Source organism: Gossypium hirsutum, chromosome D11 (assembly GCF_007990345.1).
Source record: "Gossypium hirsutum isolate 1008001.06 chromosome D11, Gossypium_hirsutum_v2.1, whole genome shotgun sequence".
In the NCBI taxonomy this organism is placed as follows: Eukaryota; Viridiplantae; Streptophyta; class Magnoliopsida; order Malvales; family Malvaceae; genus Gossypium; species Gossypium hirsutum.
Window position 1 is genome coordinate 38,265,542 of NC_053447.1, and position 72,089 is coordinate 38,337,630.

General features: G+C 32.8%; 2 protein-coding genes and 1 long non-coding RNA gene across 5 annotated transcripts; 1 reads left to right on the forward strand and 2 right to left on the reverse strand.

Annotated features, from left to right (window-relative positions):
* Positions 1-21,397: 21,397 nt before the first annotated feature.
* LOC107913683 (fasciclin-like arabinogalactan protein 21) lies at positions 21,398-23,085 on the reverse strand. The gene has a single exon (XM_016842339.2). It carries the CDS (start codon positions 23,022-23,024, stop codon positions 21,696-21,698), a length of 1,329 nt encoding a protein of 442 aa, XP_016697828.1. The 5' UTR covers positions 23,025-23,085; the 3' UTR covers positions 21,398-21,695.
* A 19,851-nt stretch (positions 23,086-42,936) lies between these two features.
* LOC107913682 (uncharacterized) lies at positions 42,937-44,456 on the forward strand. The gene is made up of 2 exons (XR_001688614.2): positions 42,937-43,967; positions 44,116-44,456. It is a non-coding gene; the product is annotated as an uncharacterized lncRNA (long non-coding RNA).
* Positions 44,457-46,893: 2,437 nt separating this feature from the next.
* On the reverse strand, positions 46,894-55,140 carry LOC107911445 (agamous-like MADS-box protein AGL104). Of its 3 annotated transcripts, none has more exons than XR_005920591.1 (13): positions 54,885-55,140; positions 54,750-54,803; positions 54,612-54,630; positions 54,473-54,534; positions 54,282-54,318; positions 54,148-54,209; positions 53,932-54,037; positions 53,753-53,806; positions 53,293-53,426; positions 53,019-53,205; positions 52,275-52,385; positions 52,075-52,148; positions 46,894-47,146 (listed from the first exon to the last, which is right to left on the reverse strand). XR_005920591.1 is itself a non-coding variant. In XM_016839266.2 (13 exons), the coding sequence occupies exons 1-12, from the start codon at positions 55,067-55,069 to the stop codon at positions 52,102-52,104; spliced, it is 1,032 nt and encodes a 343-aa protein (XP_016694755.1). In that variant the 5' UTR covers positions 55,070-55,138; the 3' UTR covers positions 46,894-47,146; positions 52,075-52,101. The 3 variants fall into 3 exon arrangements, 2 of the variants coding, with proteins under 2 accessions (XP_016694755.1, XP_040960422.1); XM_016839266.2 differs by having other exon boundaries at positions 52,301-52,385; positions 54,885-55,138; XM_041104488.1 differs by lacking the exon at positions 54,750-54,803 and having other exon boundaries at positions 52,301-52,385; positions 54,885-55,139.
* Between the last annotated feature and the right edge of the window lie 16,949 nt (positions 55,141-72,089).

Below are 72,089 nucleotides of genomic sequence, written 5' to 3' on the forward strand. Positions count from 1 at the left end.
TTGCGAAGCTATTAAAGGTTTGAAAAGTTATCATTGATGTATTCTTAAAGCTTCTGTGGCATATTGATTAGATGTTTAGAAAAATGTTGTATGGTGTATTTTGGCATGGTATTGACATGTTTTGGACAGGTTCTTAATGGCAAAAAATGTTTTTTTGAGGTCACTTTTAAAAGTTGGTTTTGAAACAAACATCAAATAGATTATTTTTGTACCACACACGCTAACACATGGCTGTGGGTCACACACGGGCAAGTGACATAGTCATTTGCTCATTAGAAATTAGGAAGCATTTGTACTACACGGTTCTCAATTGTCACACAAGCTGGCCACACTCTCATGTGTGTACTGTAGATTTGGTCATTTAAATTTCACTCAACCTTAATTTGTTACACGGCTCATACACACGACCATGTGACTTTTGATAAATTTTTACAATTTGATCCACACAGCTTCAAAGAGTTACATGACCATGTGACCTATGTTTTACATGATTGCATTTAACTTTTGAAAATGTTGTAGTTTAATCCTTGTTTATTCTCGGGTCCATTTTAGGTCTCACGTAAGCTCATATAAGACTTGGAAAAAGTTTTAACTGGTATTTAATGATTGAATTGATTAAAGTAATTAATTTTTTTACTGTTAATTATTTATAACTGTTTTGTTTTATACTGTAGCATCCCGTAACCCAATTCCGACGACGGAGAAGGATGAGGGGTGTTACATTTAGTGGTATCAGAGTTACAGTTTAGTTGATTTTCTAGGACTGAACATAGCGTATATTGAGTCTAGAAATACATGTTATTATAACATGTGATATTGTGATGTTTCTAATCCAATTTGACTTTGTTTTTCATACAGATATACAATGTCGGGAGGGTTTAATCGTGTCGTACTTGATGAGGTAGGTAGTAATGTTCCGGCTTTCGAACAGAGAATATAGATATACAATCTCAGATACTTAGAAGTGAGGATCGTGGTGCCTTCTTCCAAATGATGAATGAATAGTCTGCTCAATTTGTGCGAGCTAACCCTACGGCTCTACAACCTCTACCCCTATGTGCCTCTATTGGCACCTTGTCATCCTCAAATTTCAAGTCTGGTAACTGTTAATCGACCCCCGATAGATAAGATTCGCAAGTGTGGGGGAGAAGAATTCCAAGGTTTATATAATGATGATCCATCAAAAGCTGAATATTGGCTAGAAAGTACTCAGCAAGTTCTTGATGAATTAGCCTATTCTCTCGAAGATAGTCTAAAATGTGTTATATCTCTATTGAAAAAAGAAGTGTACCAGTGATGGATTACCTTGACATCTGTAGTCTCGAGAGACAGAGTAACATGGGATTTCTTCCAGACCGAATTTAAGAAGAAATATATCAATAAAATGTATATAAGAAAAACAAACGAGAATATATATATTTGAAATAGGGAAATATGTCATTTGTTGAATATGAACGTAAATTCATATGCTTGAGTAAATATGCTCGAGAATTCATACCTTCAGAGGTTGATATGTGTATTCGACTTAAACGAAGACATACTGATGTGACCATGCCCCATGGCTCTTTAAGTCCTAGTTTCGATCCCAATAAGCTCCCAAAAGGACCCATGATTCAAGCGCGGTCCAAGCGATTCCAAGAAGCTGTTTCAGCATTATTTCTTAGAATTTTGAAGGAGGAACAGTTTGTTAACGAAGGGAAAGCTCGGGCTAATCCATTGGGAAATCCATGCATCTTAGTGCAAGCTGATTTTAGTTCAATTCCAGCTCCTTTAGCTCGTTTCAGCTCCAATCAGCTCATTTGAGCTCAATTCAGCTCATTCGAGCTCAATTTAGCTTTCTATCAGCTAGTTAATTTTATTGTTTAAATAAATCGAGTATTAGATATATTTTAATTAATTTTCTACAGCTCATGGTCGAATTATTTAGCTCAATTCAGTTCATTAAGTTGTTTTACATCTTTTGAGCTAGCCGAATTTATTATTAGCTATGTTTTATTTATGTGTTTTTAAATTGCTTATTTAATATGTTTTGATGTTAATTAGTCTAAGATCAGCTAAATATAGTTTGAATTTAATTTGTTCATTGTCTTTGTAGGTACAGCCGAATGTGGGAACACAATTAATGCCGATTCATGAACATGTTGATTTAACGTATGTGTGGATGCATAAATGACTATCTACAACGAATGAGTGATTTTAAAGATGATACATGAATGGTCCATTACAATGAATGGGAGAGTGTATGAATGTCCACTTACATGCATCGGTTGCTGTCCATTGAACTCCTATGCACCTATTCGGCCAAAAGGCATTTTTTGGAGTGTCCGTTCACACCTTGGCCGAACCTAGACAAGGCTATTGGCCTCCCATGCATTCACCAGCCACCAAGTTCATTTCCTTAGCCATGAAGTTGCCCATTGAAGATTCATTCAGCTGAATTTAGACATAACTTTTAAGGGATACATTCCTAGATTAGTATAACACATTTAAAGCTGAATTACTTAGTCTTTAAGCTTGTTTATTCTGTCCATTCGGCTATCATATGTAATTTATAAATAGTTTATTTCTCTTTGTAACAAGGTTAGACATTTTTTATTATCAAAACTTGATTGTGAGGTTTCCTCCTATCCTATTTCGTTTGAGTCACGTGCTGACTTATCTAGCTCGCTAGTGGTGTCAACCCGACTCTTAGAACTTATCACCATCCTGGTGTGACATTCATCCACCTTTTTATACATTTGGTTCTTACTTCTTCATAAGTAACAGGTTAAGGTCCATCTTCGATAAACCATTTAACCCACCTTGAGCTATATAAGTCCCGGGGAAATATTCTACATAGTATTGAGTCGATCTTAACGCTTGAGTTCGTATTTCCATTCCATTTTTATTTATCAATCTATAAGTTATTTTCTTTGTTAAACCAAAATCTATCCAACATCAAACCAAGCCATCTTTTGAACCTATTTTAACTACTTTCGCTTATTATTCAACCTAACTCTATCTATCTACAAATCCAAACGAACTTCTCGTCGACGATCGGGCATCATAAGTGAATTCGACTCAATCAAAGAGTCGGATTGCATCACATACGAATGATAGTGGGTGTGTAACACCCCTAACCCGTATCTGTCGTCAGAGTAGGATTTTAGAGTATTACTGAGTAACCATAATCTAAATAATTTATTTCAAAACATTTCAAAAATCATAATATAATTTATCATTAACATGCATAACGTCCATTATTCAAGCCTTCGAGACCTAAAAATCACTTTAGAAATGATTTGAGACTAAACTGGAAACATTTGAAAAATTTAGGAAAAAGTTAGAACTACAGGGGTCACACGCCTGTGTGGGCATTCGAAGTAGGGACACTCGACCGTGTCCCAGCCTATGTCCATGCCCGTGTAACTCATTGACTTGGGTTACACAGCCAAACCACACGCCCGTGTGCCAGGTTGTGTAACCTTTGAAATGGCCTCGCACGCCTGTGTGCTAGCCGTGTGTCTCATATGGCTAAGTCACATGCCCATGTGTCTGGCCATGTGGACCTAAAATGTGCCTTAAACCACAAGTTTACCATTTCCTACTTGCTTGGGCATTAAGCAACTCAAAAACCATTCGTTTAATCTATTCAAAACACGATCAGACACGCTCAAAACATGCCAAAACAATCATTCTAGGTGCCTAACCAATGTACCTTCATTGGTACCACATTTATATCATCAAAACATATCATCAATGCATCATTCAAATCAAAATTTTAAACATGCCAAAATTCATCAATTTGGTCTAACTCATATCTACCTAATCAACTTATATTCACATACACATAATAAGCATTGGTTCAAAACAACATGCTAAATTATGGCTTCAAACACAAACATACATTTATATACTCAAACCAACATTACACTTATAACTTCATTTACAATTCATCCACCAAATAACTATCAACTAGACATCTTAGGTACATGCCAACACAAAAAGATAAACATCACCACATTTGAGATCGGGATCGTTACTGGATGCTGAATCAGCGATCAAAAGAGAAGTACCTAACCTGCGCACCGAGAAAACAAAACCGTACGCTGAGTAAAACTCAGTGATATTTCTATAATCCGAACATTTAAAGACAAGAGAATACAAAATGCACAATTGAATTATAAACACAGATTAATGTCTAAGATCACAACTACCATATGCCAACCTTTTGAATTCATACATAATAGCATATCATTTCATACTATATTCAATTTACACATGCTGTCATATTTCATTTGTTTAACAAATGTCCCAATTCACACACTTGCTATATAAATAGCTTTTCACATATCAAACCACATTTGTTTATACAATGGCATTATCCATTCAATATTCAATTCATAAGTACATAACTTATGTATCTCATTTAACCACAACATATCTCACTTTCAATTCACATACAATATCATTCAATATCGATTACAGAACTTTATTATTTGATTATCCCTATTAACACGACTCGGACTCGGACGGATACATGGATCCAACCAACACACCAGTTTGGCACCTAGTGCCTCATCGGATAAATCCGAAGTAATAACTGCGCCTAGCGCTATATAAATTGACACCCAGTGTCTCATCGGTTAAACCAAAGTAAATTGGCATCCAGTTCCCTGTCGACTCGAACTCGAAGAAATCCCTGAACTCTTCTTATCTTATGGCATGTCATTTATATCTGACTCAGCTCGATACGGTTAATAGGGTTCCAATTCACTTTCCAAATACAATCAATATCCAATTATCATAATTGCACATTATCACATTTACACATATATTTATTTCAATTAAAATAATCAATACATTCATAATATATATACCAATTCAATCCATTTAAATCAACTATAATTTCAATTCAATATCAAAGTGCTAAAATACTCACCTCAACCACTTACCATATGTATTAAATCAAAATATAATAATTAGTAACTAGGTTCGGATTATAGAAATACAAACCGTGGATTCCGAGCTATTCGACGTAGATTTTATCCTTCCCTTTTTAGTCGAGGATTCCGGTACGACATTAGCTACAGAATTAAAACAATTAAAATATATCAATACAACACAATTTAATTTCATATTTAATATTTTAAATTTTTACTCAATATTTGCATAAATTCCAATTTAGTCTCTAAACCGAGACTAATTTTATTCTTCACATTTAATTATATATTTTCATACAAATTTCAGTTTAAACTAAATTTAACTCATTACTTTCAATTAAACCCCTAAATTTTGAATTTTTTACAATTTAGTCCTTATTACTCAAAATTTACAATTTATTCTACAATTTAATCCTTTTTCATTTCTAGCTTAAAAATCTATCAATTTAATCCCTAATACTAAAACTATTTAATAATAAAAATATTTAAAATCTTAATCAATGCTAAAATTACAACATGGGTCTGGTAGCCCTAGGTACCGGGATTCCAAAAATATAAAAATTACAAGAAAATTGACTAAATTAACTAACCAATTGAAGTTTGAACCTTAGAAGTATCTAGACCGTGCGCGACTTTCTTTCTCCCTTTCTTTTCTTTTTCTTTCTTTTTTTCTTTCTTTTCTTTCTTAATTTGCATGCCACTACTAGTTTTATTATTCTTTTATTCCATTGTCTTTTCTATTTCATTTTATTATACTATAGTATTATTATAATACATATACATATTTTTAACTTTTATTTATTAACCAATATAATATAAATATAATAAGTTTATATATATACCATTAGTGTCGTCCACCACAACAAGGTAAATATATATTTCCATTTTAGTCCCTCTAATAATTTTAATCTATAATTATACTTCTAATACTTATGCAATTTAGTCATTATACTTTAATAACTCTTAATTCAAGTAAATTTGCTTAACTGAATCCTAATTAACCACACAAATAGCTTCGTAAATGTTTATTAAAAATATTTACGACTCCGATTTACGGGAATGGAGTCTCGGGAATACACTTTTCGACACCCCTAACTATATGGTCGTTACAAGGTGTACTAGAAATAAAAGATTTTGTGGTATTATTCGAACTTGCCCAGAAAATGAAAGAAATTTGGAATGACAATAAACGTACTAAGGCTAAAAGTGAGGACACCGAGAAACGTAGCATTTCCAGAACTTTTTTTGACTCCTCCGTCTAAAAGAACGAGGGATTTCAAAAGCTAATCTGTTACTACTACAGAAAATCTGAGAAAAGGTGTGTTCGGACAAAATTACCCAAAGACTCAGGCTACGTCAGTAGCAAGTGCCAGTAGTGTTCGAAACGTAGACAAACCCATTTGCGAGCATTGTGGCAAAAATCAATTTGGAGAATGTAGATTGAAAAAGGGATCATGTTTCTAATGTGGTTCATTTGAGCATTATCTGAAGGATTGTCCGAATAGAGCCGAGATAGGTTCAAAGCAGAGTACCAGACCAATGGCAGTTTTACAAAGGGGAAAAAATTGAGACTTGAAAAAAATTTTGGAGCTAGCATAACAAGGCACGTGATGTGACTATTGGATCTGAAAGTCATGCACCGGTTAAAGCTTACGCGATATGAGCTAGAAAGAAAACTATGGTACTTGATGTTATCACCGGTACCTTTTCTCTCTTTGATGTTACTGTTTATGCATTAATTGACCTTTGGTCAACACATTCTTATATATGCACTACATTGTTAATAGAAAAAAGTTTGTTAGTAGAGTCGACAGAATTTGATACTACTGTGTTAAATTCGATAGGTCAAAGTGTTAGTTTTAATAAAGCTTGTAAAAGTTGTCCACTGAAATTCAGGGTTACAAATTTCCTGTTGACCTGATGTTATTGCCATTCAACGAATTTGATGTCATTTTGGGTATGGATTGGTTAAAATTTTATGATGCAATTGCCAATTGTAAACAGAAGCGAATTGTCTTGAAATGTTAGAACGGCGAATTGATTAGTGTTGAATCTGATAGATGTGACTGTATCACCAGTATTGTATCTGCCTTTATTGCTTAGAAATTTATCTGAAAGGGTGCTAAAGCTTATTTGGCATACATTTTAGGTACCTGGGTACCGGAATCGAAGATTGAACAAGTTTTAACAGTGTGATAATGTAATACCTCAAAATAGGGCCTAGGAGTTTTAAAGGTATTTTAGGGATTTTAGCCTGAAAATGTTTGGAATTCTGTGACATGGTACACTGTAGATTTTTTTACTATGGTTTTTTAAAAAATAAATCAATTTCTGAAAATAAGTTTTAAATACCTTTATTTTTAAAAATAAGACTGATTTGTAAAAGAGTCAAAATTTAGAGTTTTTAAGAGGCAGTTTAACCAAAATTTAAAATTCACCCTATATCTTTCCCATCTAGTTTTATTTTCACGTTAGTTTTTCTTCTCCCTCATTCTTGTGTCGCCCATTGTTCTTCCTTTCTCTCCCATTCAATTTTTGATTTCCAAACTCTAATCTTTTGGTTCCTATCAACATCCAAGCCTTAAACCTCCATAAAATTTCAAGAACACCCAAAAACACCATAAATTCCTCCATTGTCAAGCTTGTGAGTTTTTTGGGTTTTTGATCAAACACTCGATTTTTCGTCATCTAAGGTAACGGTTCAACTCCTACATAGTTTTAAATGTTATTTAGTCTTTAAAACTAAGTTTTTAGCCAATAAATTGCATGTTTTGAATAAAAATAAAAAATTAGCTCAGTAATGGTGGATTTCAGGATTTTGAGTAAAAACGTGATTTCAAAGTGTTTTTCAATTAGCTTTGACATAATTAAGAGGTTTCTAAATTTTTTTTGAAGTTTCAATAAATATTTCTTGAGTTTTAATGAATTTTCAGAAAATAGCCATAAAACATGTCGAAAAAGTCGATACCATGAATTGAGTATTTTATTATAGTTCAAAGGTTAGGAATTAGTCGTAGGTGAATTATAAGATGAACAGAATTCGTTTTAGGCAAAAAAATTGAGTATAGACCGAGATATTTGGGTTTTAAGTTTGTTATGTCAAAGGTTTCAGTTACATTAGAACTTAGTTTAGGCTTATGCTTTTTATTACTTGTGGTGAGTCCTTGGCTGATTTTTTGAATGTATTGTTGTGTTGAAGCTTCGGATTCACTAGGACTATCATGATTTATTAGTCTTGTTAGCAATATATCTGTCCTACTAGAGGCATTATAGAGGGACACTTGCTCATCATTCACTTACCTAGATTTGTTCACATTTTGACTAGTTCATACATCTCGTATATCAGACCTTACCTTCATGCTTAACAATCATCATTCTTTTCACTAGAGTTTTATACATATCATCACGGCACATATCTCATCTTTACTATACTCATACTCTTACTAAGTACTGTACACCCCATCATCCCATATGTATATATGTATATGCTTTTACTTGAAAAATTCACATAAAAGAGTCAAAGTAAAGACTCACCCGATACTAACCTACAGTAGTTCGAAGTTCCAGACTTAGACATCATTCTCGAAGTAACAACAACAATTGGTCAAAAGAACATAGGAATATCAAATTAAAACTCATTTACATACAAATTACTATCATCTCAATTACTGACAACCCCCATGCAAAGCCTTGTGCTTACAACTTACTATTCATTTACCCTTTACAGACTTACTCTTTCAGAACTTAACATGCAGAGCTGTAATACTTACCCGGAGAGAGAATGACCACTAATTAAACCAAAAACCTTAGCTTCCAGCTTAAGGAGAAAAAGATGTCATTGAACTAAAGAAAAAAATTAGAGAGTAGCGTATTTAAGAAAGAAGAATCTTTTTATAGAACTCTTCTCACACATATAAATATGACCCATCCTACTTTCTTTCAAAATAATTGTTAATCTATCTTATTTCAACATATATTGGAATATCAAGTGGGACATTAAGGTAGTATATACAATAAACTGAGACTTTTTCAAATTTATCAAATAATACCAAAGACTGAATAGGTTTTGAATTTGCAAAAGAGAGAGACAAAGCAATTGGTTAAGTATGAAGTATGGACGTGCACAAAATGATACTTTGTATTATTTTCTAATTTCAACAATCAGTCGTCTTAGTATTGTTGTGGCATGTAACACATGCATCATTAGCATATTATTGTAAACATAAACTAATTATCGATAAAGATTGTGGTTAAAATAATAATTATTTTGTGGTTTTACCTGAATATGATCTCTATCTCGAATAGAATTGGACTGAAACAATAAAACACATGAGGACACCTTATATTATACAAAAAAAAATCCCAAATTGTGCATTTATATATATATATGATTTATATAACTAAAAAAAAGAGTCAAGGGATCCACTTACACCGATGTAACCCTTTCATATCTTTTTGTACAATTAATATTTTAACAATCCAACTATTGAATTTATTTATATAATTGTACATGTCATGCATGTAAATTTTTGAATCGTTTTGAAATCTCTATCATATCGATCTAAAGTCTTGTCTATATTAATATATATTTATAAGTAGAAATTTTTTAAAAATAAATCTAATAGTTAGGAATTTTTAATTTATGCAAAACTTGATATGCATTAACTACATGAATGAAGTATGAAATATAATGGTTGGATTGTTAAAATATTAGTCATATAAGAAATTGCGAAAGGGTGTAAAACCACTTTAATTTTATACCGATGTAAGTTTATCGCTCTTAAAAATATATGATATATATTTGTCTTGAAAAGAATGTACAATATTTCTTTAAAAAACATTTATATACATGATATCAATTTATTCAAAAATATACATGATATTCATATATTCAATATATATGATATCTTAGTAAGAATATATAGTTGAACTGTTATATAATGTTAATTGATATGTTATGTCGCATTATAAAAATTTAATAGAAATTAGTTTTACTTTAAACACTATATAAGAGTTTTTAAAAAATTACATTAAATTTACCTTATTTTTAGGATTAGAAAAAAATGGTTTTAGAAAACAAAAGAGACATGACTTCATTCATTTTACTTTTCACCCTTCTTCTAATTTCTTCTTACCATATCAAAATCCTATCATTCTGAACTATTGTTTCATTTCTACTATTAATAATCGTCCTCTAATTCAAAATTTGCCTAAAAATGCGTTGAAATTTTATATCAAGAATTTCCCCTATATTTTTATAGTCGCGAAAGGAAACGAGTCTTGTTAGTGAATACCCTTTAAATAAAACATTGATATCAAAAACAATACGAAGATTCTAAATAGTCCCTCAGCCGTGAGAAAAGTTAGTGCAAGCAATCCAATCTTGTTTTGAAAGTAGAATCTTTACTTGTGATCGGATACTCAACCATCTCAAGCACCAATTGTTCGACCTCTAAAGAACAATCTAAAGAAGTGACGGTGATTTTCAATTTCACTTACAAAGTTGAAGAGGATGGCACTGCGATCGAAGCCCTTATAGGTGGTAAGCAATTAAAAAAGCCTAAGAACTAAGACCTACCTTGTAATAGAACTGGTCAAAGATGCCTTGATCGACTGTTTCCAGGGTTAGGGTATTAAAAACTATCAAGATATTATTTTGTTTGTAAGAACCCTAATCCTTATTTTAATTTCATTCAGATCTATTGTTAAATAATATCATTCATTGTGCATGGCTTCAAAGAGTAGGATTGGTGAATATGAACTACGTTAACAAATTTTTTTGTCATTTACTCTTTATTTTACTATATTTGAAAATTGTTGTTAATCTATGTTTTTTGATCATGTATTGCAACATTAGTTGGGACATTAAGATATTATATACAACAAATTCAAACTTTTCCATTTTTATCAAATAATACCTAAGATTGGATAGGTTTTGAATTGTGAAAGAGACATGCATAACAGTTGGTTAAGTATGTAACAACCCGTTTCAGTGAAATGAATAGTGGTTTTGGGACCACAAATTGACGTGAAAATATTTATTTTATTATTATTTTAATGTCTACAGCATGTTAGTATTATCGTATAAAAATTTCGTTAAGAAATTTTACTGTTTGCATGCTTAATTCGATAAAAAGGATTAAATCGAAAAAAGTACAAAATTAGAGTTCCATAAGTTAAAGGTGTCAAATTGTTATGAATTTTTAATATGAGTGGACTTAAATGGTAATTAGACCATTATTATATTTAGTGGACAAAGATGGGCATGAAATTGATGTTTTGATTAGTTAATTAGAAAGGTTATTAAAGTAAATTAATAAATAATTGAAAATGTAAAAGAATTAAAAGATGAATAGGTTATCATCTTTCTTATTTCTTTCTTCCATGGCCGAATACACTATTAAAGGGGGAAGATAAATTTGGCAAGTTCATCCATTGCATGTAAACATTTTTTTATTCTATTTTTAATGATTTCTATGTTTTTGGAGTCGTTATAGTTTAATCTAGCTAGCCCAAGGACTAATTTACAAAACTATTGAAATTCTAGGGTTTTACCATGAATGTATATATGTTGTTTGTGATATTTGATGGAAGAAAATGAGTGTTTGTTGTTAGTTAAACAACTTTTGTAAAGTGAATTTTACTGAAAATGTTAATTAGGGGTTAAATTAAAAATTGTGTAATATTCATGGTAAAATTGTGAAAATAATGAAATATATGAATTGCTAGGGACCTATATGAAATTCGACTAGCTTGGGTTAGGGATGAATTTGCATGAATTTCATTTTATGAGCTTAAGACTAAATTGTAATGAAATCAAAACATTAGGGGCATAAATATGATTTTTGGATTGAATTGTATAGAATGATTATTTAATGGACTGAATTTGATTATTTAGGTCAAGATAAGCATCATACAGATTTAGATCGAAGGAAAGAAAAAGTGTCAAATTAATTGATCATATCTCTTCATTTGTGATCAAGGAAAGTTCGTACGTTTAAATAGAATTTTAATATATTGATTTAAATGTTATTTTGTTGTATTATTATATTATGTCTCCATAGAAAAATCCAACGACGTTTCGATGACTTTCAAACCCCTTTTGAACCTTAAGAATATATAGGATACAAATGACATGTCATTAGGGTTACCATGTTTCGGGTATTGGTCTTGAACGTCCTACCAGTGGCTGAGTTCGGTCATGTGTTGTGGATACTTGATAGCTTGTGTGAGCAGCACCGTGTAGCTACGTTCCGATCGACAGCTTGTGTGAGCAGACCCATTTATGGCTTGAGAGAAAACATCTATGTAAGGAAAAGAAGGAAATTGTTTCGACCATATGTTAGCACACTATGTGTGAGATTCTCGAGTATCCGATATTATTCTAAGTGTTTCAACGAGTATACAAAGGGAAGAAACGATAGTTGTTTCGGTTAGTAATGTTATGAAAGAATGAAAATGTATGAGTTGTTGATGTTTAAAGCATGTATAGCCATGTTCATGAAAAGTGTGAATACTTATATGCTATGTTCACGAAAGCTATTATATCATATGGTAAATATCCTAAGTTAAGTGTTTAATCACTATCTTGAGTTGTTGTTGATGCTTAGGCTTGTGCCAAGCTATGCTGGATTAATTCATAAATTACTTTTAAGCTTATACATTGAAATGGTAAGCATTGTTTATGATTTATGAACTTACTAAGCATTATATGCTTACTTTGTGTTATTTTTCTCATGTTTTTAGATAATCGGAAGTTCATTCGGGTTGGAAGCTTGTCGGAGACCCATTGCATTATCCATCAACTATATCGGTAGATTTTGATGATTTTGATTCATAGTTATAACGACATGTATAGGTGTTCTGTGTTTGATGAATTAGCCATTATGTTTAGCTTGTAAATATGGAATTTTGGTTAATGTTTTGGTTGTTATGTTGGCATGTATATGTGGTTTTATAATTGTTGACATCTTAGCATTTTGGTGTTTAAATGGTGGATGTTGGAATGGCAAACTAAATACATGCTATGAAAGGTTATTTTGATATGATTGAATGTGTCATTGATGTATGGTTTGGTATGGAAATAGATAGTGAGCATTGAGTTGATAAATGGCCAATTTGGTATGTTTGGATGTGGTTGACATAGTCTCAAGTTTGATAAGGTTTGGTGATGATTGTTATTGAATGGTCAAATTGGTATATTTGGGTATGATATTGGTATGTGAACATTGTGGTAAATGTTGGCATAGAATTAGTTACAAAGGTTGGTTGTTTTATGGTTAAATTTAGCAAATGTATAAGCATGTTTGGTTGTGGTAATTGAGGTGCCTTTTAGGCTTATTGGTTGATTGATTAAATGCTATGATGATCTAGCTTGAATATGCATATGTTAGGTACATTTTGGATACATGAAATTAGGTGCTAATGGCTTGCATAAGTAACCATGATTTGTGTTGACACCAATTTTTTTGTAAAAACGGGGCCGACTTGGATTTTAAAAATAAAAATGAAAATAGGAGTCGCCACAAATCCTTTTTGTTTAGGTGTGATCAGATCACCTCGTAATAGTCGTTTTAATAAAATATCAATTTATCAAAACAATGATTTTGGTCTACGATGATTTAAGAAATCGGGTCTGGGAGTCGGTTACGTACGAGGAAGGATTAGCACCCTCGTAACGCCCAAAAATTGGTACCTAATTGATTAGTAAATGTCTGAATGCTGAAACTTGAGAATTTGAAAAAAAAAACAAATTAAAATGCAATCCATTTTTATTGATGTACATTTAAAAATCGTTTGAGTAAATTTGAAAATGAGTTAAAGATTCGCTTACTCCAAAGTAACGAAATGTTACGCCCCATAAGTTGGGACACGATATTTGAAACTTTAGAGAATAAACTTGACTTTAATTTTTATTTGAATTTCATATTTTGAAATTAAAGGGAACATCTCACCATTTAAGTTTAATGAGAAAAATCGAAACCCTGTAAGTTAAGGTACGACTTCTCGAATTACCCAAAACGCGAAATGTTGCCTTATATTGAAATTTCTTTGATTTTGAAGCATAAAAGGGTACTTTGCTATTTAGGTTTAACGAGAAAATCGAAACCCCATAAGTTAGGGTACGATTCCTCGAATTGCCAAAATGCAAAATATTACCTCATTTAGCAAAATTCCATTTTGAATAATAGCGGGTAATATATTTGAAGGTATGCGTTTATCTTATTTAGAATAAAATAAAGCCATCTACCTTGGACAACTATGTTGGGTTTAATTTACAACATAATGACGTGAAATAACAATATAATAATAAACATGGAATAATGATACATGGATAATTACACAAATATATGACAATAATATGAAAATACGAGTAAACTAATTATAGTACACACAATGACAATACACACTCAACATACATTATTTGAATACTAGTATTAATTGTCGAAACCATTTTTTTAGATTTAAAAAAAATGGGGATTGACTTTAAAAAAACTAAAATGGGAGTCGCCACCGCTTTTTTATTGAGGTGTGATCGGCTCACCTTGAAATCGATTTTAGGTCTACGAATTTTGAGAAAATAGGTTCAGGAGTCGGTTACGCACGAGGAAGGGTTAGCACCCTCGTAACGCCCAAAATTGGTACCGAATTGATTGTTTAATGTCTTAGTGTCGAGAATTTGAAAAGATTTTAAAAATATGATCCTTCTTTTTTTATTAATTTTAATTTTATAAAAGATGTTTGGATAAATCGAAGCGGATGCTAAAGACCTTCTTGTCTCAGAGTAATAGAATGTCACACCCAATACGTTAGGATATGACATTTTTAGTCCTCGAGAATAAGCTTGTCTTTTGATTTTCAAAACTCGTGCGGTGAAGCTTAAAAGGATATTCAATTGCTTTAAGTCAGATGAAAAATCGAAGCTCAATATGTTAAGGCACAATTTCTCAAAAGTCCGAGCATTGAATATTGCCCTTATTATTTTTTGGAAAATTCTCGTCTCGAAAAATCAACATGTCATGTCCAATACATTAGGACACAACGCATCAAATTCTCCAGAGGGAGTTTTTTATTTACGTGTTTTGATTAAAGAAAATCTTCGATTATTTAGATTCAACGAGGAAAATTGGAACCCAATACGTTAGGGCACAATTCTTTCAAAGATCCCAAATACCGAACATTGCGTTATCTTGAAAGCTTTTGAATGAAATGATTTTGATATTTAAACGATATTAGATATACCCTTTTAAACGAATAAAGTGTGGTGGATTGAAAATGGATGACGTAAAATAATAATTCATAAGCCACAATGTATACTAATAAATGACAAATAATCAAATAATAGGAACATGCAACACAATATGCATAATAGCAATCGTCTCACATCATACAACATTCAAAAATCAGAGGCATTAATAATCAACTTTAAAAGACATATTGAAAACAAGAGAAGAAATGATAATCAATAAATTATAAGCACTAAATTTTAAAATAAATATATATGAGTTCATGATAGATTCAAAATAAAGTTAATAAAATAATCACTATATAAATAATAGTATTTAAATGCATTTTTGGAAGAAAATCGAAATTCATAATATAATGTACACATATTAATTTAAATAAGCATTATATATATGGATGAAAAGTTTAATAATAATACAAATAATAATATGATTAATAAATAATAGTAATATTATTAAATTAATTGATGAAGAAAAAACGAAAGGGATTAAATTGCAACTAAAACAGAATTTCTAGGGAACAAACATAAATAAAGCCAAATAAGGGCCAATGTGCAATGCGCGAATAACATGGGGGACTGAAATAGGAAATATTCCCATCCCTCCAAAACGCAGCATTTCAACCTGGGCCAAAATGAAACCAAAACAAAATGCAGGACGAAAAATAAAAAATGGCAAAAACTGATTTGAACACACCCTAAAAGAGAGAGGACCATTCGCGCAAATTGACCCCTGGGACAAAACGCGCGGATCCTCCCCCTCGGGTCGGGTCGCGCGAGGGCTATAGCTTAAACGGCGTCGTTTCAGCGCTTATGAGCCCTTGCTCAAAACGGTGCCGTATGATGGCACTATTTAAACTAAATTCTCTAAAAAAACAGTTGTGGCCCTAAAAATAAAAAAAAGAGTTGAGTATTTCTCTGCAGGGTTCTGACCCTAGCCCCCTTCTCTACTCGCAGGTGGCGCCGCCACATGCCTCGTCGTCCCCGTCTAGACTCCGATTACGGCGGAAAAGATAGGGATTCGATGGCTTTAATACACAGGTAAATCATCCTCCCTTAGTTTCTCTTTTCTTAATGAGTAAACGAACAAAGAAAAAGAATCAAAGGATCGGAGGAAAAAAATCGAAAAGAAAAACTTAAGAACCGAATCAAAGAGAAAAAATCACCTTTGTTTTGTTTTTTTATTTTTCATTATCGAATCTCCATAAAAAAATTACAGTGCTCGAATCTTGGCTTATATAGCCGAAAATACAGAAGAAAGAAAAAAAATACAAAGTCCTCTTTTATGTTATTTTTGTTTCTTTCTTTTTTGCTGTTTCTTTGTCTTGTTGTTTGCTGCAGGTTCTAGAGTACGGAGGTGGTGGCGTGGCGCGTGTAGAGAGGAAGGCCGAAGGCGGCGCGTTGCGAGGCTGCGGCGGCGGCATAGTTTCCAGAAACCCTAGGGTTTCTCTTTGTGATTTTGTTTTGGGCTTAGATGATTAGGGCCAGGGTTAGGTGTTAGGTTAATTGGGTTGAGGATATTGGGCTAGGCTAGTGTTTAGGTTAAAAACGATTTGGGCCATGTTGGGCCTATGTATTTGGACCGTGGATATTTAATTATTTTTTCTTGTTTTTTTTTCTACTTATTCTGAATGGGCCCCAGGCAAATTGGGCTATTACATTAATAATTAAAGACAAATGAATTAAGTAGCATATAACAATTTCAAAATGAGTAGCATAAGACAAATTAGAACAAATAAAATGTAGGATAGTTTTAAAAGGATAATAAATGAATTTTGAACAAATAATATGAAAAAATAAATATATATATATATAAAAAATATACATTATACACAAAAACAATTTTAAAATACTACGTATGAAAAAATTTTAAAAGTAATATGTATGTACATATAGAAAACGTAAAATAAGAAAAAAAAAACTTAAAACAGATAATAAATGAAACATAAAAACAAATAGCATAGTCGAAAAGGTACAAAATACTTTTAAAATAATTAGTATTTATAAAAAAATATATAAAGTACTTAAGATAAATAGCTAAAAAAATTATCATATAAAAGCTTAAAGTAAGTATATAAGAAAAGGAAGAGAAATTTTTTTAGAACCAAACAGTGAACTAAAGCAGATAATGTATACATATATATATAAATAAATAACGTATATATAAAAAACTCGAAACAAATAATGATGAATTTAAAACAATTCCAAATAATGATATAAGGGGAACTCCTAAATAATATAAAATAAAAACAAAAGCAGTAAAAAATGTATATATAAACAAAAAATGGGGGCTAAAAGGGTCAAGGGTGTGATTGGAACCAGAAATAAAATTAAAGGGGATAATTAAAAATTAAAAGATGGAACGATGGATTGACTCGTAACGTGCTAAAACATCAGGGAGCGAAGGAGCAAATATCCCAAGCCCCTTTGTGCACGGCGTTTTAGTGTGAAGGACCACACATGGTCCAAGGACCCGATTGAAACAGACACAGAATTCGCGGCCCAAATAAAAAAAAATAGAAAGGTCAGATTGCACTTCAACGCAAGATGGAGGGACCAAATTACCCATTAGGGCAAGAATGCGCAGATCTCCCTCCCTCTAACGGCGCCGTTTAATGGCTAATATAAACCAAAATATATTTTTTTACTTCACTTTTTCAAGTTTTCTAAAAAAACTGCAGGAGCCTCAGTTATTTTCTCTCAACACCCTCCCCTCTCAAATGGTCGATGGTCTCTCAAGACCTCTGTCGCGCCACCAACGTGGCCAGCGGTCGGCGCAGAAAAATGGGCCCGTTAGCCCCTGCTCCACGGCATCCTTGAGAGCCAAAGCTCTCTCAACCCATGGCAGTCGAAAACAAGGGAGGTTCTCGACCTCTTGGACCCGATTCGGGCGACGAAGGAGAGACCCTCCGACGGCGCAACCACGGCCACTTCCGGTGAGTTCCCTTCTCCTTTAGTTTTTGCTTTTGCTTTTTTATTATAGTTATTTAAAATAAATTTGCAAAAGAAGAAAGAAAAAAATAAAATAAGATAAAACAAATAAATAAAAAAAGAAAATGAAGAGAACAGTTCAAAATCAACCTTTAGAATTCGATTTTTGCTTTTTTATTCCAATATGTGTGTCCAAAAAAAAATACAAAGATAATATTTCGTCTTTTATAGCCAAATTATAGCCCTTTCGTCTCAATCTTTTTTGTTGTTCTGCTATTTAAGTCATCTGTTGTTGCGTGTGGTTTGCTTCGCAGATGTCAAATGTGTGGACGGCTTGTGATAGGCGAATCTCGAGCGGTGGCGGCGTGCGTGAGGCTGGAGCGGCGCGCATGGGCAGAGGCGTGCATGCGGCGCCTTAGGGCTAGGGTTTTTTTGCTGAAAATTTTTTTAGTTTGTTGGGTTTTGGGATGTTATATTTTGGGCTTGTAATGTGATTTTGGACTGGGGTATTATTTTTTATTTGTTATTGGGCCCGGGCGAAATCTTGGCCTTACAATTTGCATGAGAAAAATGGCTTGAAAATGACCTTTTATTCGTCCACACGGCCTAAGACACAGACGTGTGTCTTGGCCGTGTGTCCCCTGTAGGTTTCGAAGGGTTGCAAGTTGGGCAGGCGTGTGGGGCCATTTTGAGTTACACGGCCTGACACACGGGCATGTGGCTTGGCCGTGTGACCCAAGTTAAAGAGTTACACTGGCACAGGCATGGGCTGGGACATGGCCATGTGTCCCTACTTCGAATGCCCATACGACCTGAGACATGGGCATGTGTCTCAGTTGTGTGAGTTACGTGGCTTGGCCACACAGCTGTGTAACCCCTGCAGTATGAAAATTTTCAACTTTTTCTCAAAAATTCTATATGTTTTTGATTTAGTCCTGATTCATTTCTAATGTGTTTTTAAAGTCTTGATGGCTCATATAGGGGACAATATGTATGAGGTTGATGACTCATATAAGGCTTTATATACAATATATATAACTCAAAAAGAGGCAAGGGATCCACTTGCACACCATTTCGTATCTTTTTGTATAATTAATATTTTAACAATCCAACCACTAAATTTATTGATATAATTGTACTTGTAATGCATGTAAATTTTTAAATTGATATGAAATCTCTATCACATTGGTATATTATATTGTCCATATTAATATATATTTATAGATACTCAACCACCTTAAGCATTCATTTTTTAACCTTTAAAGAACAATCCAAAGAAGTGGTGATGATTATCAATTGCACTTACAAGCAAAGAGATTGAAGAGGATATTGCTACAATTGAAGCCTTCATAGGTGGTAAGCGATTAAGAAGGTTTAAGAACCAAGACCCTTCTTAAAACAAAATTGGTCGAAGATGCCTTGATCGCTTGTTTCGAGGGTTTGGGTATTGAAAACTGTCAAGATGTTGTTTTGTTTATATGGACCCTATGGTTGATCTATCGTAATTTGATACGTTAAATTAAGCTCTTTAACTTAAAGAGCTTGTTCTCAAGTGTTTTTTGAGTCTTTTTAATACTTTTTGTAATTCTTAGAATTTATAGTAGATGTTAGTTTTTATTACATTTTCATGCTTTTTAGAACCGAAATGGAAAAATTATGTTATTGGAAGTTTAATGGTTGATTTGATCTTGGTGATTTGAGCTTGTGCAGGGAAGTGGTTGAGGTGAAAACATGGAGAGGCCTCTGTAGTGGCCAAGGTCGAGACACCAAAGTGTCGGTGTTGCGACACTAATGCTTCATCACCACTTGAGAAGTTGGATTTCATCACAAGCTCTTACCAGGCTTGGGTAAGGTAAAATCAGTGAGGCCAAGAAAAGCAACAGCAATGGTGGTGATGGAGAATAAATTTAATGTGGTATCCACAGCAATTTCCCTAGAGAAGTTCGAATGCGGATCCTTGGCTTTATCCACCATAATACCAGACTCTGATTAGGATGGGGACCCAATGAATCTCAACTATGATATGCCATTGGAGTTGATCAAAAATCTTGGGAAGGAAGCAAATTTATTAGTTGCTGCTGCCTTTATGTGTGATAATAAAGATTAAAAGAAAGGAACTCCTCAAACAAGAGCAAGAGGCAGGAAATCACATTCATCATCGTCGTCGTCGTCGTTGTGGTGTGTGCATGTCAGGTTTTGCACATCATACCCTGCCTCACCTGCTTCTTGCATCACCTCTCACTTGCGCAAGGCTAGGGAGGATTTTAATGCTTGCTTAGAAGCCCAAACTGCATCTTAATTTCTTACACAGCTAAATGTTAATTTGTATGAATTTTTGTTTACCCTTTATTATTACCCCGAGAAAAGGGAAAAAAAAGAAATAAACCATATTTTTATAGGTTGAGACATACGTGATTTAAATCATTTATGGATACCCAAAAAAAATTCATTTAAAGAAAGAATTAAGCCTAATTAACGAAACTTTAGATATCATTTGTCCCTTTACACTTTGCTTCTATGCTCTTAACAATTCTAAGTTCCAACAGTTTGCTTATACTACACAAAATTACTTTAGCCAGCTACATTTTTAAGAAAAAGGAAATACTATCATCAATTAACGAAGTATCATTGTATCTTTCCCTAAAATTAATTTTATAAAACAAGTACAACTCACGTATTTAAACACATTATTCTTTAATTTAAAAGTTTAAGAGAATTGAGTAATAGTAAAAACATCCATAACACCTTCACACTTTCCTTAATTCTCAATTACTCAACGATAAATTTATCTCACTTCTAACCTGATCGTCAATACAATGATATATCATACTCATAATATAAACACAATGAATTCCAAGTATTAGTATCCCTGGCTGAACATGTTTTGTTATTCTTTTCTTGTTCATCTTGGCTTCTTTAGATTGTGTAGAAAACAGCTATATATTATTCATTTTAAATGTATTCAAACTTAACATTTTGAATATAAATATATGCATAACGGACTAGTTATTGAAATAAATGATTAAATATATCGAGCACGGCATCTGGCCCAAGCCCCATTTTTGCAGATTGGACTCCAAAATGAAGAAATCCAAATGGGATAGACGGAGCCCAACCTAAAGCCCAAAACTCATCACGTTCCGGTATCGGTTATGAAATGGTTCCCGAATTAAGCTTATTTTAGCACTGGATGGAATTTTGACATAACCCACCCTACTCGCCCTATCTGAATTCCAATATATTCTACTAAGATTACCGCTATATGAATGTTATCTTTGCCGAACTAAAACAAATATACATAAAAAAAAAAAACGATTCCTCTGATATCTACTCATTTGCTAGCATGCAATCGTTCGCAAAGAGATGATTATCTCTTTTACAACAGTAACCTTTTTATTAATCCTTGCTAAAGTACTGGAACATAACAACCATTCATCTCCCCCCAAACAGACACCTCACAATCGAATTCTTTTAACCTAAAAACAGAGAGACTTATCAAAGTTTTACTCAGTAGACTAAACACAGATTCACCGTGAATTCCAAAGCTAGGAAAAAGAAGGCGTTCCTGCATTTCACTGTACATGCATCAGCAAAACCTTTCAAAGACCATGGTCATGGACATGGTGGTCTTCAAGTTCCAGCATGTGGGGCTTGAGCTGAGTCGCCACCTGATTCACCTGGCTCATTCCACAATTGCCTTGGCCTTGCTCATTCGAAGCTTCACAATCCCCATTTGTTCCTCCCACCGTCGACGTCTGATCTCCACCTAAAATGGCATCAGTCACCGCAGCCATAGGATGAAGATGTGGGAATGGCAGGTAAATGCTATGCACTATAACATTCAAATTCCTTATCATATCAGCAACCTTAATCGCCACATAGTTGATCCTCAATTGATTCTTCGTAACGCCTTCTCCCGCCGTCGTCACCACCAAACTCTGCCCTCTGTCCAATGTCGGCAGCGTGGTCCCCACTGGAAGTCTCTCCAGATCCGCAACAGTCAAAAACTGATTTGGCACGATATGGAATCTTACACTGTGGATGTAAGCGTACGAACCGGAGAAGATGGACACATCATCAAGACCAAAGATCGTGACATTGATGAGAGGAATGAGTTCGGCATATTTGACTTTCATAGCGAGTGAGAGAACGGAGAAGCCGTTATTTCTCAGCCGTAGCATGGCGTCTCGAAGCATGAATCGCATCAGAGCCACATTCTGTTGCTGCTTAAATTGGTTGTTTTGGCTCTGGCCGTGGTGGAACGGGAAAGAGAGTGACGTCATCCGTTCTACGTCACAAGAGAAAGGCGAGAGAGGTGAGATGTAGCCTTGGAGGCCGTGGATAATGAGTAGACCGTTGTTGAACAGATCTGGCTGAGTGATTTCAACTCCGCCGATGAAGATCTTGTGAACGGTGAAGTTTTTCTGGTTGTTAGCGGTGGAGGTAACGGTTAAGCAACGGCCGGGGCTGAGAGTTTCGACTTTGGTACCGAAGGTGAGTTTCCGGAGGTAATCGTTGGTGAAGAGGCCAGGAACCATGTGTTCACGGAGGAGGGAAGGAGTAGAGCAAGAAACACACGAGCGGACAGAGGAATCAGAGGGAGCAAAGATAGTGTACGGACCAGACCAAGCAGCGGCGGAGGTAGAGTCACTGAAGAGGGAGGGAGCGGCGGTGGCTAGCTCGTTGAAGCCGAGATGAGACAGGATTGGTGCAAGGAGTGAAGTGTGGGGGAGGAGCGAGTGGTCGGCGTGATCTTGAGGTGGTTGAGGTGAAGGTGAGATTGTGAAGAAGGGTGATTGTTGTGGAGCGCTGATGGTGGCAGTGGAAGCGGTGGAGGTGGAGGTGAGAAATTGGTCGAAAGTGGTGTGGGAGACGGAGAGGAAGGAGAGAGCGAGGAAGATGATGAGAGTGAGAGAGGGAATAGCCATTTTTCAAAGAGGGAGTTTGTTTGGAGGATTCTTGGAAAGAGATAGGAAAATGATAGAGAGATGGAGAAAGCAGATGGATATGTATTTATAAGGGAGGCGCGTGGGAATTGGGGAATGAAGAGGCTGACACCAACCGTTTTAGGGGGTTTGTTAGGAGTGTCCTTCAAATAAATTTTGTGATTTCTGTTATTTTTGGCGGGAACCAAGAAACGACTTTTGGGTGCGTTTTCAGATTCATTTACGAACTCGGTTATAACTAAATTCGTCATCAATTCATTTCTGCTGATCAGACGGTCCAAAACTTGCTATGCTGATTCCCAGTTACTCACTGTTGTATTTCATTTCCAACACCTTACTTTAATCAAATGCCCAAATTGCCCCACTGTAACACGTGTTTCTAAAAATTAAAATCTTAATTATAAAAATTAAATATCTTTTGCTGAGCTACCTCGTATGGATTGGATGGCAACCGGGGGGCAATCTTTCTCCAACTCCACTCAATCCTCACTCTTAAAAAATTATTTGTTTTGAACACGATTTCATAATTTATTCAAAGATTCAATTTCAACTCTAATCCAACACCATTCAATTTTTTATTTTTATTTTAAAATAAATAAAATTACATTTTTAATTGTTTTTTCTTATTTCGAGCAAATAAGGTTTTTTTTTTATGTTTAAACTTAAAACTTAAAATATTATTTATTTATATATTTATTATTTATTAAAGAAAATTTTTAATATATATTTATATATATCAAGAGTATTTTTATAAATATCACGGTATAGGCAGAACAAATTTTTTTAAAATCTAACACTAATCTAATTATTACTTTTAATTTAACTCAACCTGAAAATAATTTTTTTAAAATAAAATCCACGAGTTGGAACTCATCATATTCAGGATATTTTTACCTCCCTACTCACAGTTCACAAGCCTGCAAATATTTATTTCAACCTTTTTCTAACCAAAAAAAAAAAATTGTAAGATCTCATCAAATTTAATCAATAAATGAGTTATAATTTATAGAGTTTAGGCTTAATTCTTTCTCAAATTTACAGAAATGGTGACGTAGAGAAAAACAAATTAATATTTAAAGATGTAATGCAAAAACAAAAATCAACAATAATGTATGAAATTAATATTCCTCAATCACGTTTTAGTATTGTATTATTCATGTTTAGGTCTTATAAATCTCTAATTTTATCATGCCAATTGTTATATATGAATTTTGTATGTTTTCCTTTCGTTTGGATTTGGACACCCATTTGCAATAAATTTAACATTACTCATTATTTTGCCTTTCATTTTACCAATGTGAGGTTGGTGGCTCTCTTTTTAAAGAAAGACGATTTTGAATTTATGATTTCATTTTGATCTGTATATCAGACCATCCAACAATGATAATGTAAGTTGATTTCTTAATTTAGCAAATGCTCATTTGTTGTTAGCATAATATTGCATTGGTATTAGGGTTAGGTTATTGGTTCGGTTTTTGATAAACTATATATGAGTTCAAAATTTAGATTGTAAGTTTAAATCTTGGGTGATAATGTTAATATCTAATTTTGAAACATGTCTAAAAAATTTAGAGATTATGATCATATAATTTGTATTACTGACGTGTTAGGTTTTTTTAATGGATCCAAAATTTTGCAATGAGTATATATATTTTTAGGGTATTCAAACGGTCGGTTTGATTAATATTTGAATTAAATTACGGTTAATCGAATTAATCGAAATCATAAAAATCTTAACGTTAACCGAATCGAAACCTTTTCAAAATCTTTTAACCGGCCGGGATAAATTCGATTAATTTGGACAGCTAACCAAATTAATTAAAATTTTTACATGTTTTTTTGTTTTGTTCAAATAAATATGAAACATGAAAACATACAATTGCAATGTTATTTTTCTTGTTTTTAATTAAAAAAGAAGAAGCAAAAACAATAAATAACACAATAACATCTGAAAAAATAGAACGTCGGTAATGACAATGTATCGCAAAGAAAAAGAGAGAAAAATAAAAAACACACAAATTTTATGTGAAAACCTTTCGGGGAAAAAAATCACGGGAAGAGGAGAAGATAATTCACTATGTCGAATTTGAATGATTACAAGAGGAGTAGACTATGTCTATTTATATGCTTGTTAAACCATATTCTAATAGGAGTACTGTAATAAGATTGAAACACCTTATTCTAATCAATATCAAATAGATGGAGCTTAATAAGGTTTAAAAAACCTTATTCTAAAATAAAATAAAAGAAATGTAGTTCTATATGGATTTTACTTTTATTTTATCTTACCAATATATTTTATTTAAATAAGGATTCGGGTCACTTAATTCTAACAATCTCCACCTTGACACGAATTCTCAATGAACAAGTTCTTCATCGGAAACTCTCAACGAACAAGTTCTCCACCTCTTCCATAAAACCCCTTAAGGGTTTAACTTCAACAATGAACACCAACCAAGTCTAAGTAATGTTCAAACTTGGTTATAGGAAGTGACTTAGTTATCATATCTGCAGGATTTTTATGAACACTAATTTTGCTCACAACAATATCACCACGATCAATAATATCATGAACAAAATGATACTGAACATCAACGTGTTTTGTTCTCTCATGAAACATTTGATCTTTTGCAAGGAAGATGGCACTCTGACTGTCACAAAATACTGTATTGATTTGAAGGTCTTCATTGAGTTCACTAAAGAGTCCCTTCAACCAAATGACTTCTTTACATGCCTCAGTAATCGCCACATATTCAGCTTCAGTGGTAGACAAAACAATTGTAGTTTACAAAGTGGCTTTCCAACTGATTGCACAACCTCCGATTGTAAAGACATAATCTGTGAGAGATTTTCTTCTATCAAGGTCTTCAGCAAAATCAGCATCAACATACGCAATGAATCCATCTCTAGGTCTTCCAAACTGTAAGAAAACATTAGTAGTACCTCGTAAGTATCTTAAAATCCACTGAGCTACTTTCTAATATTCTTTACTGGGTCCGCCAAGCTGCATATGATAAATCTGAACTTGAACAAACCATAGCATACATGAGAGAACCCACTGCACTAGAGTATGAAACATGTGACATGTACTCAACCTCATCATCTGCTTATGGAGACAAAGCCAATGAAAGTCTGAAATGGGCTGCTAAAGGAGTACTAACAAGCTTAGCACTCTGCATATTGAACCTGCAAAGAACTTTCTCAATGTACCCCTTTTGACTTAGGTACAATTTACTTGATTTTCTATCTCTGAGAATTTCCATACCAAATATCTTCTTTGCTGGTCCCAAATCTTTCATCTCAAAATTTTCACTTAGTTAGGCTTTGACCTTTCTTATCTCTCTTTTATCTTTCGTTGCTATCAACATGTCATCAACATAAAGGAGTAGATACACAAAAGAACCATCACTGTTTTTCTTAAAGTAAACACAACTGTTAAAGCTACTTCTTTTGAAATCATGAGAAGTCATAAAGGAATCAAACCTCTTGTACCACTGTCTTGGTGACTGTTTCAAACTGTAAAGGGACTTTTTCAGCAAGCAAACATAGTCCTCTTTTTCTGAGACTGTAAAACCTTCTGGTTGTTGCATGTAAATATCCTCCTCAAGTTCTCTATGCAAAAATATAGTTTTTACATCTAACTACTCAAGCTCCAAATCATGCATGCTACAATACCAAGCAAAGCTCGAATCGAACTATACTTCACAACGGGGGAGAACACATCTGTGAAGTCCACTCTTGGAATTTGACTATAACCCTTTGCAACAAGCCTTGCTTTATATCTGGGTTCTTCAACTCCTGGAGTCTCTTCTTTCTTTTTAAACACCTATTTACAACGAACAACCTTTTTACCTTTAGGAAGTTTCACAAGATCCCATGTTTTATTTTTGTGGAGTGATTCCATCTACTTTTGCATAGCAAACATCCACTTTTCTAAGTCTTCATAGCTAACCGCATTAGAATAATTAGACGACTCTTGGTTTGCATCTATATATTCAGCCACATTTGAAGCATAAGAAACTAGATCAGCCTCGACATACTTCTTTGGAGGTTTAATTTCTCTTCTAGTTCTATTTTTGGCGATAGAGTATTGTGGTGAAGAAGCAACTTTATTTTGAATTTTTGTACTGGCTTGATGAGTCAACTCTGTTGTAGATTCTGGATTAATTAGATGCTCCACCTGCTTTTGATTTTCTTTATTGGAAGAGTCTTTAAGAGATAAGTTAGGTAGCATAGCATCTTCATCAAAAACAACATCTTTTTTAATCACAAATTTTTTATTTTCAGGACACAATAACTTATACCCTTTTACACTAGCTTTATAACCAAGAAAAACACATTTAATGGATCTTGGTTCCAATTTTCCATTATTAACATGAGCATATGCAGGACACCCAAAGATCTTTAAATCAAAATAGTTAGCAAGATTACCTAACCATACCTCTTGTGGAGTCTTTTTCAAAATGACAACGGATGAAGATCGATTGATCAAAAAACATACAGTAGAGCTGTTTCGACTCAAAACAACTTTGGTAAGTTGACATATGACAACATACATTGAACCTTCTCCATGATTGTTCTGTTCATTTGTTCTGCAACGCCGTTTTGCTGTGGAGTATGACGAGTTGTCAAGTGTCTCACGATCCCTTCTGACTTGCACAGTTTATTAAACTCATCAAAACAGAACTCTAACTAAGCCATTGTCTGTGTGGAGGTATTTTATTTTTTTTCGTTTATTTTTCATTCATAGTTTTCCAAGACTTAAATGGGGAAAACATATTATTTTTTTCCTTCAAGAAGAACGCCCAAACTGTTCTAGAAAAATCATCAATAAAAGTTAGCATATATTTAGCTCCACCTTTTAAAGGCACTCTAGATGGCCCCCATAGATCAGAATGAATATACTCCAATGTTCCCTTCGTGTTATGGATTCCTCTGGTGAATCAAACTCTCTTTTGCTTCCCAAAAACGCAGTGCTTATAGAACTTCAGTTTGCAAATTCCTTGCCCATCAAGGAGTCCTCTTTTTCTCAATTCTACCATGCCATTCTCACTCATATGCCCTAGGCGCATATGCCAGAATTTAGTAATATCATCATCTGACAAGGAAAAAGAAGCGACAGCTACATCACCAGTAACAGTAGAACCCTGCAGAATATATAATTTGGCAGTCTTTCTCTGCCCTTTCATCACAATGAGGGAACCTTTGAAAATCTTCAAAACCCCACTTTTAGCTGTGTATTTGTACCCTTTTGAATCAAGAGTACTCAACGAAATTAAATTTCTCTTCAATTCTGGAATATGTTGTATGTCACTAAGTGTTCTGACAACTCCATCAAACATCTTAACTTTAATTATTCCAACACCTACAATTCTACATGAAGCGTTATTTCCCACCAACACAACACCTTCAGACATTGTTTCGTAAGTTGTAAACCAATCCCGACTGGGACTCATGTGGAAGGTGCAGCCCGAATCAAGGATTCATTCCTCGCTCACTTTAGAATTGTTGATAGAAGCGACTAGAAGTTCACCACTGCTGTAGTCTTCTACAACATCAATTTTACCAGAATTTTCTAGTTGTTTTCCATTTTGATTTGCAGCCTCCCTTTTGATATTTTTCTGTAGCTTATAACACTTAGATTTAATGTACCTTTTCTTCTTACAGAAGTTACAAGTTTTACCTCTGTTTAAAGACTTCGATCTACCCTTAGATTTACCACGAGGATCCCATTCCTGTGTCTTTCCACGATCATCACCAACATTCCAATCTTGTCTCCCATGAACATTGAGACCCTTTCCTTGAGAGTCGATTTTAACCACAAGATGCTTCATCTTATCATACGACTTAAAGAATCATAAACCTCATCAACTGTGAGAGACTCGCTGCTATATAAGGTTGAATAAGAAAGGTGAAATGAACAAAGTAGAATCAACCTTAAATATTCCTTATCATACTGAACCTCTATGGCCTCCAAGTTTGAAATAATTTCTTTAAACACTGTTTAGTGTTCGTGCACAGACGCACCTTCCTCCAAACGATGAGCATAAAGACGCTCCTTCATATGCAGCTTACTAGTTAGAGTTTTCGACATGCATATTTGTTCCAACCTCTTCCATAATCCAACGGCGGTCTTCTCCTTCATCACATCCTGTAAAATCTCGCTAGACATTCGATCCTTGCGCTTCTTCTCTTCTTTCGTCAATGTTGAAGGCATCTTATCTACCCCTAGTAGAGCTTCCTTTAAATCCATCTGTGCAAGAACTGTCTGCATTTTTATCTGCCACAACGCAAGTCTGGTGTTGCTATCCAATAGCGAAATTTCATACTTCAAAGATGCCATTACCGTGATTGAGATGAACAACCCGGAAGCTCGGATACCAATTTGAAAAAAAAATAGAATGTCAGTGATGACAATGTATCGCAAAGAAAAAGAGAGAGAAAAATAAAGAACACACAGATTTTACGTTGAAACCCTTTCAAGAAAAAAATCATGGGCAGAGGAGAAGATAATTCACTATGTCGAATTCGAATGATTACAAGAGGAGTAGACTATGTCTATTTATAGACTTGTAAAACCATATTCTAATAGGAGTGTAGTAAGATTAAAACACCTTATTCTAATCAATATCAAATAGATGGAGCTTAATAAGGTTTAAAAACCTTATTCTAAAATAAAATAAAAGAAATGTAGTTCTATATGAATTTTACTTTTATTTTATCTTACCAATGTATTTTATTTAAATAAGGATTCGGGTCACTTAATTCTAACAACATCACTAATTTAAAATTATTATAACAAACACTACATTAAAAATAAGAAAGCTTAAGACTTGAGTGGTGAAATGAAAAAAAAGAGTTTGAAAAAAAAATTCAAAGAAGTCGAGAAGGATAGAAGATATTATGAGTTTACTGTGGAAAGAAAAAAAATAGGGTTCTTTCTTTTATTTAGAAAAAAAAATAGGGTTCTTTCTTTTATTTTATTTTTACTTTTTATTTTTTAGTTTAAATATATATAATTCTATTATTAAGCCCATTATAATAATTTGTATAAATCTAATTAATTTTAAATTCATTCTTTAATTTTTATGTTTTGGGTTTATATAATATATTGGACCTATCTAATATAATGGTTTTGAATCGAATCAACGGTTAATCGAAATTTTAAAAATTTCTTAATTAATCGCTGACCGAATTAGATTCGATGGTTGACTGATTAACTAAAATAAATTTTTTTGGTCGGTTAAAATCAAATTATGCACATCCCTATATATTCATAAATATATTAACCAAAAACAAAATAAAAGGAATCTTTATTTTTAATTATGTCATGAATAAAAGAAGTTCTTATTATGGCAATAGAAGTGTAACGCCATTTGTTGACTTCGTTCAATACATTATATTTAACATTTATAAAACTTTTTGTGAGTTGTTGTATTAAGGAGTAGTCTCGAATATGCACGTATTATCCAAATAATATGTGGTATCAACAATAAGTTGATTAAAATATGTTTTAATCAGATGTACATAAGTTTTTTATGTTCATTGTTATGTGGTCTATATGGGGTGTATTCCGACTCCTAAAGTGATCGAGACTTTGAGCCTAATTTGACAAAAAAAAAAACGATGGGGCTTCTGGAAAGCTTGAATAATTATAGGATGGATTCGAAGGATGACGACATTATTTAACACGTCTTTAATGTAAATAAAAAGATGCATGAGTTGATTGGGGAGGGTAGCTCATAGATTAGAAGCGATCACAACAAATATATGAAGCTAAGCAAAATACTTCTAACCGCAAAACCAAAGAAATTCCTAGATAACGTTACGTTTGGCTATCTAATGTAGGACAAGATTGCTAACTTGATGATAAATTTTGTGGAAACTAAGATTCAAGCAAGGAAGATTGCATCCTTCATTACTAGCTCCACCTCCTGTATAACAAATCACAAAATTATTGGTACTTCGTGGATGACTAATTTGGATATCAAATTTTCATAAAATATTTCTTGATCATTTACGAGGAGATTAATGATTAGTATGTGTAGGGGTGTTTATAGTTCGGTTAAAACTGAACTAATTAACTGAATCAATCTAATTCGGTTAATCGGTCGATGGTTGAATTTAGTTTGGTCGGAGATCGATTTATGATTTTTTAAAATTTCGGTTATCGGTTAATTTAGTTTGAAATCGAGTAATTAACCAAAAATAATATATTATATATAATATATATTTTTATATTAGCATTACATTTTTGAACTATTATTTTTTATATTAATCGAAATAAATAATATATATTTTTGAACTATTAAAAAAATCGAACATTAACAATGTATTTTTTATATGTTTTATACTTATTTTAACCAAAAGATAAAAACATATAAGTTCCGATTAATTCAGTTAACCGACTAAATTAACTGAAATATTTTGGTTCAGTTAATGTATTTGAAAAAAATTTTTGATTCGGTTAACGGTTAAATATTTTTACATTTCGGGTAATTTGATTAATAGTAATTTGATTTAGTTATTAACTAAATCCACTGTTTGAACACCCTTAAGTATGTGTTTTGTTTAGTTTCTAGCTTGCTTTATGAAATGTTAGGACACTTTTAATTTATTATGTAAAGTTATATTTGTGGGTTTTTGAACATGTTGTTAGGCATATATGTTTTTAGTATATATTTGTTTAGAAGCCTTTCTTTAATATGTATATTATATATATTTAAAAACATATCAATGTAGTACATTTGTAAGATTATGAGTAAATTTGGGGAGATTTTTAAAATATTTGTTATCTTGGAACAAAAGTTTTGCACAATGAAATAACTTAGTCACGACCAATGTGGAATTTTATATGTAACTCAATGAACTTTTGGTTCCATACTTGTTATATTCCTATCACAATGTGGACCCTGTTGGGCCCTTCATGGGGTTCTTACCTATTATGGACCCAATTGGGCCTTTCATTGGGCTATTCTATAAATACCCCAAGATACCATTTTAGTAGGGGAACTCATTTTCACACAAAATTCTATTATGGTAAGCATTCATCCTAAATCTCTCTACTTGTCCAGCTCTCGGCCCTAGAATGGGTGAACCAACCTCTTTTGATATCCTCCCCCTCTTACACTTTTGTTGATACTGTGTATCAAAAATGGTGCAATGAGTGTCACACCTGGTTCTCCTAAGGACTCAAACTTAAAGAAGAGTCGGGGAGTCGATTGTATAGAAATAGAAATTTGTGGGCTCTAATGAGATATTTAGAAACTTAAGTGGCTGGTTAGGAATGGTTAGATTTCAATCTTGGGTTAGTTAGATTGGAACCAGTTGGTTCCATAGTAGGAGACAAAATGATTAGGATTGAGTGGTGGTACTGGTTTGTGGAGACTGTGCCAATGGAGTATATATAGGTGTGTGAAAATAGAATTCTTCTCAATTCTATTTACCAATTTTTCTCTCTTAAAAGCATCATTTTCTTCAAACGCTCTGAAAAAGAAGAGGATCTAGCTGAAAGTAGCTCTATATGATGCAATCATCGTGAGAATTGAAGTCTAGTAGTAGAGAAGTGAGGAACTGGAAAGATTTCTTACCTCTTTGTACTTGTGGATTGAAGAAAGAAGAAGAGTAAGAACTCTTAAAAGGTTTTGTATGATCATGGATTCTGGGTTTTTAAGGGTTGAACACCTTTATTTTAATCGATAGATGGTTGTTATGCTTAGTTTCTAGGACGAAGGAGGCTCTGGAATTTGGACAAGTTAAGTTGTCAAGGATAAAGGAAGCAAGGTGAGATTTTGTAACCTATCTTTGGGTGTTCTATGATGTCGTGTCTCTTGATTGAAAAATCTTTATGACCGATATGTATTGTACTTGGAATTTGATTATGCATGAAAAAAAAGATGAATGGATATGCTATGAACGCATAGATTGGTGGAAGTATGAGAATGTTGTAAGAGTGATTGTTGTTTGTCCATGGATACGTCTCGATGTTTGGATATTTGACGTATTATGCGTGGGTATATAGTGTCATAGTATGCGTGAATTGTATGTTTATAATGACAGAGTACGAATGGGAAATTATTGACGAGTTAGATGGAGTTAGGATTTGGGAAATAGTGTTTTTGTATATCGCTATATGATGTTGCTGAGTGCGAATCGTGATGTGTGAAGCTCCGAGCCTTACGGAGGGGACACAGCAGTGTTTGAGCGTTAAGGTTAAAAGTGGCGAAATGGAGGAATGGGCGGATGGATATGGAAATGGAATTTTGTTAAGACTCCGCCATACAAAATTGTTGTATGCAAGTTGTGATGTGCGAAGCTCCGGGCCTTGTAGAGGGGACACTGCGTTGTTCGAGCATCAAGGTTAAATATGAAATAGAATGGTATCGATTGGCTTGCTAGAGCGACACCATGACAATGATAATTAGGTTCCATAGAGCAACACCACGTCAACAGTCAATAGGCTCTATGGGGCGACATCGCAACGACGGTAAGGTCCTTCAGGGCGATACCTCAAAGAGGTTAAAGCTGTAAGACCATGGCTCGGCTATGGAAACCAAATGAGTCCGCCAGGAAATTAAACATTTGGAATAATATGTAAGACCATGGCTCAACCTTGGCAACATAGAGAGTCTGTCAGGATAATAAAAACGGGGTTACTCATGTGAAGTCTGTATATCGGTATACTAGGAGACACACCAAAGATTAAAATAGAGTTCACGGTGTGATTGATACGATAAGTCACAAGATTGATTGCACTTGGTATGTCTCAAGAATACTGACTAACAAGATAATGAGAGAATTCGCCAAGGGCGGTGATGGGTGGAGCCAAGGAAGTGTCTTAACCCAATTAGGGTGAAAGAAGGAAGTGACTCCTTAAATGAGGAGGTAAATGTAATGTACATCAAAATGAAACCTCTAAGAAAGCCACGGATTCCACATTGTTTGAACATATACAAAATGGGCTAAAATAGTACACAGACTTAAATTGTAAATTAATAAGAGTTAGACCGATAAGAATCTTCATGGGAGGAAAGGTCATCTCAAGGCTGACTAACCAATAAAGTCCACCAAAGAATCGTGAGAAGTAGAAGTCTATTGGGACCATGAAACACGATCTAACGGAGCATATTAAAGAAATAAGCTAACATAGTGGGTACTATAGGGTTGCATTACGGACACTAGTTTCCTAAAGGAAAAGAGAATGTTAGGAAGAGATCGTATTCTGGTAAGGTCCCACAGTTACGACCATTATTTGGGTAAACACTGAGCGTCGCCAATTAGGAGTAATGAATATGAATATTAGGGATGTAGATTAACGATAAAAGGGGGTGAGACCTAAGAGAGAACATGGTCAGGATCAGACGAGGGTCTAAGTCTGCTAATAAATGACTTAGAGTGTATAAGGAATGAACCTTGTTAACTAAGTTCATGAGCTTTCCTGTGAAACTCAAGAAGTTTAATTTCGAGCCAGAAATCTTATTTTCTTAAAGATTTATGCAATCCTATATGAATTTATTTTACAGATCTCACTAAGTTCTTCTGAACTTATATAATTACTACTTGAATGCAGGTTAGATAGAAACTCAAAAACCAAGAGGGACCAAGCTAGAAGCTGCCAGAATAAGTGGCACACAATAGCTGTTCATGTATATTGAGGGGCACCCACAGAGGCCACGCCTCAAGGTTGAAGTTCACTGAGTCTAGGTATGGGCTTGGGTTTCTTGAATGATTATGATTGTAAAAAACTATAACTAACATGATAGTTGTAAAAACAAATGTCAAATGTCAGAGAGAAATTTTAAGGTTTAAGTTGTCTAGGTATGTATTGTATTTGAAATAGGAATGTGTTAAGTTATTCAAATAGTTGTAGCATCCGATACCCGGACTTGGCGATGTCGGGCAACGAGTGTTACAATGGGCTTTGAATGAACCAACAAAATCTTAAATTCCTATACGGGATGCAAAGAATTAGAGATTGCTTGCAAGTTGTTTGACAAAATTCTTTACAGAAACACTAACCATTTCTTGGAACATTCACCCACTTCATTTCATGAACCTAGCCCCTTTTATTTCCTCATTCTCACTTCTCATTGGCCTACACTTAATTTTTACCCAAAAAAATTGCTTTGGCTGCAATAGTAGCCCACAATATCCATTTTCACTGCTCTCTACTCCCCACCTTTGCTCTCTCTCTCTGTGGCTTACACATAAGCAATAGCCTATTTCTATTCATTCCTTTCATGTTGTTTCTATTTCTTTTCTTTGATTTTGCTTTTTCTTTACTCTAAAAAGATACACTCACTCATAACACTCTAGTTCTACATAGCCTCTCTGTTTCTTTTTTAGCTTAATGGATTTCAAATATTTTATGAATGTCTAAAGCTTTCAAGATTTGATAATTCTTTTCTCATTTAACAAGACACTTCTTTGCATTTTTCTTTTAAATCTTTGAGTTAGTTGCTCTTTTTTATCTTTGTTAGTTTCTTATTTAACAGTTCGATCTTTGTTGAAAGAAATCACTCGAAGCCAATTCCCTAAAGTCCCTAGGTTTTGCCGAAACGTGTAGACTCTTGTAACTACCTTAAAGTTAATCTCCTTGTTGCAAGTTAAGTGTTCGACCTTATGTCTATTCTATTTCTTGCCTTTTATATTATTGTTAGGGGCATTTTCAGATCTCTCATTGTGTATAAAATGAGGGTCTTTTTCTTAAATTGAGTGGCTGAGGATCAATCCTAGTATGGGCTTGGGTTTCTTGAATGATTATGATTGTTACTACTATCTTGATTAGTATAGTTTGAGTGTTTGATCATTATACAAATTGGTTTAAAAGAAGAAAAGCTATGAATAAATTGATATATAATTTTGAGGGATACCTCTAATTTTGCTACTGTTCTGTGGATATATAGGTTTGAAATTTAATAAATCAATTGTAAGTAGGATTGAGTGCTAATTTCATTATGTATGAATTGTAGTTATGATTCTTTATTAGTGTCAATTGTCGGTTTTGTTGTAAATTTTGTAAAATCTGATTTGTATATTTTTCTTGTTATTTTTTATTATATTTTGGTTACTCTTTTGCTATACAATGCCTCATTGTTTGGTCCCTCTAAATCTGGGGCCTAATTTTTAATATGTCAAATTGTTTCCTAACCTGAAGCTTTCATTCCTTGAGGTTGACATCTAATTTGACTTTATAGTTGTCTTTTTTTATTATATTTTAATTAAATTTGTCACTTCATCGTCCATTAATTTTCATATTAGCTACTACCTTGATCCTTTTATATAATTAAAAAAAAGTTTATATTTAATTTCAACAATTTTCATTTTCAAAATAGCAATATTCTTGGACTATAAAGTTAATATTTTATAACCAAATAATATTACTAAATATTGGTTCTTGGGGAAGCATCAAATGCTTCAGCGAAGCTGCATGTGTCTTTTTCAGTGTTATTCCACTTTTGAGGTCTTTTTTGTTGTGTCTACTTTATGCATCTATGATCATGGGTACTATGAACAACTGATTTGTATACTTGTCTACTACAATGCTCTTCTCACTTATAATATTCTTTTTGGAATTTGTTTGGTCTAATGTGATATCATCAAAATGGTATAATTTGTTAATGCTATCATTTAAGTGTAATAAAATTGGTTTTTTTTATCATGTCTATTAATTTGATTGTCTTTGTCCATTGGTGCATTTTTTGTGACCGAAAGTGCTTGATGATATAATATTCTTAGTTCTTACCAAGTAACATCATCTATAATTGCAATTGCAAAACCAAAATAAAATTAATCAATTAATTAAAACTTTATTTTTCATATACCTAAATGCCATTATGACATGGTAATTCAATGAAAAGAAAGAAAGAAAGAAAAATAAATTATTCTGGGAGTTCTACGAAATTAGAATACTTATTATTAGTTGATTGGCCAATGTACGTATCCTTTGCATTTAATTCCTTTTCTGTTTTGAATTCTAATAAAATGAATAATGAAATGACCACATGGTACTGCGAGTAATGTGCTGACTGTGGTGTTGGCTGCCACTGAAACCTTAGCTATTATTTTTTTACCAAGATTAACAAGAGAGTCAGGTATATATATCTCAACTACTATTGTTTTAATACATGTCCCGATTACTATTATGTTAACTCTACACTATTTGCTTCTGGATTGGGTTTGTATGGTGATATATTAATTTGATTTTTGTGATGATATATTAATATTTTAAAATTAATATACATTGCATCTAAATGAGTGCATAAGTTTTCATGTGTGCCAAATTGAACATATGAATTTTGAAAATTTGGAAATTTGGATAAATATTTCATTTTTTTGTATAAATTATAAGAATGAAATATATACATGAAAAACACTACCTTAGGAAATATGCAGTCCTAGTTCCAGGATTTGAATCTGTGGATAATAGGTATACTAATATCTTGGATTATATGAGCTCATTTATTATGGTTTCTTAGTAACTAGTGCGATGTGATATAATGCCAAGCTGCTTTTGTTTTCCAGATGAGAAGAGACTTTTTATATTGTTGTATATTAGGATCTAACTTTTTCTACTACACTGAGCCAACCTTATTCATTTTAGGCATCCTTCATATTATTTGCGTATCTACATGTTTATCTTCGGTTGATATATGCCATAAGTCAATGTAATTTTTGCAAATTTAAAAGTTGTTAAAATATGCCACGTGCACATATAAATTCATCGAGTGGTTCATATATTTTATGTAACACTTCAATTTTGGCGGGTTTAAAGTTTTGGCGTATATGTGTAGGCATATAATAACCGCCACAAGAGTAAGTAAGAATTTGATTTTCTAATATTCTACCATGTATTAAGGAGAAGTTTGTGTTAAGAGATTAAGGGTAAATATAGAAGTGTAGTACGCCTGATTTGTATGAAATACTATGCTAGTTAGATTTTAAGTAACGTGGTTAGAAATAAACTAAATAGCATAGTATTTAAGGAAGTGGTTAGAATATTAGTTTATTTCTAACCACGTTACTTAAACTAAATAGTCATTTCAAGACCAAAACATACCTATTCAACCACTCCATTTGTGCACACATTCAACAAACTTAAGCATCATTTAAACACATCTAAACATACCAAATCAAAACAACTTATCTCTACTAGCCAATACGTCATTTAAAGGCACCACATTTATACCAAAACATCATTAACCAAAACAAATCAATCTAGCCATATTTCAATCACAAAACCTACTTCCTTTAACTGCCAAAATGACTTCACATATAACCATTCACATATCATCATAAACATACCAAAAAGGATCATATATTACAAGTACCTAAAAGTGACCAAAATGACTTAACTTGTCAAGGCACTAAAGTCCATCAAACAAAACATAAACTCCAAAAGCATATACATACCAAATTGACCATTAACACATTCAAGTACTATCATTATAAAAGGTCCTATACAAGTCATTTATAATCTTGGCCAAAATAACTCAAAAACTACCAAAATGGTTGCTGGATAGTGTGATAGATTTCTGACAAGCTTCCAACCCATCAAGCTTCCGATAATCTACGAAAAAAAAGAAATAACTACATAAGCAACTAGTGCTTAGTAAACTCATATAAACTCAAACATAACTTACCATTTCTTAAGCAGACATTATAAAACAAGCATAATATCATTACCAACTCCATAAGCTTAGTAAAATCCTATACAAGCACCATCAAACTCATAAGTTAGTAAGTTCATACATAACACATATTAGTTCAACCATATCATAAGTAGATTTCATGTACACATCATTTAACTCATTAATCTTTTCATAGGATCATGAACCATTATCCAATTATATACATACCTTGTCATTGACCTTTGCATACCCGTAGAACCATCTAGAATTATATTAGATACTTCGGAATGCTTACACATAGTATGTCTTTCCATATAACCGTAACCTTTTCTTTTCAATAATGCTCACACAAGCTATGAAATGGGACTGCTCACACGAGATGTGGGTCAGAATGTTAGCAACACGATGATGCTCACACGAGCTGTGGAAAATCCGCAACAAATGTAAGACCTCAGCCTTCGGTAGGACATTTAAGACCAGCCCCCGAAACATGAAATCCCTAATGACATGTCATTCGTATCGTAAAAATTCTTAAGGTTCAAATGAGATTACTTATCCGTCAATTGCTCAAAGCATCGATATACACACATTTTCAAGTCAGTTTATAACAAACACAATATAACTGATAATCAATCAAACTTAATAAGATTATAATTTATACAAACTTACCCCGATAACTATGGTTGTAATAGTTGAATTGAAGTCTAGTCCAAAGCTTTAGCTGTTCCCCGATTTGAGTCTGATTGTTGTTTATCTTGATCTAAATAGATAATTTCATTCAATTAAGTGCTTCAAGTATTCAATTTCAATCAACAATTCATATTTATATAAAATTATTAAATTACCCCTTAATATTTTAACTTTTCACAAATTAGTCCTTAAGCTCATAACTTAGAATTTAACCATTTTAACCTAAACCCATGTTAACCAATTCTACAAGGGACCTTGGAACAGCCCATAATTACCAACATTTCACATTAATACCCACGGATTGACACTTTCAACAATTTAATCCCTAATCTCAAATTCATCAAAAAACCACTTAACAAAATAAGTTTATTTAACAAGCAAGATTGATAATCTATCAACTAACATCAAACCACATTCAAACTCAAGTCCCTCAACCTTTAACATTTTTGCAAATTAACCCCCGGGCTAGCTAGATTAAGCTAATACGAGCTCAAAAATATAAAAATCATTAAAAACGAGACAAATTTACATACCATGCACTAGCAAATAGCTTGACCGAACTTGCTTCCTTCTCTAATGGTGGAATTGATTTTAGGGAAAGAAAAATAAAGAAGATGATTCTTCATTCATATTTTATTTACTTAATTATTCTTTTATTTACTAAACTACTTTTTTAGCCTTAAAATTTCATTTAAACTACCATAATACCTTTCTATAAAAATCCACCAATTTTAAATGTGGTATATTTACCACTCAAGTCCATTGATTTACATTTTTTAAAGTTATTTGTACCATTTACTAATAGAATTCAAATTTTTCAAAGTTTACGATTTAGTCCTTTTTACCTAATTAACCATTTAGACTTCAAAATTTCTTAACGAAACTTTAATCCAACCCTAATATAATCCCATAGACCTTAATTAAATAATGAAATATTTATTCTCTCATCAGAATTGTGGTCCCAAAACCACTGTTTTTGATATCACTGAAAATAGGCTGTTACATACACATATCCAACATATACAAATTTTTACTACTACATGTTATATACGCCAAAACAAAACACTTCCAACTAGTCACAATTTGACCATTTCTAAAACACATACATATTTACATACCACAAATGACCACAACTAACATTTATAACCTAGGTACATGCCAAAACCAACAAAAAGATCATTCATCAGTACTTGAGTACGATATCGTCACTGGATGCCGAGTTGGTGATAGATCTACTAGGTACCTAACCTGCACACGTGAAAATAAACGTATGCTGAGTACAACTCAGTGGTGCTTCCATAATTTGAGTAATTGAACAACGTATAATCTATTTAATTACACAACTAAAAGTTCAATTCAAGTAATAAAAGAAAGCATATTTATTTATATTACTTCATTCCTCTTTTGAAACTTAATAATCAATTCAAACATAATAAATTTCAAATATCATCACATTTCTATTTTATACATCCAATATAAATTGTCCAAAATTCACATCCAACTTTATTTCCATTACCATATTCAATTTCATCACTTTCTTTTTAATCCCCCTATTAACATGACTTAGACTTGGACTCGGATACAACCAATACACCAAAATTTGGCTCCCAGAGCCGAACAAAATAATCTGTAAAATCAAATTGCGCCGAGCGCTAGCCAGTAGATCCGACAAATGGGTGTCTAGCACTCCCCGACAGTAGTCGTAAAACCCTTAACTTTCCTATCTTATGACATGCCAATTATACCCGGCCCTGCCCAAACAGTTAATAGTGTAACGTAATTCATAATTAAATTCCTCAATTTCATATTTCAATTTCATCAATCCAAATAATTCAGTCGTTTGAATATACACTCATAGCAACATCTTTTCTTTCCATAACAAAATAAATTTCAATTTCAATAATACTCAATACAATCCAAAACACAAGTAACCAATTCAACCATTTCAAACACTTCACCTTAAATCAACTTGTAACTTACCTTAATTCACCATATATACAAATGCTCAATACAATAATTTAAATAGTTTAGATTATAGAAACACACACCATAATTTCTGAGCTACTCGTCGACAACCTTGCCTTTTCCTTTCTTACTCGAGTATTCCGGTTCAACGTTAGCTACGAGTTAAACATATATAACAAATTAATATTTTACATACCATTTCATATTTAATTACAAAATTTATACTACTTTAACATGAATTTCAATTTATTCCTCGAAATCGGTACTAACATAATTTATTAAATATCTTTCCAACATTAAACCAAAATTTCCTAGAGTCCCTAGAAGACTTCCTATTACTCAATTAAACCCCTAATTTCAAATTTAATTATAATTTAGTCCCTAATGTATAGTTTCATGAATTAGCTTTACAAAGTAGTCTCATTTAACTTCCAACCTTAAAATCTATCACAACAACACCAAAAACTAAAATTTTTCTATGATGGCAACTTCCATAATTTCAACTATTCCAAAAATTCCAACACGACCAAGTTAGCTTATGATCTTAAGGTTCCAAAAATATAAAATTTATGCAAAAAGGACCAAAGTTTACTAACCAATTTGAGCTTCAAAGCTTAAAGATTAATGGCTGAATATGCTTCTTCTTCTTCTTAAGTTCAGCATGCAAGAAAAATAAAGCTTAAATTTTTTTCTCTTTCCCACTAAGCTATTTGTTTCCTAGTCTTTATTATTTCATTTTCATTTTTATTTTAACATGATTTACTAGTTAAATATTATAATATATTTAATATATAATAAATAATATCAATCATAAACATCCACTATCAACAAATTATATAAATAATGGTCTATTTATTTAATAAGTCCCTTACTCTAGTCTTACCATGTAATTTAATATTAATTACTACTTTTATCAAATACTTAATTTAGTCCATGTAATTAATTTAAACACTAATTCGATAAAATTATCTTACATTCAATTATATTCTAAGGTAATTCTATAAATATTTAATAAAAATATTTACGAGCTCGATTTACGAAAATAGAGTATCAGAAATACACTTCTCGACACCACTGACTTTCGGGTTGTTACACAGTTGTTCCTTGTAAATGGGCAATGAGTGAAGTTATATTGGGGAGGAACAAGGGACAATTTCAAGGTGGTCTACTATCTTGTTTGTGAAACATGCATTGATGACATGGATGAACAAGTTGTGGACAGTGACGAGGATCCTGAAAAGGCACATCAAGCTATTGCCAAGGTCTAACTATATCTTGGACTTTGTACTCGTGGACTTTTTATGTAACATGATGCGTTAGTAGTTGTATAATTTGAACACGAACTTTTAATTACTTCTTTTGTTTAGTTCAGATGTAAACAGTTGCATGTTTAATTTTCAGAACTTAGTAGGTTGAAAGTTGAGTACTAGGAATTTTAGATGATAGTTTTGTGAGTTTTTAGACATCAATATAGTGAAATTGCGATATTTGAGGAAGGATATCGCTATATATTTGACAGATTCAAAAGGAGGCCAAATATCTTTTGGATATTGTGACACCTACCATCGGATGTTGCAATATCCCTAAAATTTCAAAAAATTTAAATTTTGGCCAACCTATAGTGGTATCACGACACCGGGCCCTCGATGTCACGATGCTATCGACAGACTTGAGGTTTGGGAGGGGTCCAACACCTATGATGTCATGATACCCATATCGGGTTAGGTAATACCCAGTTAAGGTATTACAACCCAAGTGTGTGGCCCTATTTTAACCCTAAAACATTCAAAGAACCCCCAAAATCCCTAAATTTTTCTCACTTCTCCTTTCTTGACTCACATTACATGTCTTTTGTCATATTTTTTTTCTCTCATCCCTTTGCTTTGTTATTATAGTTCTTCTTTGTTCCTTCTTTATATTTGTAGGTCTCTCCCTTTTTGCTTGGAAACCCTTACATCAACAAGAAGCACAACAAGAGGGCCTCCACCTTCATCATTAGCAATGGGTTAAAGTTTTTATTCCCTTATTTTGATATATTGTTGTGCTTATTGTTTCTTTTTATCCCCTAAATGCCCCCACGATAGATGAAACAAATTAGATCCCAATATGCATCCATTCAATCACTTGGAGTTGACCATGAAAATTTTGTTTTGAAAGAGGCTGAAGAATATTGTTTTACACTTCGGAGACAACCGTTCATCCACAAAAGTGATTTTGATTCTAGCTCATACTTAGAAAATAAAGTTTTGGATTTCATCCGATTTCACGGGTGGCAGAACTTTTGCCTCCGATCTATAGGTCCTATGGTTATACATGTAGTCTTGGAATTTTATGCCAATTAAAGGTTTATTGAAAGATGTCCGGTATATGTTAGGAACCGGGAGGTGGGCATCTCTCTTATTGACTTGTGTGAATATTATGGCATCCTATTTTATGAAAATGATGATATTGAATTGATGGACTTAACAAGATATTGTGGCATAGATATGGGTCCCATAATGTCATACCTGACAAAAAATAGGGGGAATAGGAGAGAGAGGCAAAATTGAGAAGGTCAATCTTGTTTAATCGTGCATTAATGTCTCCTGTAGCAAAACTTTGGATGAAACTTATTTGTACTCGGGTCAGCCTCGCTCCTAAGGTTCGAACAGTTAACACTATTTGAGCTATTTTGTTAACCTCTATTTTGCAAAGAAAGCGTGTTTGTTTAGAAACTTGAATTTACCAGCTTATTTTGAACTATGTGGAAAGCGACTCATTCAGAATCTATTTTACCCATTGGGTCACAGATTTATGCTGGCGAGCTGGGGGTAGTTATAGATCTCACTGAGCTGCACCATCTCCCTACTATGTATATAATTGGCAACTTAATGCTATGACACTTCCAAAAGCTTCAGGAGCAACAAAATCAAGAGTGGATTTGTGGTCTGATAGTACATTGAATAGGGCCCAAATAGAATAGATTTTAGAGCCGTTTGTGAATTTATTCACTTGTGATGTTCATAGTGTGACATACCTTAATCCTAAGTGGATAATGGACTATGTATACATGACTCGTATATTTTGATGTAAGCAAAAGCATGAGTTCAAATAGATAAAGAACCGAAAGCTGGTGTGTTGGGTGTACAAATTATGCAGTATGTAGCATCATTCACAATAGTGGAATTCATAACCCAAGAAATGGCTAAATGATATTCTCTCATTGGCATTACATGATAGATGAAAAGTAAATGTGCTCACGGGTCGTTTGTATTTGTGATAAATGACTTGATTCCTATTTTATAGTAATTGACTTTTCATGAAAGAAGATGTAATGGTTACCATTAGAAAAAATAGGATCGTATTGGGAGAATGGATTTAACCCAAAGAGATTAAAGATATCTTATGAGGGTAACACACTTATGACAAGGTCATTAAATGAGCACTAATCGAGTAGTTTTCGTAATGGTATGTAACTATGGAGAGCTCAATCACGATACTATAGTGAAATAACTTCGTGACTAAATGAATTTATAATTAATGGGCGAAAATATGGAACTTAATTATAAATCATATGAGTCCGAATTATATATGTCCAATCGATCCCTTCGCTAGCTCATTGAAACCATAAATGAATTGTATAAAGAATCAAATGAACAAAAAAGGATGGAAATGATAAAGTTAGATAAATGCGTCACACTCGAAAATGAATGTGTTTTCTCACTAAGTATGTAAATGACTTAAGAATTAATTTAAGTTTTTCAAACTATTATTTAATCAAATAATTGAATTTTGAAAATGGAATTAAATTAATTGGTCATTGTGAATATATTAAATATGAAAATTAAATATATTTTCTCATAAATTATTTTATGGTAAAGTTGTTATGATTTTAACAGAATTATAATTGGGTTAAAAAATTATTTAATTAGAAAATTAATTTATCTAATTGAATTCATTTAATAAATAATTTTTATTTTGGGAAATAGAAAAACTTGTATTGGGTTGGTTTAATTTATAAAGTGTTGGGTTAAGAGTTTAGGAAACACATATAATTGGACTCGATATATGATAGGCCCAAAACTTCTCATAAAACATCTGAGGGGTGGCAACCTTAGTATATTTAGCTAGGGTGTATCGCCCCCTCTCTCATAATTAAACTAGGAGACTAGTTTTTCTATCAAATAAATATTATTTATATTCTATTCATTCAACCAGGATTCTCCTACCTGTTTGGTATAACTCTTAACAACACAAGTTATACACAACTTACACAACTTTGAGATATTGTTATTCTGCCCAAAAATAGTGGGAAATATATTTTCTAAGTATAAATTCTATTTTTTAGTAATAACAATTCTACTAATTACTATTGAGAGATAATTATTTTCCTACTAAAAGTAAGAAATTATTTTTGGTTCTGTGTTTGATTCATGATTGTTTAAGACCACACTCGAAGTGAATCATGGTATGAGAATAGAGGAAAAGGTCGTGCGATTGAAAATCAAAAACTACTAGGATTCGTATTGCATAAAGCACAAATATTTTTCGGGAAAAATTTATTGCTATAAATATCATAAACCAGATCGATTTTTAAAATTTTAATTTTTCACTGTGACAGAAAGTTATTTATTAAACCAAATTTTTCCAACAAAACCAACCTCCTTCGACATCGTCCCCTTCCTTCACTTTTCATTGATACCGTGTATCAACAATACTATATGGATTTTTGTCATTAATTTTACTTTGGATTGTGACTGTAGCGGCCCAAACCTAGTCGAGATAGACTGATCCGAACTTTGAACATCACATTAGCGATCGAAGTGACTCTCCGTTAAAAGATCACAAAACACATCGACCAACCATGCACACCACGTATTTGCAATATGAATTATTAAAAATAGTCCTAGATACACATGCCTTTCTAAACACACCATAAACAAAATATCAGGCATAAGAATTTCATTGTTTTAAGTCCCAACGAACCCATCTCGTGGTGAACACATATCAGGAACCCTTAAATAGCTCTCAAATGCTTGGCGAGCACAAGCTCGTGACCTACCTGCGACACCCATCTCGTTTCTGGCCTTGCGAACCCTTGTCACTGGCGAACTAGACATACACGTCCCTTTTTATTTTGACAGATTTCCCGTGAACCCCTCTAATTGGTGAACTCACTTTTATTTGGCAAACTTACTCACTCGGTGAACCTATGACTTTGACATGTTAACTTACCCTGGCGAGCACATGGTCCTGGCAAACTCATCCAAGTGGTGAATATGCACTCTGGTAAAGACTATGCTTTGGTGAGTACTAACCTTAGCAAACCCCTTTAAGACGACGAACCCACCCCTGATGGCGACACTAAGCTATGGTGAGGTCCTTTTCCCCTTTGCGACCCCTGGCTTGCAATATACAACATTAACTCGCAGGTTGTTTTTTCAACATACTATGATCTTTTTTTCATACATATCAAGTTGTTATTTTAATTCAAACATACAAGTGGTATGAGAGCGTACCTTAATTTCAGACGTTCCCTTAACCTGCATAAGTTCGTTAGCTCATAGATTTGAATAACATTTAACATGTATAGAATCCAATTAAGCATGCACTCATCCAAGCAAATGGAAAGTCCAAAATCCAAAATTAAATAGTTTGTATTGTTTGTTTACAACCTGTAAAAATTTATTTAAAAATCTAAGTCTACTTCTAATCCTGTGGGATAGTCCCACATTGCTTTCCACTTTAGGGTTTGAAAACATGTCGCATACTTAGAAGGATTTGCCTTGCAATGGATCACCGAGTTGTCACACTTCACCACAAGTCCTGCTAACTACTTATCTGCAAGGTATATGGAAATAGTGTGAGAGCTTATTAAAGCTCAGTGAGTGCTCAGGCATACATCACATACAAACACTTCAAACATACTAGCAATTAAACATGCTTCAACCGTTCATATAATTTACAATATTCATACACAATATGGTGATATATTGGCAATTTTGTGAATGTGAAGCATAAACATATTTATACGCATTGGATAAGCAGAACTCAAAATCTCTCCAAATGACTCAAAGAGTTGTGTACTATCTCTACTAAGTGTAGCATGAGTGCTCACAATATCCAAAACACTCCACGCTATCTACGGTGAATAGAGTTATGCTTGACATTCCCTTATCTCTCCAACGCTATCTCTGGGCCATAATACATAGTAAAAAGGGTGAGTACTCACAATCCTATGGCATGTCAATGCTATCCAACCGTTTCAAGCATTCACAATGTCAACATATCATTTTTATCACATTAATTATGCACAAGTAGAATAAGGATCGCAACACTGCAAAGCTCACACATAGCAGTTCGCATAACACTATATCATGCTCACATGCATTTAAGGTTCGCATATAATAAAGGCTCACATGCAATATGTGGGTCCACACATATCACGTTGTTCTCACATTTCATATAGTTCACGCTAAACATGTAGATATAGAGGTTCTCATGACTTAGTTGCCCTTTCAAGTCTCGAGAACTTGCTTTTAAATGCAATACACGAAAGCATTCACCTGCGGTTCACAACTAATTGTCAAAGTCACACCACCTTTTGCTTGACCTTATCCCTACTTGATGAGGCTCCTACACTACCTTCGGCTTCGCACAACAACACACAAAAATTACTTAACATTCTAAACAACTAGAGTAACTACATACGATTTAGTAGCTCACCATTCTCCTAAATTCTAGCAAGCTCACCTCACAGTAGTTTAGATCTCCTAACTACTTCAATCAATCTTAATTAAATCCTCGATTTTCACTTCCTAACATCATATTTAGTGCCTAATTACAAATCTAGACCTAAAATTATACAATATCATAATTCAACATTTTTCAAAAACTCAAGTACGTTTTCAATCTTTTGAATGAAAAACCATTTGATTCGTGAAAATTTTTTAAGGACTTATTGAATCTAGTTTATAAACCTCTTGTTTATGTCAAATTGAGTTAAAAATCATTTTAAAATCATCAATTAGCTCTCTAATACGAGATTCACCATTTTTATGTAAAATTAAGCTTTAAAATCATAAATCTTATGTCTTCTTGCTTAAATATATAAAAATATGGTTTGAAATCACACTTTAAATGTTTAACCTTAAGGAATCAGAATGTTTAGCTTTAATATGAAGATCACCGCGAAATTGAAGCAATTCAAGCAAAATGAGCTAAATGTTAATAGAAAATTGGAGAAGAAAGAGTGAATTTCTTTTGAAATTTATGAGGAAAAAAGTGTTTGGAAGCTAGGAAAAACAAAATGATGAAGGAAATTTGAGAGAAAACTCTTAATTTTCAAATCTAACAAAATTTTGACATGGTTGAATGTGTGGAGGGAAGGGACGGTGGGTGGTCTTATATAGCCGACCAAATTTTAAAATTTTAGCTATTTACCCCCAAGCCCCCTCCTATTTTCTCCCTTGTTTTAATAACTCCTATCTCAATTAAATCTCTTAAGTTACACATTATACCTTTAATTTAACTATTGTTCCAGTTTAATCCTCACTAATATGTTTTTATTAAGCCATTATATTTATTATTATTACCTCGTTATTTATTTTATGTTATTAATTTTTAATTCCTACGACACTAAACCCAATATCTCACTCGAGTCCACAATTAAATTACTCGATTCTACTAACCCAATTTTCGGGGTGTGATAGTGATAAATTAAATATGCGTGCTAGGCTTAATGTCGTGTAAAATATTTTTATTATGAAATGACAACTACTTTAGAAAATATAATTGATGAGCTTAATAAAGGTGAAAAACTCAATGGAGAAATTTTTGAAATACGAAGTATGAAAATTCAGTATGTTTAAAGGAATAAGAAGTTCATCCGGTTTTAAATAATATTTTGGAAGAGCCTGGAGATGGAAGCATGACCCAACATAGAAGGCATCAAGAGATTCTTGGAAAATGAAAAATTCCATTACTAACATAATCACAGTATGTTGCTAAATAGTATGGACAATGACATCATGCATGAGTAAAAAAAGCATGAGAAAGTAAAAAAAAAAAGTGAATTGCCTTTAAGGTGAAGTTTGGAGGCATCTCGGTCAATAAGCTCAAGAAGCTTATAATCAAGTTTGACACTTACAAGAAAAGACCTGATCATATTATGAGGTAACATGTAAGAAAAATATCAAACATGATATGTAAGCTAAAAGATGCAGATCACACTGTATATGTATGATGAACAACAAGTTTAGACACTTATTTGGTCCTTGTCACATGTCTAACCATTAAGTGGAACTTTGTCCATGCCTACATGAAACCTTTTGATTTGGGGGGTGTTGTTACACATACTCTGGTAGAGGTACCTTCGCCGTACAAGAGGCCTCACTAATGACCTACCCTTCCATGGAAACTACTTTGCTTTTTGTATGTTTTGCCTAGAACTAAAGGTACACCATTAAACCACCTAGGCAACTCAACCATACCAATAGGTTGGTTGTCCCTTATCATCTTCAAACCTTGCAACCCGGTCACATCACGTCACATTGCCAACCTAACAAGGGAACCATTGAATGACAAGCCCACTTATTAAAGGTTTCTATGTTATAGAAACCTTTACGCATAGGGAAGTCAACCTTTATGCATCTCTCTTGAATCTATAACAAAAACTTTCTTCGTTCCTCTTCCACCCTCTTTTTCGATAGCTCTCTCTCTCTCTTTGAACATTTTTAGCCTATTATAGTACCTTAGTCACTTCCTCATCTCTTCATGGCTCTCTATCCTTAATGTGAATCATCATCTCCTCTCAATCACATTTAGTCACCAACAAATTCAATTTACGTACTTGTCTAAGTTCGAAAAAGAACCCACAACAATTTGTAAGAGATTTTATAAATAATGGCTTTCACTTAAGCCCACTTCCTAAAACCTAATTTTTTTTAAAAGGTGAAAATATTTTATCCAAGCAGAGAATGAAACATATTTAAATAACAAGATGATTTTGAGAAGATCGAGAGGATATGAGTGGCCCTATTTCCTCTCAATCTAGCTAGCTTATTTGCTTCTTCATTAGTTTCCCTAGGGCAACAGGCAATGGAGCACCTAATGTTTGTAGTAAGATTTCTTTTTGTTGACTATATCACATTACTCAAAGGCATAAGGATCTCAACCTTATGATTAAACAACTTCATTGTTGTGTTGCAATCACCCTCAATGATCAATATATAATCCTTACTCCACTTGGACACAAAAAATGACATGCATGCTTCCTTAATCGCCAACACTTTTGCACTAGAGGCATCGACATTAACTTCAACACTCCTGAATATGGTGCACTCTATCGAGCTGAAGGCCTCACCCTTTTATATTTTTTCTTCAATCTAAAACAATTAGAAAACTTAATTGCCAACACTTTTGCAATAGAGGCATCAACATTAACTTCAACACTCCTGACTGTGGTGCACTCTATCGAGCTGAAGGCCTCACCCTTTTATACTTTTTCTTCAATCTAAAACAATTAGAGAATCTGGAATTATTATCTTTTATAAAGGTTTTAATCTCAAGCCACCTAATTGTAAACCACTAGACCAACCGACTAGCATTAACAAATTTGATGTTAAAGACTATATCATTTTGGTTGTAGGACCAAATTAACCAAGCAACAATGACGAAAGCTACTTTTTCAAATCTTATCACTCACTGTAAGAGGATGAGCCTACTATCAAGCAAGGAAAGCTAAAGTAGGCTCCATAGGTGATACCCACTTAATACTCCATATATTGCAAATGTGTTGCTAGACCCTCTAGTTACACTATACATTACAAGCAAAGAATGAGTGTTGTTTTGTTTCGAGCTCACCACCATAAAAGGGGCAACAAGCCGAATAAAATGATATAATTCATCACTTTGCCATCTCACATTGGTAAGTAATCTAACTTTATTTTGCTTTGTGGCAAGTAAAATAGTAGTGCATTAAACTTTTTTAGATAAATATTAAAACTATACATGAACTTTGAACTAATGTTGAATGTTATACATGAACTTTGAACTAATGTGCAATTTTATATATGAAATTTAATTTTACAAATCCCTAACAATATTATCATATTTGCATCATTTGGCATTGATATATTGCATACACAAACAATTATATTAATCCAATAAGAAAATAAATGTATACAATTGAATCAAATCAAAGTGTCATGTATACATATGAACCACAATTCAAGTTTCATGTACATAATTGCACAAAATCGAAGTTCATATATCAAATTGCATATTAGATTAAAATTCATGTATAAATTTAAATTTTTTATGAATATACTTTAATACTTGTTTATAATAGAAATTTGAAATTTGATTGGTTTTTGTTTATGGATAAAGTTAGCAATAAATACTAACCATTTTTTAAAGCAAAATATTTTTATAAAATCCCTAAATCACCTATACTATATATATACTTTTTTTAATAGAAATATAAATATTTTAGAAAACAGAAAATTCAACCGTTTTCAAGTTAGGTAAACTCTTTTTTTTTCTTGTTTTTCTGCACACATCAATAATGGACTTGTTACAATTATATTAAAATATATGATTACATAGAATCAAATTTAGACATTGAACCAGTTCAAACGTAATTTTAGAAATTTTCTTTTAAAATCAGTTGAATCTCTTATATATCTGTTATATTCAAGATTTATTTGAAATACTGTCACAATAATCAAACCTTAATTGACAAAGGGAAAATAGAAATAAATCCTTACCTTAACAACTGGATTAACACTTGTGGGTTACTCATTTACCATTTTAGTCATCTCATCCAGAATCTTTAATAGATCTGAAAATTGATTTAAAGAAAAGGAAAAAAAAAAGAATTAAGTAGATAAGAAAATTACAAAGTGGCAGACCGCCAAAAAATTAGTTAATCTAATGTATAACAATTGATGCGATTGAATTAATCTACATTAAGATGTGGAAGCTTGCTTGCACCTTCATCGCGACATGGCATTTGTGGGAAATTTGTTCCACTCTCCACCTGCTCCTGCTTTGTCGGAATACTTGGATCTCCTATATCCTGCAAATATATAATCTCACTTCAAAGTATTATTCTCCATGCAATGGATTAAATTTTCAATAATGGATAAGATTTTGTCCCTAAAAGATTGATGTGATTTGCATAAATAATGTTATTCATTATATAGACATTTTTTCTGTGAACCTTGTAAGTCACATCTCTACTAATTGATGTGTTTTCTCATCGTGAATTTTTTAATAATATTCTCGATAGAGTTGAAAAACAAACCCTAGTATAAGAACAATGCCTCATGTTGTTGAAGATTCGACCAGTAACTCAACAAATGTGCTTTCGAAAATTTTTCCCGAAAGAACTGACCCCCTCAACAATTATTATCTTCATTCGTAGAAGAAAAGGTAACAAAAATTGATAATCAATTTGTTAGATATAACTCTTTTTTTAGAAAAAGAAATATAAAATATTATTAAGAATTATTATACGAATGCAACCGAATTACTAAATCGACAGTGACTTTGAGTTGGTATAATTAGAATTTTAGTTTCATTTAAAGGCATTTTAATAATATTATTATTTTTGCTTCCGCCTCTCAAATTTTAATTTTAATTTGGTCTTTTCATCTCATAATGAATGAACTGAGTTAAAAATCGAATTTAGTGCTTAAAAAGAATCTACCTTAATAAGAGGGAATGATGTAGGAGAGGACATGAAAGCAGAAAGGAGCTCCGTTGAACTGTAGTTGTGATGCCATGATGGAAGACCATCGTTACTTGAGGTGGTGGTGACATGGCAACCCCCCATTTCACTCATGTTTGTTCCATGTCCCATCGGGTCATACACCGTATTCATTGATGATTGATTCCTATACAAACATATATTAAGGTAAGAATTTAAGCCTAACCCTTTTATTATATATTTATATGGGAATTGAATGGTATAATTAGTATACCTAACAGGAATTGAAGGAGATTCAGATCCTGCACAATACTGAGTTGGGTTTTGGGATTGTCCATTGTCTGGCAACCAACCCACCACGTCATTTCCAAATGAGTTTGGCATCCCTTCTTGCGCATCCAAGTACATCTACATTTTTATATGAGTCATAATTAATAATTTAATATTTATATTTATGAATTTTTGTATTATTTTTAATTTTAGTAAAAGTATCATGAAGATCCTTATACTAGCATTTTGCTAGATAAAGTAATCTCTGAATGTGGCTGACAAAATAATTAGACAGTTACATATGACATGCTATGTGTAACTCATGTTGACATAAAATGACTAGTTTTAACAATAAAAGTGGAGGAAATTGTTAACAAAAGGACTATTTACTATTTGATCTAATGTACAGAGACTAATTTATCTATTTTTTACCTTTATATTTCATATGTTTGAGATTAATTTACCTGTACACTAGATGGATCAGTGAAAGAGGATAAATGATTCGTCGTGAGATAATTCTGCAATCTCATTAATTTAAATATAATCATTACTTGAAAACACTAATTAAAGAAAGAGTTTAGAGTTAACTAAAATAATATTAGTATAATCACTTAATCCATAAAGAGATAGATATGATATCAACCTTTCTTTGAGTAATACGTGTTAAAACTTGTTCAAGGTTCTTCTCGCACGATTCAAACTCGGCCATGGATGTGAGTGTTAAAGGCTCAGGCTCAGGCTCATACACCCTTTATACAATTCAAGTACAATAATCATCAAATGGAGTAAATTAAATTAATTCAAAGCAATATATATATAAAGAGGTTTAGGTAATTAATAGTATAATAAGTCTCCTGACCTTAATTGCTCCTCGGCCAATTGTATTTGTTGTCGTAAATTATTGATTTCCCGATGAAGTTCCTATTCATATTTCTAAAGGGCTTAATTATATTATTAAGCTTCATACAAGAGAAATAATACTAAAATGTGTACCTCTACATTTGAGTTAGTGGTAGTATTTGTAGTAGAACTGCATAGAAACATTAATTGAGATATCATAAATTTTAAATAAATATTAATATCATGTGTTTTAAAAGAATATGAATATGAATGATAAAATTTTATATCGGAAAATATAAACTTCGATTCCGATTTAGAAAGAAGATTGCGTCGGAAGAAAAAACCTTGCAAGTTGAAGAACAAAATCATGTTCAGCTTGAAGTTTCTTCAAGGTGCTTAGCAAAATCTGAAACATAAAAAGGAAGGGTAGAAATGATGAAATATGTTATATTTGGAGCCATATAATAACTGATGTCAAATTACCTCTTTATTCCGTACCAAGCTGCAATTAAAAAAAGAAAAATACTAGTAAAATATTAAAAAAAATTCAAATTTTAATATCTGCAAAATCTTTTATCTTTGTACTCAAAAAAGATTTATCCTTTAAATCAAAATCCCTACCATCCTCTATCTTGATCAGGTAAATTTATGTATCGACTAAGCACATCTTCAATTCTACAAGGAGTTGAAAAAAAAAACATGATAAACATGAACATGATAGTTGTAATTCAATAGGATGCGATTAGTAAGGGGTACCTTTTTTTGCCTGAAAAATGACTGACACGACCAGATGGTGAGAACATGATGAGAGCAATTTCGATGTCGCAAAGGATGGAAAGCTCATAAGCTTTCTTGATTAGTCCATTTCTACGTTTGGAGAAGGTGACTTGTCGGTTGGTATCATTCTCGATCCTTTTAATTTGAAGTTTAACACGACCCATGAAATGGGAGAGGGAAAAGAGAAGAATTGAGAAGTATGTTTAGTTTTGGTATAGGGAATTGTAGGCTTTTTGGGATGTTATAAAGGGGTGATATTATGATATAGTTGAAACTGAAGAGGTCAAAATAGAGATACCGAATAAAAAGAAGCAGAGCAAAGAGTGAGAGTCATAGCTAGAAGGGTGGAAGGGTTTGTTTTCCAAATAGTGAATGGGCGAAATTATCTCCCTCTCTTTCATATCCTTAATTAGATGGTTTGTTTCAATGCTGCTACTTGAATAAGATCCTATTCAACCAACATCTGTTTTTTCTTTTCTCTTCTCTCCTATTTTAAACGTTTTATTTTAACATTGGGTTAATAGGAGATACAATTTCACCTGCCATTTTCATAAAATTCACAACTTCAGGTTTGTATGCCTTGGATTCACCTTGCTCTCTCAGCTTGTCTCAATTTGAATCCTAGTTAAATAATTAAAAATATAAAATATTAATATGAAAATAATTTTAATATTTTTTTATAATATATGAGGAGTAAACTCTAGTTGTTAATTTGGGAAAGGTTGACTAGCTTAGCATTGCTTTTGAGAAGTATTTTAGAAAAGTGATGTTGAGAAATATTTTTGAAAAGTTTGGTTTAAGATTCAAGTGTTTAGTATTACTATCCAAAAGTACTTTTGAGAAATAAAATGTCCATTTTAGACCTAGTGTTATAAAGTAACAAATAAACATTTAAATAAAGTTCAAATTAGTTAATATTATGATATTTTAATAAGAATATAGAAAATAATTTATTATAATTTGTTGTTAATATTTTAATATATGAAAAATAAATTTTAAATATTTTCTAAGCAATTAACCACATAAGGGCAAGTACCATATGCTGGAGAGTGAAAACATAATTAAGTTGTTAAAACTGCTTTTGGAAGAAAAAAGCTAAAAATTTTTACTTCTCCATTTAGGAAAAGTACTTTTGAAAAGCCAAATGTTTTCTTCAAAATTTGTTTGTCTAGAATTCCTTTTGGTTTTTAATGTCAAAAGTACTTCTAAAAAAAAATCTTACAAATGGACACAATTTCTTCAAAACATGTACATAGTTAAGATTTAATATCGTTAACGGTATCAACTTTATTAACATAACTCTCATACTTTGAATTGAATTTTTATAATATCTTTTCCCTTGAACATGCCACTAGTGGCACAGATTTAGTGATGATATACTACTTTTTTTTTTAAGACAGCATTAAGCGATTATATTAAATAAATCATAATCAAGAGGAAATAGATTCATTGCGATCTCTTTTTAATAAGTTCATGACTGAAGCCAGTGGGACTCTAAATAAACATATCAAAGAGCTACTTGTATTAGCACATTTAGTCATGTGATCAGCAACACCATTAAGAGTTCTTATGATATGTCCGATATGAATCTCCCATTAAGAGTTCTCGGGATATACCACTTTCTTGTAAATTATTTTTCAATGTTGCATTAATTCTTTTTATGATAATTTGATTTGTTAAAAATTGACTACTACGTAATTATTTATGTTGATATAAGCAATGGTGGAGTTAGAAAAAAAATTTTGGGAGGCCGGAATTAAATTGTATATTTTTACGATAATAAAAATATAATTTCACAATTTTAATATACTATATCTTTATAATTTTTAAATGATTAAATCAAAGTTTTATTATTTTTTAGGGGGTCAAAATATAATTTTACTATTACTAATTTAAAATTTTATAAATCATAAAATGCATATATAGAAAATTTTCCCTTTTAGGAGTCGTACTGCCCTTGGCTCCATCATTAGATATAAGGAAGTGGGGTGGAAATTAGAGTGTTCACTCGTTAAATATGGAGAGCTGAAAAAAAAAAGGATGGAATTAGATAGAGGAGGAACCAGGAGGAAAGAAGAATGGGAGTCCAGAGCTTGAAGATGGTTCAATGGTGAGAGAGAGGAATCCATTCTTAAGGACCTCATGCAATGTGGCAAGCCGAAAAAGCTATGGAAGTGCAATTCTCTTCTTCTATGTTTCAAGAAATTAAATTATAGTTTTGATCATATAATATTTATACTGTGTGGTGAGCGATATAATTTATTTTAAATAAATTTAAAAGTACAATTAAATTAATAATAAATTGTTGGAATCAACCCGTATCAAACGGCGAACAAGAAAAATAAAGAAAATTGGATACAAATATTTTATGTGGAAAACTCCACCAAAGAGAAAAAATACCATAAGTAAAGAAACCTTCACTAATTCAACAAACTAACAAAGAGTACAAGATTGAGAAAATAATCCCAAAGACCAAAATTCAAAACCTGAATTTAAAACTTTCTCAAAAACTCTCACCACAACTCTTCATTAAATTTCAAGTAAGAGATATTTTGTTAACTCCTAAAACAAGGTTATAAAGACTTTTAAATAGAATAAAATTAAAGTCTGATTAAAATATTTTTAAATTAATTGAAAAAAAGATAGCAGAGTTTAAGTTTACACATGACAGAATAAGATGCAAAATACGTAAAAGAAGTGAAGGCCAAAAACAGACTATTTTACCCATCTGACCCAAAAAAATTAATATTTACAAAAATGACTATGATTCAAAAGCATTCACCCAAATGACCTGAAATGAACAGTAAATTTGAGTTATGGGGACTAGATGGTCGGCACCACTATTTTTCTATTAAAAAAATAATTTTTAGGGTTTTGGACACTAGATGACTAGCACTCCTGTAATATTTTTTTCAAACAATATTTTTTTGGGTGTTGGCACACTGATGGTCGACACCCCTTTATCTGATTAAATTTTTTTTTGGGTATGAGGTGCCAGCCAACAAATGGCCAAAGTCACCCAACAAAATGGATGAGAATATTGTAACATTAACTCCTCCTGCTTTTCCCATCTTTTTTATTTCCCAAGTTTAATTACATATTTTATATTTTAAAATAATATTAGTCTACTTATCATATTGTTAATTATTATTGCATCACTCACATTATTATTAAATTTAAAAATTAATTTAAATTTAATATGCATAATGAAATTAAATTTTTTCTGAAAAAATTAGAATCTGCTTTAATGATTTTCATCTTTTATAATAATTTAAATAAGCATTGCTAAATTATTATTTCTAAATTATAAATATATTACAATTTATTTTTTAAAATAAAAGAAACAAAAATTTAGCAATGTTTATTTGAATTATTAAAAAAGATGAATATTATTAAAGTAGGTTCTTATTTTATAAAAAAATCTAATTTAATTGTACATATTAAATTTAAATTAATTTTTAAATTTAATAATAATGTGAATGATGTAATAATAATTAACAATATGATAAGTAGTCTAATATTATTTTAAAATATAAAATATGTAATTAAACTTGAGAAATAAAAAAGATGAGAAAAGGAGGGTTAATGTTACAATATTTCCATCCCTTTTGTTGAGTGACTTTGGCCATTTGTTGGTGGACACCTCACACCTTAAAAAAATAATTTTTTTTAATTAGACAAAGGGGTGTAGGTCATTATTGTGCGAGCACCTTAAAATTTTTTTCTTTAAAAATATATGGGTGTGGATTATCTAGTATCCAAAACTCTAAAATTATTTTTTTAATGAAAGAAATAGTAGTGCTAGTATAATAACCTAAATTTACTTTTCATTTCATATTATTTGAATGAATGGTTTTGAACCGGGCGAAATAGTCCAAAAACACAAAACAAATACAAGAACTTGTTATTAGATATGTTTATTTTTGAGAAAAAGCTAGCTTATTAAAAGCGGGGAGAAAAGAACCCTGTGAGTAATCCAAAATACAAGTCCCGATGCCACTAAGAAACCCAAAAAACTGATTCCTCTCCCCCCACAATCCTTCAATACTGGAAACGTAAAAGCCAGCTACAAATGATCGAAACCTCAACGAAGCACGTGAGACTCATCGTGTGGACGAACCATACGAAAAGAAGAAAACACCGTCCACCTTACAGCTGAGTAAGGAAGAAACCACTGCATGAGTTAATTTTTGTGGCTTCTTCCTTTGACTGCAGTGATTACTCCATAGGACTAAAACCAGATGAGTCAATTTTTGTAGCTACAAGCTTCGATAAGACCGTCCACCAGTCTCCTTCAACCTCCACCGCATGAAAGTCCATGTCCCTCACAAAGCTCAGCGCTTGAAAACACGCGAGTGCCTCGGCTGCAAATGAATCTGGTACATTGGCATTGAAATGGACACACGGGGACAACACCATCCCCTCGTTATCTCGCACAACAGCACCTGAGCGGGATTCAAGCGTGCCCAGTCTGAAACCCGCATCAAAATTGATCTTTACAAGAGGGTGCACCGGAGGGGACCACCTAACAGTCGACTGCATCTGTTCCCCTGGTAGCCGACTCTCAAGCTCCTCAATTCCAAAGTACAGTACAATGTTATATGATTGGCCAAAGCTTGTATTGCGCCCTCATGAATAAACTTGTTCGGAGCTGTCCAATGGCCTCAACAAGCAACAAAAATCACCCGTTCTAATGCTCCCCCTGCGTTCCTAAAAATAAGCCGGAACCGGTTACTGAACATGGTATTAAATTGCCGCCACAATGCAGTGTAACGGCCGCATCGTAACGGTTTTGAAGGTCTCCTCGACGCAATATTGGCGCAACGCGATGAGGGAATCGCATCACGACTTTTGCGGTCTGAAGCTGTTACGTAACGCCGCAACATGCAATATATTGCGCAGCAACACCGCAACTCTGCAACAAACTTTCAAATTATCCAAAATATGAAATCACATAGATGAAACACTCGAATATTTTTAGACTTAGCAAAAAAGAAAAAAAAATGATGTTAAATAATAACAAATATTTAACTTATGAAACATCATTGTTTGATCCTTGAAACATTATGAAAATTGTTTAATCATTGGAACATTTAACAGACTTTCAACATTATACTTACATTAAATCAACAAATTGCATGTCTATTGTCACTCTTTTCTTTTACATACACTTGACATATATGTCGAAACCGTTTTTTTGAAAACAAAAATTTTGTTGTCGACTTTAAAAATAAAATTGGAGTCGCCACCGATCCTTTATTAAGGTGTGATCGGCTCATCTTAAAAATTATTTTGGTCTACGAATTTTGAGAAAACGAGTTCGGGAGTCAGTTACGTACGAGGAAATTGTTTGATCCTTGGAACATTATGAAAATTGTTTGATCATTGGAACATTTAACAGACTTTAAACATTATACTTACATTAAATCAACAAATTGCATGTCTATTGTCACTCTTTTCTTTTACATACACTTGATATATATGTCGAAATCGGTTTTTTGAAAACAAAAATTTTGTTGCCGACTTTAAAAATAAAACTGGAGTCGCCACCGATCCTTTATTAAGGTGTGATCGGCTCACCTTAAAAATTATTTTAGTCTACGAATTTTGAGAAAACGAGTTCGGGAATCAGTTACGTACGAGGAAGGGTTAGCACCCTCGTAACGCCCAAAATGGGTACCAAATTGACTATTTGATGTCTTAGTGTCGAAAGTTAAAAAGATTTTAAAATAAGCTTGAATGATGAAATTTGCGAAAGAATAACCAATTGTTCAAGTCATGTAAAGAAATCGAGTCCCAATACGTTAGGGTACAATTCCTCATAATCCCCGAACTTTGAATATCACTTTTATTTTATGCGAAAATCTTCATTTCGAGAAAGTAACAGGCCACACCCAATACGTTAGGGCACGGCAAGTTAAGTTCCCAAAAATGATTTTTATGCTCATGCATTTTGAATAAAGAATATTCTCGATCATTTAAGATTGACAAAGAAAATCAGAACCCTACGTTAGGACTCAATTTCTCTCGAAAATCCCAAACTTCAAATAATGATTTTATTCAAAAAAAAAACCTTTAAATCAAGAAAATAACTTTGATGAATGGTTAAAACCAAAATATATTTTTAAAAGGGTACGTTAAAAAAGTTAATGTACAATATGGTACAGATACTTTAATTTACAACATATACGAATAAATATTTGCAAATATATATATACAAATACAATATAAGAGTAAAGTTGCAAACATATGTACACATATATCAAACACACATACCAGCATACATGTAAAAAGAGGGAATGAAATATATCAAATAAAACAAAGAGAAATACATGTGTTGAAAACAAAATAAAAGTATAAAAATACGCATATGTATATATTTACAAAAATGTATAAGTTCATGTATATGTACCATATATATAAAATGATAGAACATGTAAAATAATAAAAATGTTTATAATGATTATTAAAAAACGAGTACATAAATATATTAAAAACGTGTACATGTTATAAAACATATATGTATATATAAAGTATAAAGCATAAAAAAGGAAAGTAAAATAAAAAAAAAGTATGTAGGTATAAAGTATATACGTATTTAAAAAGCTTAGAAAATATATATTAAAATATGCATACATGTTATATCGTATAAAAAAATAATAGGTGAATACTATATAAAAATGCATATATATATTATATAAGAAAAATGAATGTGAATGAATACAAAGATAATGATAGTAATAATGATAATATATAATATAATAAAAATGCTTTTTTTAAAAAAGGAATAATAATGAAATAAAAGTGTTAAAAAATGGATTAAATTGAACTTAAAGACGAAAAATGGGGTAGATTCGAAAATAAATAAAAAGATCAGCTTGAATGTGCGAGCAACAATGGGGGACTAAAAGGGAAATTAATCCCACCCTCCAAAACGCTGCACATTAAGGGACCAAATCAAAACAAAAATAAAGTAAGCGGCCCAAATTTAAAAACCGAAACAGGTTTGATTGCAACGTATTGCAAAAGGGAGGGACCGATGGCGCAAATCTCCCATTTAAAGCCCAAACGCGCGGATCAGGTATGCTTGGGTAAAACGATGTCGTTTTGCTCTATTATTTAAAACAATTTCCTTCCTCTAAAATCATTTGAAAACTGAGTAAAAGAAAAAAAATAAAAAAAAATCAAATGCCCTCTGTTAGGGTTTTGTTTTGGCCCCTTCTTGCACCGCCGCCGCAACCGATCTCTGCCGTGTTTTCGCCGATCGGAGGTGCGACGCGATGGGCTCCGAAGGTAAGTTTCTTTCCTTTGTTTTTGATAAAATAAAAAATAAATAAAATAAAATAGGCTAAGAAAATAAAACGCAAATCACTTTTAAGAAAAAAAATACTTTGTATTCAAGATTATCTCTGTATTTTCCAATCTCTTTTGCTTTTTTTTGCCCTCCCCTTTTTCTACAAAAACAAAGGCTTTATATAGCCCCCAAAATCGAAAAGAAAAAAAGATATCTGCTAATTATTTTGCTATTTTATCTCAATCGGACTCTTTGAGTCCAACGATTGTAGTAGTTCGTGGAGTGTAAACACGCGTGGGGAAGCCGATCTCCGAGTTGTGCGGCGATTGGGTGTTAGGCGCGACGCTGGAGACTGCTAGGGCTTGTGACGCTGAACATGCAACTAGGGTTTTGCTTTGTTTTTTAGTTTTAGGCCAGTTTGATTATTGGGTTTGGGCCAATTGATTGGGCTTGCACTGTTTTCTTTTTGTGTTTGGACCCAGGCCGATTGGGCCTTATTACAATATATATACTTACTTTTCTTTTACATTTAAGTTTTGTGTTACAACTTACAATTTTATATTTTTATTTAAGACTACTTAAGGATTTTAATGGTAGAATCTGTTAATGGCGTTGTGTTGTTTGGTTATTGTCCTGATTTTGGACTTTCTGCATTGCTATTTCTACAATTACTTTTTTTCAATAATAAAATCAATATTGACTGAGAAAAAAAAAGGAATTTGTAAATAGAATTTATTTTGAAGTGTTTGAAAAACTACGATAGAATCTTTTGGTACAATCATTCAACAAATACAGAAAAAAAAGCTGTCACGGACGTAATTTGTTTCTACTGCCGTTGCGGATGCAGTGTCTATTGCGGTTGCGGTTGCGGTTGGTGTCATGGTTGCGGTTGATGCAGACGTTATGTAACGCGCAACGACTGTCGCGGACGTGATTTGTTTCTCAAAAATCGCAATATTTCTAAAATATTATATTTACATATTTTGCAACTATATTTTAATATTCTAATATAATATACTCTTTTATATGTTTTATTTTAAAAATACAAATATAATTTTATAGATAAAAATTCATTGAAAATAAATATGAACTATACAAATATTATCATACTAAATAATTGATAATAACAACCATAATTTTAATGAGTAACATATAAATAGTCTCATATTAGAAAGCATATAAATATTCTCACATTTTAACATGAAAAAGTTCATTTTACATAACTTAAAAAATACATAAATACAAATATGAAAACTTCATTTCTTACAATTCACCACCAAACTGAATGGCGTGAATGATCTAAAGCATCTCCATTTTCATCACTGCATTGGTTTTGATCCCTTCCCATTCCATGTGAAAAAGACATCACATTGTGTGCACCATAAGATGTATCATTCATAGGAAACATGTGGTATGGTAAATGATAACCAATAAATCCATAGCTTAGATTTTGTTCAAAGTGAGGTAGATAATATGCATTTGGTTGGTAAGAATGAGAACCTTGAGATGATTCACTCATTTCATTATCATTTGTAGCTAAACTATGTGATGATGAACCTGCAAATGAATCACGAAAGTGTTTTCTCATCCTCTCATGAGTTCTATCACCCTCATCTATTCTATTTTGTAAACTAATTGATGCATTTGTTTCATACAAACTTGGATTAGCAACATAAGGCTATCTGGTCACACCTTGGTCTCCATGAAAATTACTAGAACAAATGTGGCTATGTGTTGTTTGGTATGCACCTTCATTATTGCCACCGGGATCATCACCATCATCACCACTTGACGTCAATAGTTGAACACTTTCTTCAATAGATGGAGCAGGTGAAATGTCATTCATATCTTCACCTTGAGTTTCTTCATCAATTTCATTAAGTAACTCTTCAGGCAACCATGAGAAATTCTGTTCACTATCAAGCATAACATCTTCTCTTTCTTCAATCCATGCATTTAAAGGATCATCCTCTTTAAAAATATTATCAAGATTGATCGGATTAAAACTCATTTCCAACTCTTGTGCACTTTTTCTTTGCATGTGTCTTAGCTTCAACCTTATATTATAATGCACATAAACTAATTTTTGAAGCTTTCTATGCTTGAGCCTATTTCTCTTCTTTGTATGGATCAAACTAAAAGTACTACAATTACGCTCACAAATTGAAGATGAAGTTGTTTGACTCAAAACTTCGGGAGCAATGCGTTTAAGTTGAGTTGCTCAACTTCCATAATTAATCCACCATTCAGCTTTAAAAAACATAAATAATAGGATACAATTCATAAAGTATTCATAAATATATCTTCATTATCTGCAAAACTATAGAGGTGAAATTCTTTTTTATCAGGATTAGTCTTCAGAATTGTAGCTTAGGCTAACAGTGTTCCAAAAGAATCCATTTTATCTCGATATAGCAACAACTAAAGATAAATGAATTAGTAGTTACAACATGATAATTTGTAAGTTTCTTTAAAATTTTAAGTATATAAATACATACCTAGTTCATTGCCAAAACTTGATCATTCATGTTAGGTTCTATCCTTTGTATAACATTTCTAACCCCATTAATGGTTTCATTAAGCACATCACTTGTGGAATTGCCTCTATATAGAAATTGTAGGTTTAAGAAATATCCTATATAAAAAATAATATAATAAATATCTAAACAAAATGCTTCACAATCTAAAAAGTGAAAAGTTTTATGACGTACCAGCAGAATGTAAATCACTATAAAGTTGATTACTTCATCTCTTATCAATTATTTCCTAATATTTCTTGTAATAGAGACAATTTCTTTGAATCGCCAACTTTGCTCTACCCACAGCTTCATAAATAAAACCCATAGCTGATTTTTCATCACAATCACACATCCTTAATACTTTAACCAACGGTTCTTGGATCTTTAGGACATCAATAGCCTTTTTTCCAAAACTGGCTGGAGTTAATGACTTCCATCATGTCTAATCTAGCTGGTTTTCTTGCATATATGGACCTTCTCCATTCTGAAGAAGTCATCATTTCCTTTAGTGCTTGTTTGCTTCTAACAATACTCTCTAAAGCAATGAAATTGGTAGCAAATCTAGTAATCCTAGGTCACAAGAGTTCTCTTCCCTGGGTATAGCTCTTCATATAATCAATCATCTATGTATGATTGTATATGAAAGAAGTTATCATTTTTGCTTCATCTAGGACCTTTCTCAAACTTTTTCTGTTACTAATTTTTTCCAAAATAAGATCCAAGCAATGAGAAAAACATGTTGACCAATACAAGTGCCTTCTCTTTTGCATCAACATTTTACCTGTAACAGCCCAGTTTAGAACCTAGTCGGAAGTGATTTTGGGACCACAAATCCGAGTCAGAAAAATATTTTAATATTATTTTTCGTGCTTATAGTATGTGAATTAACATGTGTGAAATTTTCGTGAATTAATTTTATCGTTTGTGTGCCGATTTGTGAAAAAGAACTTAATTACAGAAAATACAAAAGTTGTGTGCCATTTGTTAAAGTGCCGAATTGACATGACTTTTTAAGTAAGAGGTCCTTAAGATGCAAATGGACCATTGAATTCATGCATGGACAAGTATGGACATTGGTTAGTGGATTTTTAATGTTATATGGCTAAGGTTAAAATAGTAATTGTTGTGTTATTATTAATTAAATAAAAACAAACATGCAAATGGCCATTATCATCTTGTTTTTGCCGAAACACAAAAGAAAAAGAAATGTTTGAAGCTTCATTAGGTTTGGCACTTGTTTAGCTAGATTAAGATCAAGAACAAAAGAAAACGAAATTAAATCGGGGAAAGTCGAAAGTGGTCGAGTAGTCGATTCCATCCGCTTGTCTTCGTCTGAGGTAAGTTCGTAACTGAATAAATGATGTTAAATTGAATGTATTTTTTATATACATTGCCGAATTAAATTCAGCATAGATTGATTAGTTACGAGCTTAATTCGATTGAATTACGACATTCGAAAGCCTTACGAATCAAAGGATTTCGATATGAGATTTTGTGTAAGACCACGTTTAGGACGATGGCATCAATTTGAGATTTACGTGTAAGACCATGTCTGGTACATTGGCATCATAATGATTATGTGTAAGACCTTGTCTGGGATAGTGGCATCGTTATTTGATTACATGTAAGACCACATCTAGGATGTTGGCATTGTTCGTGCTTTTTGAGCTATCCGAGTATCCTTTTGATTCCGAATGGTTCAATGAAAAATGTTACGGCAAAACTGAATGTGAGTTTAAATTAAATGATTCAGGTATATTTGAGTTATATAAAGTTTGGATGTAAAGGTAAGTTTGTAGTATAATATGATAATGTGAATTAATTGCTTAAATATGTTTATATTTATGTGTGTTCAAGATTGGGAGTTTTCGACCTACTTGTATGAATTATATATGTTCTTTGTTAAACTATTTGCTTATGACTTACTAAACTAGTTACGAGCTCGAAGATCGTCAAAGATATCCGTCACACTATCGAACGCTATTTTGGTATTTTTTTAAGCTTGAATTTTGAACTTATGGCATGTATAGGCTAGCATTTGTTTTGGTTGGTCTTGAAATTTGTATATGTTTAGCCATGCGAAAATGGCTTGATCTTAAAGCTAATGACCAATGTTTAAGTAAATTTGGTCATGGTATATGCATGTCGTAATTTTGATATATGGATGTGTTTTGGTTATGGATTGTTAATGATGCTAAAGATAGTGATAACCGGTCATGTGTTAGCTTAAATCACAAATATAGATGATGTTTTTAATCTAAATTATGGTTCGGCAATGGTAATATATTCATGTAGTTAATGTTAATGTTGAAATTGGTTGTGTTCGTTATGTGAGAATTATGCTATGCTCGGATAATTGACAATTTGAAATGGTATGATTGCATTAGTAAATTGGATAGAAATGTTGAATAAAGTGTATATGTATATTCGGCTACAATATTAAACTTATATTATTGAGTATGTGATATGGTTATGTCATGTATTGAAGTCATATTAGATGTCCGAATACGCGGATAAGTAATTAGTTATGTGTATGTATGTTAAGCATGCGAATTAGGTGTATTTTTAGTGTTATATGTGCTTAAAACAATTCAAATTAATATGTTTATATATGCACAAACTTGTGTTAAGAGAATAAGTATATTTGGTCTCGAAATAATGCTTGTTTAAATAAGTATATGCAAAGTGATATGTTTAGTATGGATGTTCGGAAATGATTCAATTAATGTATGTTTATATGTATAAACTTGTAATAAGAAAATATGTATGTTTTGGTCTTATAAATTGAGGTATAGTTGTCTTGTAAATAGGTCTAGAGTTGGTAATAATGCACATGCAAAATTGGTTAAAGTTAGGCAAGTAGAATGTGTATCTATATATGTATATATGTGTCTTGGTTGCTAATGTTTGGATTATTGAATATTATTAAGTAAATGAGTTGTGCATGATTTGAGTATATTTTTTATACTATAATTGTTATATTTTTTATACGGTAATTGTTAATTGAGTAAAGGAAAGAATAAATGGCATGGTGCGCACATGATTTTTTTTCTTGAATGGTTCAATTTAATATGGTTATATGCGCATGAGTATTTTCTTATATTTGATATCCAGCTTATGAAATGTATGTATTGAAATTTTTATAAGCTTAAATAGTAAATTTTAATATATGAACGTTAAGCATATAGTACTATGAAGCTTCGAAATTTGAGTAGGGTTAGTGAATTAAAATGATTGTTTTACGGATCATAAAATGCAATGAATACCTGTTTTGAGCTATGTTCTGTATTGTAATGTCTCTCAACCCTAATTCGGCGATGGATACAAGTTAAGGGTTTTACATTTAATTGGTATCAGAGCTACGATTTAGTCGGTTCTAGGACTAACGTAACGCGTGTGAGTCTAGCTATACATGCCATATTTTTATACTGCGATAGTAGGATGATTCCTAACATTTGCAAATGTGTTTTTGTATAGTAAATGGATCTTGATAGAGCCGTAGCAGATGATGTGGAAAGTAATGCAACCGCACCCACTCAAGGGGCAGTGCAGTCTGATTCTAGACATTCTGTAAGTAACCAAGAGGAATAGGCTAAGCAAGCCTTCTTCCAAATGATGAACGAGTGGTTCACAGAGTTCGTACGAATGAATCCGGCTGCTCAACAACCTCTACCCCCGCCTAATTCCCTTCAAACTTCTGTTTTACCTCCTGTTATGAATCTGATTGCGACGAATAAGCCTCTTGTCGATAAAATTCAAAAATATGGGGCCGAAGAGTTCAGGGCCACCAATGATGATGTTGCTGAGAGAGTCGAATTTTGGCCCGAGAATACTATCCAAGTATTCGTGAAATGTCTTGTACTCCTGAGGAATATGTTAAATGTATCGTTTCTTTACTGAGAGATACAGTCTATCAATGGTGGAAAACTTTAATTTTTGTTGTTTCGAAAGAACGAATTACTTGGGATTTCTTTCAATCTGAATTTTGAAAAAAATCCATTAGTTAGAGATTTATTGATCAAAAGAGAAAGGAGTTTCTCGAGCTTGAACAAGGTCGTATGTCCGTAACGGAATACAAGCGAGAATTTGTTTGACTGAGCTGATATGCACAAGAATGTGTATCCATAGAGGAAATAATGTGCAAAAGATTTGAAGATGGTTTAAACGAAGATATTCGTCTGTTAGTCGGGATTTTAGAGATCAAAGAGTTTGTTGTGCTCGTTGATCGAGCATGTAAAGTTGAAGAACTCGATAAAGAGAAGAGAAAAGCTGAATCAGAAGTTAGAGATGTAAGAAAGAGATCTTCGAGTAAATCATTCTAGTCTGAATCAAAGGAATTTCGAGATGATTATAGCCATTCAAAGGCTAATGTGGGAAATTTGAACAGAGATCGTGCTAGATCACATTCGAGATTTAAAGCTCCTGCTACTTCAGTTGCAAGTGTTGGAAATGTTCGCTCCTATTGACCTGAGTGCAAGCATTGTGGTAAAAGACATCTGGGAAGTTGTAGATTGAATGATCGAGCTTGCTTTAGATGTGGATCATTGATCATTTTATCCGTGATTGTCCTGAGTTAGCTGAACAGAATACAGTATAGAACATGAGACCGAGTAATACTATAACTAGAGGGAGATCACCCATAGGTTCCGAGAATGTGAGTGGAAGTTAGAGAACGACCAAAGATACAGCTATGAGGTCCAAGGCCAGAGCACCTGCTCGAGCATACGCTATTCGGGCTCGTGAAGAAGCGTCATCTCCAGATGTCATTACCGATACTTTCCTTCTTTATGATACGATTGTTGTTGCATTGATTGATCCTGGATCGACACGTTTTTATGTATGTGAGACTTTAGTATCCAGTAAGACTTTGCCTGTAGAGTCTACTGAGTTTGTGATTAAAGTATCAAACCCCTTAGGCCGGTGAGTCTTGGTTGATAAAGTATGTAAAATTGTCCATTGATGATTCGAGATTTATATTTTTCGGTTGATTTGATGTTGTTACCATTCGATGAATTTGATATAATTCTAGGCATGGATTGGCTTACTTTGCACGATGCTACTGTGAATTGCAAACGAAAAACTATTGATTTGAGATGCAAAAATGACGAGATAATCCGAATTGAGTCAGTGATCTGAATGGGTTGCCAACTGTGATATCAGCAATGAAAGCTTTGAATTATGTGAAAAAGGGATGCGAAACCTATTTTGCTTATGTGATTGATTCGAATGTGACAGATAAGAAATTAGAATCAGTGCCTGTTGTTTGTGAGTTTCTTGATGTGTTTCCAGAAGAGTTACCGGGTTTGCCGTTGATCCGAAAGGTTGAGTTTGGTATTGGATTAGTGCCAGGAAAAACTCTGATTTTGATAGCTTCGTACAGAATGGCTCTGACCGAATTGAAAAAATTAAAGTCTCAGGTGCAATAATTGATAGATAGAGGGTTTGCTAAACCTAGTTTCTCACCTTAGGGTGCTCTGGTTCTGTTCGTGAGAAAGAAAGATGGTATGATGAGAATGTGCATTAATTATTGTCAGTTGAACAAAGTGATTATAAAGAACAAATATCCTCTGCCCAGAATTGACGATTTGTTTGATCAGTTGAAAGGTGCTACTGTGTTTTTGAAGATAGATCTGAGATCAGGTTACTATTAGTTGCGAGTTAAATACTACGGTGTGCCGAAAAACTACTTTCTGAACAAGGTACGGACATTATGAGTTTTTAGTTATGCCTTTCGGACTTATTAATGTACCTGCTGCTTTTATAGATTTAATGAATCGGATCTTTAGACAGTATTTGGATCGATTTGTGGTAGTGTTTATAGATGACATATTGATATATTCTCGCAATGAATCCGAGCATGTCGAACATCTGAGAATAGTGTTACAAACTTTACATGACAAGGAGTTATATGCAAAGTTCAGTAAATGTGAGTTCTAGTTACGAGAAGTTAGTTTTCTAAGACATGTTGTGTCAACATGGAGTATTCGGGTTGATCCGAGCAAGATTTTGGCAATATTAGATTGGAAGCCTCCGAGAAATGTTTTTGAAGTCTAAAGTTTTCTGAGACTTACCGGTTTTTACATACGGTTCGTAAAAGGTTTCTCTATGATTGCAACCCCGATGACTAGACTACTTCAGAAAGATGTTAAATTTGAGTGGTCAGAAAACTGTCAGAAAAGTTTTGATCAATTGAAAATTTTGTTGACTGAAGCTCCGGTATTAGTTCAACCAGAATCAGGTAAAGAATTCGTAATCTTTAGTGATGCATCTTTAAATGTTTTGGGCTGTGTTCTGATACAGGAAGACAAAGTGATAACTTATGCCTCGAGACAGTTAAAGTCGCACGAAAAGAATTATCCGACACATGATCTGGAATTGGCAGCTATTGTATTTGCATTGAAGATTTGGTGCTACTATCTGTTCGGTGAGAAATGCCATGTCTATTCTGATCATAAAAGCTTGAAATACCTAATAACTCAGAAAGATTTGAATTTGCGGTAGAGAAGATGGTTTGAACTGTTAAAATACTATGAGCTTGTTATTGATTATCATCCGAGAAAAGCAAATGTTGTTGCTAATGCTTTGAGTCGGAAATCACTGTTGCATTATGTGCTATGAATGCTCAATTGTCTATGTCTGATGATGGTTCGGTTCTAGCCGAATTGAAAATGAGGCCTTTATTCTTACAATAGATTTATGATGCTTAGAAGGTTGATAAGGAGATATTAGCAAAACAAGTTCAATGTGATGTGAATACTGATCCAGAGTTTCAAATTGGTGTTGAGGATTGTTTGAGGTTCAGAAATCAGATTTGTGTTTTGAGAAATCTAGAGTTGATTTAGATGATTTTGAGAGAAGCTCACAGTAGTAGACTATCAATACATCCGAGAAGTACAAAAATGTATAACGATCTAAAACAGCTTTATTGGTGGCCTGGTATGAAACGAGATATCTCAGAATTTGTTTCGAAATGTCTAATCTGTTAGCAAGTCAAAGCCGAACATCAGGTACCCTCTGGTTTACTATAGCCGATTATGATTCCAGAGTGGAAATGGGACAAAATCACGATGGATTTTGTATCGGGTTTGCCTCTGTCACCGAGTAAGAAAGATGCGGTCTGGGTAGTGGTTGATAGACTAACAAAGTTGACCCATTTTATTCTGGTACGCACTGATTTTTCGCCTGATAAGCTTACTGAGTTGTACATCTCTCAGGTTGTTAGATTACACGGAATACCTATTTCTATTGTTTCGGATAGAGATCCGAGGTTCACATCGCGATTTTGGAAGAAACTGCAAGATGCGTTAGCTACGAAACTACACTTTAGCACTGCTTTTCACCCACAGACGGATGGTCAATCAGAGCAAATTA

Coding starts and splice junctions, on each gene's coding strand:
- LOC107911445 (XM_016839266.2), bottom strand. CDS start 55,069: ATGGGTCGTGTTAAACTTCAAATTAAAAGGATCGAGAATGATACCAAC. Junction 54,804..54,884: donor CATTTTTCAGGCAAAAAAAG/GTACCCCTTACT, acceptor AACTCCTTGTAG/AATTGAAGATGTGCTTAGTC. Junction 54,210..54,281: donor CCACTAACTCAAATGTAGAG/GTACACATTTTA, acceptor AAATATGAATAG/GAACTTCATCGGGAAATCAA.
- LOC107913683 (XM_016842339.2), bottom strand. CDS start 23,024: ATGGCTATTCCCTCTCTCACTCTCATCATCTTCCTCGCTCTCTCCTTC.